The sequence below is a fragment of the Hypomesus transpacificus genome, chromosome 14, assembly GCF_021917145.1.
Source record: "Hypomesus transpacificus isolate Combined female chromosome 14, fHypTra1, whole genome shotgun sequence".
Lineage (NCBI taxonomy): Eukaryota > Metazoa > Chordata > Actinopteri > Osmeriformes > Osmeridae > Hypomesus > Hypomesus transpacificus.
This window is the reverse complement of record NC_061073.1, coordinates 7,207,389-7,279,477: the sequence shown is the minus strand read 5'-3', so window position 1 is coordinate 7,279,477 and position 72,089 is coordinate 7,207,389. Positions and strand designations below refer to the sequence as shown.

At 40.6% G+C, this 72,089-nt stretch overlaps 1 protein-coding gene and 1 long non-coding RNA gene across 2 annotated transcripts; one reads left to right on the top strand and one right to left on the bottom strand.

Moving 5' to 3' along the window:
• The first annotated feature begins 49,481 nt into the window (after positions 1 to 49,481).
• On the top strand, positions 49,482 to 67,832 carry LOC124476283 (transient receptor potential cation channel subfamily M member 1-like). Its single transcript, XM_047033307.1, has 27 exons — positions 49,482 to 49,696; positions 51,618 to 51,694; positions 52,305 to 52,509; positions 52,594 to 52,807; positions 57,326 to 57,450; positions 57,574 to 57,745; positions 58,088 to 58,262; positions 58,378 to 58,501; positions 60,628 to 60,700; positions 60,858 to 60,958; positions 61,075 to 61,257; positions 61,346 to 61,480; positions 61,594 to 61,644; positions 61,768 to 61,908; positions 62,015 to 62,044; positions 62,160 to 62,446; positions 62,607 to 62,835; positions 62,936 to 63,067; positions 63,224 to 63,355; positions 63,443 to 63,571; positions 63,727 to 63,978; positions 64,115 to 64,289; positions 64,802 to 64,822; positions 64,917 to 65,061; positions 65,155 to 65,360; positions 65,580 to 65,712; positions 65,795 to 67,832. The coding sequence occupies exons 1-27, from the start codon at positions 49,694 to 49,696 to the stop codon at positions 67,044 to 67,046; spliced, it is 4,902 nt and encodes a 1,633-aa protein (XP_046889263.1). The 5' UTR covers positions 49,482 to 49,693; the 3' UTR covers positions 67,047 to 67,832.
• Positions 65,221 to 66,114, bottom strand: LOC124476284. The gene is made up of 4 exons (XR_006957031.1): positions 65,960 to 66,114; positions 65,758 to 65,816; positions 65,531 to 65,611; positions 65,221 to 65,307 (listed from the first exon to the last, which is right to left on the bottom strand). It is a non-coding gene; the product is annotated as an uncharacterized LOC124476284 (long non-coding RNA).
• Positions 67,833 to 72,089: the final 4,257 nt, after the last annotated feature.

Here is a 72,089-nt window from a genome sequence, read left to right as displayed (position 1 = left end):
ATGTTGATAAGAGCATTAAAATTTGAAAAAAGAATGGGACAAAAAGAAATCAAGGGACATTTAGAATAGATAGAAATAAAAATGTGCGATTAATTGTGATTAATCGCGAGTTAACTATGACATTAATGCGATTAATCGCGATTAAATATTTTAATCGTTTGACAGCACTAATATATAGATATATATAAATATATATCTATATATATATAGATATATATATATAACCTTGTCTAACGTTCTCTAACTGTCTAATTGTCTCAAAACTCACTTGTCTATATTTGATTGGCTCATTGTCTTGGCACTAACTGTATTTTTTTCTATAGCTGCCAAGATTGGAGAAGACTTACTGCCTTCCCTTTCTTGGGATGAAATCAAGGATCTGTTTCCTGGTCCTGAAAACTTTCACAGGCGGTGGGCTATATGGGTTGTTGTAAATAAAGATGAAACGGTCAGTTCAAAGTTATGCACATTAAGTTAAGATGAGGTGAAGTGCATCCATAGGCGTATGTGATACCATCAATTTACAAATCTTTTCTTTTAAAATGTATTTATTTTAGCTAATTATTTGGTAAAAAAACAAAAAAAGGTTTGACCAGTCAGTGTAACAATAGTAAGTCCATATTTAATCTAAATTTAGCATGATCTTTTTTTATGGGTATTGCACAGGGGTGTTGTCAGTTCTGTTGTATGGGCTTTACATTTTGGCTGGGCCATATGATTATTACAGAGCAAAAAACAAATAGTTTGGGAATACATAATGACAGAAAGTTATCCTATGAAATATGTGATTGTGAATGTATTTTAGGTGGAGACTGCTGCGGAACTACCACAGCCATCAGCGACTGGAGGCAGTGGTCTTTCACAAGAAGTGCCCAACACTTCTAAGTTTGTGGTTATGTCCAGCCCAGAATTCATAGTTTACACAGACAGTGAACTTGAACAGGTGCGACGCTCCTACTTCGAGCAGAAACGGATGGGGACTGAGAACATTGTGCATTTATCTAAGGCGCTCTTCTGCCGGCTCATAAGAAACACTATGTGTAATATGATCTCAATTGCAAGAGCCACAGAAGATGCCAGATACCCCACCAAACCAGAGGTCAATGCCATGGCAAAGCGATTGGTGGAGTATTATCCAATGGTAAAAGACTGGGAAGTATTGTTTTATCTCTCCTTTTGATTGTGGTTTTATTTTTATTGTGAAAACATTGTCATGTGTCATATTTGAATGTTTACTGTTTTTACCCAGCAGGAGCATGTGGCCAAAAAGCTAATGAAGAGGCTATCGAATGTAAAAAGCCCAAAGAAGGGCGTTCCTCCTGCAAAGAAACAACGGTGTGAATTCAACGAAATATCAACTAGTGACTATGACGGGGATTCAAGTGCTTCTACGGTCATTCTTCAACGGTCCCCAGTCAGAGCTAGCACCCCAGTGCAACACCTGGATAGCAGTGATATATGTATGTATTAAACTTAATACACTTTGTTTACATTAGTTTTTGTGAGAAGTAACAGCTAGTCTCAAGTTGTCCCAATGCATTTTTGATTACTGAGATGTGTGGGAGAGATTTCTATGCTAAATGTGCAACAACAACAAAAAATAGGCAAAAGTATTTGTCCAGGGATGTTAGTATTCTAACAATGCAATACTGTAACAAAAAGTTACAGAGAATTACTGAGTCCTGTTACCTGATATGTTCCTCCTACTTTATTTGGAAACCTAATGTTGTTTTACACCTCTAACCCCACCCTCATCCTTTTATTCCTTCAGGTGGTTCCGGTGACATCTTGGACAGCCAGAAAACCCAGGCAAGGCACTACAAGACACTGCAAGAGATGTGCCGGTCCAAGAAGCCAAACAAAGCTTCAGTAACCCATTTGCTGAACTTGGAGTTTGAGTCGAGAAGACGCTTTACAACCTCTGACACTCTAAAGGAGCAAGACCGACCCAGCAAGATTCTGGAGGCATATTCTTGTTTCAAAGACTTGGATCACGTAAGTGAATCCCCTCGAAACCTTTTTGTAGCTTTTAGTACATATTTGGGGCTACTAGGGTCCTGTAACATATCTACTACTTATGTTCACCTATATTGGGCAATATTCAAATGATGTGCAATAACTCACACTGCATATCACACTGTATATAAAACCATACTTATATTTTATAGTGTCTGAACTGTGCACCTTACCACCACCACTTACTTCACTATTTATTTAATTCCATGTTATATTTTCTCTACTTATATGTTGGCACTGGAAAAGGAGTTGCTTTTAATCTCATTGTACATTTGTATAGTGACAATAAAGGCATTATATTATCACCATTAGGTCTTATTTGAAGAGACATCAGTCATCAAAATGTTGGACCAGCAATGGAAATTATTTACACCTGTTTTTAATGTCTTTCAGGTCTTGGATGAGTTGCAAAGGATAATACAGCCAAACAATGCCCACTACGTCTCAGAGATGAAGACTAGATGGGAACGACTTTTATTCAAAGGTCCAATTTTATGGGGTGATGAAAAAAGTGATGAAACCCCCTAAAACATTGGATGTAGGTGAGATCACTGTATACCTTGATTTGTCCAAGTTTATATTTTGAGATATGATGAGTGGTTACTCATACTGCCTTGTGTTGTGCTTTCTGTCAAAATAGTGAAACATGCCACTGCTGTGTTCAAAGTCCTGCCACTGCTCTTTCCATCCAGCACTTTGCCACCTAAGAAGCTAGGTGCAAGCAGCGAGGCTGTTTTCCATGTCCTTACGGTGAGACAAAGCATTACATTTTTCAGTTGTTTCAGTTACTCATGCACATCAGGTTAGGGCTGCTCGATTATGGAAAAAGAAATGTGTCATGATTATTTTGGTCAATATTGAAATCACAATTATTCAACACGATTACTCATTAAACTTTGGAAATAATGGATAGTGTCCAGGGTATAATGTGTCCTTTATCTCACAGAAAGTCTTTGGAACTAAACTCACCACTCAACATTGTGCCAAAATATGAACAATAATGTCGCCGTCAGTGGATTTACTCGCTAGCTAACCTAATCCAACCTAATCCAGCACATAGAAGGTACCTTAGAATAATGTTACGTGCAGTAGCTGATTTAAAGGAGAATTCCTGTTGATTTCAACACGTAGCTCTGTTGTTTGTAAATTTGGAGTGCTGTTAGTAGGGAAAAAACTAAAATAATCGGTGTTGCCTACACCGTGTTATCCTCCTGCTAAAGTTTGCACCCAGGACGCTGAAACAGGGCAAGTTTTAAACGTGCATATAGCCTCTTAACATCTACGAAATGTCATTACAAGTGCCTACCCATGTGAAGTGGGAGTCAGATGGCTGAGCGGTTAGGGAATCGGACTATTAATCAGAAGGTTGCTGGTTCGATTCCCGCACGTGCCGAATGACGTTGTGTCCTTGGGCAAGGCACTTCTTCAACAGAGATGTGTTGAAATCGACCGAAATTCTCCTTTAACGTCCCTGCTCATTTTACACACAGTTTAACAACAAAACAAGGGAGGAAACCTGAGGGAACTTAACTTTGTTTTCATGTTGGTTTTGAATGGTATGCATTTTTTTGGAAGTATCTCAGTCCAGCACTAAGTTTGTGTTACTTGTGATTTCCTAAACTTCCACTTTTGTCATCTAGGCTTCAGAGGATCCTAATGCATACTTGAGCAAGCGACCCCTGTCTTGTCCAGTTATACTCGCCTGTGAGGAGAACTGCTTGATCGCCATTGGAAACACACCAGTGACCACCTTTGACAGGAAGAAGTTTGATGAAGGCCTGCTCTACCTCTTGGGGTATTACTATTGCCTGCACCTCACTTATCCAAAGTTCATTTCCACCATGCTCTCAGTATTGCAGACTGAGGTTCTCCAGGACTCCCTGCATTCAAGATTCAACTGCTTCCTACAAAAAAGCCATTGCAGAGTGGAGGTCCTTCCTTGAGTAATTGACTGATATCTCTAAGAAAAAATAAGTTTGAGAGGCAGACCCATATTAGCCACGTGTTTGTTGATGTCATTTGGTAAGTGCGTCACTGAGAAAATGTTTTTTTTTTTTTTTTTTTTGAGAAAGATACGTGTTAATGCTGTCATTTCAAATATTCTAACTAGCAGCTGAAATTGAAATGTTTTTTTGTTTTGAGAAGAAATTATTTTAACTGTTCTGCTGCTTGAATACCTGCATATTTTTCATTTATTTGGTCTATTTGACTATGAAAATCTTGGTCCTGTACTCATTGACTCAGGGAGTGGATTAATGGATGCAGTGCATGTTAAGAAAGAAAAACCTTTCAAATTGCGTTGATTAAAACATCTCTTAATAAAGAAATGCTAAAGACAAGATGCTTCTGGTGCCTTAATTTGAGATTAATTAACTTGTTTTTATTGTGCTGTTTTAAGATACTGTGTCATGTTTTAAACTTTTTTGGCTAGTTATTAACCTTAATTCAAGGTATAAATTCTTAGTCAGCTCAATTAAGAGAATGAAATGCTTATTCTAAGATTATGTATGCTAGTTATTAATCTTATTTCAAGATATAAATTCTAATTGTGAGCTCAATTAAGAGAATAAAATGCTTATTTTAAGTTACTCTGTCTCAAATAAATATGATTTCATAGCTTGTAATTAAGATCAGTTTGCTTGAATTATAGCCTTTTTGTCTAGTTTTAAGGCACATTCAGAGTGGCTAGACTTTTTTGCTAGTTTTAAGAATTTTAACCTAGCAAAATTTTCCTTACCTCATTGGCAGATTTTTTTGCTCCATACAAGATAATTTGACTAGATTTGGGAATATTAGGCTTATTTCTAGAGGGGCATTTTTTGCAGTGTTGATCTGTCAAGCTTGGTGCGCTTGTTGTGAATTCAAATCACAAAGTCGGACGTAGCTAAGACCGACGTAAGAGTTAAGACCAACTTTTTTACGCCCAGCTGGTGCACTCGGCTCCAGGTTTTCTGCTCAATTTTCACGTTTTCCTGCAGCTCATCTTTCTGAAATGTTCCCCTTTTTGTTTTGCATTTTTCTTCTTTTCTTCTGTTTTCTGCCTTCATCTTGCTCCAGATCCTTTCAAAAAGACCTTTCACAGCAGTACCTTCCAACTGCCAGTACTTTTGCATTTTTCTTCTCTTTTCTGTACTTTTCTGCCTTCATCTTGCTGCAGGTCCTTTATAACATACATTTCAGGCCTTTTGAAACTCCAGCAAATAATCTTTATAATAATTATTATATATTATATTATAAATAATTGTTATGCATTGTTCCTCTTCTTTCAGATTTTTTTCACTTTTTGTTTTGCATTTTTCTTCTCTTTTTGTAGTTTTAAGCCTTCGTCCAGCTCCAGCCCCTATTTAAAATACCTTTCGGGTGCTTTGAAGCTTCAGCTTATAACTTTCTACAAAATGTTCAGCTTCTTTAGCATGGTCAGCTATCCCCATTCAGGTTTTCAGCATTCTCACTGCTGTTTCGCAGGAACAGCCTTTTCTAGTTATTATTATTGTTTCTCTTCACACCCCTAAAACTCGGTCAATATTTGGACTACATAGACAACCTAGGTGTCAAAAGTTTCGTTTTGCTAACGATTGAGTTGCTTGTATTGGGATTTACGTTCCGTTGTACAGTTTAGGAGGTTGCAACGTTTTTGTGGCGTCAAAGTGCCTTTAGTCGACGAAGGGTAATCTGTGCTAGGTACGTCACCACGTAAACACTTTAGCAACGACGCATGGATACAACGTGATAGAGACGTTCTAGCACGAAAATTGGAGCTTGGATTACCAGTGAAAAATACCACCCCCAAAAAATCCCAACCATTTAGCTTTGTTGAGAAAGCGATTTCGAGTGAAACTGCAATCTCGGATGTTTGATTTAGGTCGTCAAAGTCTTTGTAAATTGAGCGAGTGCGGGTCGCCGTGAGACCGCCTAGTATTTTAGGCGGCAGCCATGCTAAAGTGTCATAGTAGTATTTTCATAGCTAATTTAATAGTTCAATTTTACACAAATAAACAGAAAGAGGGAAATGTTATGACAATATAACTATTGTGAAGACAGCCAGGTGGTGAGATTTTAATGTAGGTTGCTGTAAAAACGTTGATTTGTTTGCTACGTGAGAGCCTCCAGTCAGCCTCCATTGACGATTTCCGGTGTTGGACCGAATTCTCACTCCCCCGCAGAATCCCACTCCCCTACGCGTGAACGCGCACTGCCTTCCTAGCGTATTGCTAGATGTAGTTTGACGAACCGAGGCATTTAATTCATGTTTCATCAAAATCTAAGTTATGTTGACCTGCACTTGAGAGCCTATACGATTTGTATGTCGTGCTACTCGTAATGTCAGAATTATTGTCTCAAGAAAATAGACAAACTTTGGAGCTGCACTTGAAAAACGATGTTGATGTCGATGTATAGCTTACACTGTAGTATTATCGAAATGAGGGTAATATGTGAATTATGTTGTAGTTGCGAATGGAGTTATGTCACTGTCTGGTAAAAGCAAGACTCATTCTGTGTATTCATTTGTACAAATCACTTTTAGTAGAACTATTCACTTCTGATTCTTGATTACGTTGTACTTGCTGTACTTACTAAATGCACTATATGCCAATTAATTGGCATATAATCGTCAGGTAAATGAGAATAGTTACATCATTTTACAAATGTGGGCCATATAAAAAGGCCCCTGCTCACAGGTCCCTCCTAACGTAATTCAACTTCTGTTTCCCTCTCAGTAAACTACTAGCCAAACAACTACTTTGTGTTTACAATCATATCCATTTTATAGATCCTGCCTCCCACAGCCTAGTTTGTGTCTGCTAACTTGCCATGTACAGTGCTTGGTTTTAGTACCTGATAAGCCAAGTCTGGGCCTTCTCTTTGTGAATGGCTAGTGAAAAACATCTAATAAATGATGACATTTTGATTAGTTCCATCACATTTATTTTTAACAAAAAACTATAATGATATATTTAACAAAAGGTAGAAAAAAAGAAAGTGATCTTTAAATGAGAGTTTTAACAAGTTTGAGGCTTGATCATGAAAACAGGTCAGGGATGTTTACGGCAGGCAGCACAGACATATTCCTCCCAGTTGGATTTTAGCACAACACTGATAGAACCATCTGAGGCAGCTGTCACAGCCAACCTGAGATTTTGGATAAACATTCAGATTAATTTGTGGAATGATAATGAATGATCAAACATTAGGAATGGCAAAAACTGGCACTGTCACCTATAATAACATTACCGTCTATACAAAGAAATACCAATGCTTCATTATAAATGTGTCTATTAGTGAAAAAAGTATTGTATTCAATACCATTTGACAAGCTATTACCCAGTTAGTGTTGCCAGCCATATTGTCCACATCCTGGTGTGTGTCTAATTTTATAATCACAAGATATGAGGGGGGGGATGATTTCGGCAGGTATGAAAAACAAAATGTGTTGCCAAAATCCCACTCCCCTTCTAACTTTTACAATTATGCAACTAGTATAAAAAGTTTTTTATGGTACACTCTACAGGGCATGAGGAGCCACCAACATTTTTTTGGAGTGTGTCAAATTTTATAATCCCAAAATATGAGGGGGGGGAGGATTTCGGCAGGTATGAAAAACAGTGTTGCCAAAATCCCACTCCCCTTCTAACTTTTACATTTATGCAACTAATATCAAAAGCTTTTTATGGTACACTTTACAGGGTATGAGGAGCCACCAAAATAATTTTGGGGTGTGTCAAATTTTATAATCCCAAAATATGAGGGGGGGGAGGATTTCGGCAGGTATGAAAAACAGTGTTGCCAAAATCCCACTCCCCTTCTAACTTTTACATTTACGCAACTAGTATCAAAAGCTTTTTATTGTACACTCTACAGGGCATGAGGAGCCACCAAAATAATTTTGGGGTGTGTCAAATGTTATAATCCCAAGATATGAGGGGGGGGGGAGGATTTCGGCAGGTATGAAAAACAGTTGCCAAAATCCCACTCCCCTTCTAACTTTTATATTTATGCAACTAGTATCAAAAGCTTTTTATGGCACACTTTAGAGGGCATGAGGAGCCACCAAAATTATTTTGGGGTGTGTCAGATATTATACTCCCAAGATATGGGGGGAAGGATTTCGGCAGGTAGGATGTTATCCACCATCATCCCTGTGGACGAGGCAGTTAACATGGCCCTCTACTTCACCCTACAGCACCTGGACTCCCCAGCATCCTATGCCAGGATCCTGTTTGTGGACTTCAACTCTGCCTTCAACACCATCATCCTCGCCCTGCTTCAGGACAAGCTCTCCCAGCTGAACGTGCCTGATTCCACCTGCTGGTGGATCACAGACTTCCTGTCTGACAGGAAGCAGTGTGTTAAACTGGGAATGCACGTCTCTGACTCCCGGTCCATCAGCACCAGATCTCCTCAGGGCTGCGTCTTTTCCCCTCTGCTCTTCTCCCTGTACACCAACAGCCGCACTTCCAGTCATCCATCCGTCAAACTCGAAGTTGGCGGACGACACCACCCTCATTGGGCTCATCTCTGACAAGTCTGATTACAGCTAGGAAGCTGACAACCTGTGACCTGGTGCAACCAGAACAACTTAGAGCTCAATGCTCTTAAGACAGTGGAGATGGTTGTGGACTTCAGGAAGAATACAGCCCCATTCACCCCCATCACCCTGTGCGACTACCCAGTGAACACTGTGGAGTCCTTCCGCTTCCTGGGCACTATCCTCTCCCAGGACCTCAAGTGGAAACTGAACATCAGCTCCCTCACTAAGAAAGCACAACAGAGGATGTACTTCCTACAGCAGCAAAATAAATTCAACCTGCCAAAGACAATGATGGTGCACTTCTACACAGCCATCATTGAGTCCATCTTTGCCTCCTCCATCACCATCTGGTACGCTGCTGCCAAGGACAAGAGCAGACTGCAGCGTATCATCCGCACTACTGAGAAGCTGATTGGCTGCAATCTGCCTACCCTACAAGACCTGCACACCTAGAGGACCCTGGGGCGAGCAAGGAAGATTGTGAACACACTCTGTTTCAGCCACTCCCCTCCAGCAGAAGGCTGCGGTCCATCAGGACCAATACCACACACCACAAAAACAGTTTCTTCCCATCCGCTGTTGGCCTCTTCAACAAGGTTAAGGGCTCACACTGACTTAAATGACTTTAATCCCAATCTGCACAGTTACACCTTGCCACATTGCAATTTGCACTATATTACACTATTTGTATCTTTTGTACTATTTGTATTTTTATATTGTAAATTATGGCTACTTTATATTTTATTCTAAATCCCCTTAGTATTAGCTAGACTTTGTACCTTTTGTATAGTTAGACCACATATTTCAGTTTTAAGGTTCCTATATGTTTAATGTATGCATACACCTACAATGTATGTATGCCAAAGTAAATTCCTTGTCTGTGCAAACTTTCATGGCAATTAAAACCCTTTCTAATTCTGATGAAAAACAGTGTTGCCAAAACCCTAACCCCAGTAAGTTGAAAATAAATACTCAATATCTGCATCATTAAATAATTGATTAGAGTAGCAGTTGGTTTTTAGGATTGTTAAATAGGTGAGGTATCGTGTGAGATATAGAGAACTCATACACAGTAGCCTACTGCAATGCATACAAGGTGAAAATAATGGGGCATTAAGTTATATTAAACATAGATGAACAAAGCTCTATTTGAACATTTCAGGGATATAGGGGGTGGAAGAAAATACATTTCCTATGTGCTTATGCTGATCACAATATCCATTTCCTTATCACCTGTTCATACAGCCAACTAATTAAACTAAATGCCAACTAAATGGTAAATGCACCAGAATGCGGGAAATTGCATCTACATCTCAAAACATTCTAGGGGAGAAACCCACTCTCAAAATGCTGCTGACGCCCATGGCTACAGTACTGTCTTCAATGCCACAGCTATGGCTAAACTTTATTATGTCTTATTACACGGCTGTTATTTAATGCTGTAGAATGCTCCATTCACTTGAATGGGGCTTCCCAACGTTCTGCGGTGAACTGTTTTCTCATATTTGACCGTTGCTATGCACATTTGACCGCTGTCAAGGGAAGTTGCCTTTTTGCCTCGGATTCACTTCTTTCGTAGCACTCCGCAAGTAGTCCGGTAACTTTTCAACCCCAGCGTACTCTGTTGCTTAGCGACGTCAGCTGATTTGAAGCCTAAAGAATGTTCAAAGTCTATGAAGTTCAACGTCTTTGGCGAACTATTTCTCTGCTGATCAACAATACGAATGGTAACAAATACATTGTAAAAAGACATACTGTGTTAAGTTATTTTTGTTGGCAAGTAGCCGTGTAATAAGCGGGATAATGCATAAAACGCCGGTCATTATTGGGAAAATAAGCCCCTTCAGGGCTTCAGGGCTTCTGCTGTTCGTCCTGTCGGGGCTTATTTTCCCGATAATGACTGGCGTTCTATACATTATCCCTTACAAAAGAAACATTCTCATTTCCGGCGCTTTCAAACAATCAGTGAAGTGTGGATAGCAACGGCAGCTAGCTTGTCTCTAGCAATCTGCTTTTGAATTAGCCATGTCCCCCTAAATTAATATCGAACTTATTTACGTTTTGGAGGGCTTACTTTCAGTTAGCAGACGGTACTATTTGAATCGCAATTCCATCTGAAATACTGCCAGTGACAACGTTGTTACAGTAGCTTGTTTCAAAGGGGGTTCCTTGTTTCAAAGGGTGTTCTTAATGAATTATGCAATATGAGTAGGCTAAATGCTTGAAAATATCACTAGAAGGGAAAACGGACCCACCTGCAACCGACGCAAGAAAGCACACCCTACAATTTCTCCAGAAATTGTACCCTCTCTAGTTATTATTATTTTTCTTCTCCGCTAAATGGTCCAATAGCTCAAAAAGTCCTGGACCCGATTTTTTCCTATTTGGCTCAATGATTCAACAGGTCACTCATTACTCCCAGACGGCTAGTGGCCCATGTGCGCCCATAGGTGGCGCTATAAAACACACCAAAGTCTACGTGATTTCCCCAGCGCCCTATTACTCCAAAATGCCTGAAAATTGGTATACATGCCTTATTTCTCATGGGGAACAAAAAAGCCTCAAGGACCCATATTGGCAGACTTATGAATCTTCTTGTACTATCAAAATTTGGTACATCCTTTAAAACCCTTCTACTCATAAACCATAGACCCAATCCACTTGCATCCAGATGTGTAGAATATATGTCTTTACATAGGGTGACATGGAATAAGAAATGCAATACAAAATGGCAACAAGAAGTGTATTTATGTAAATGTCCACATTGCCTCAATATCTTTGTCTTAATAAATCAAATATAATTTTGACTGATGTTTTTCAAACCTAATAGGGTTCAAGACGACATCAATCTCTAGTACCATAAAAATGTCACCTTGGTATGTCAATATATGATTGAATTCAATTGAATTGCTCCACAGTGCGCGCGCTCCAAATTCTCACAGACTCATCCTGCCCCTTGACACTAGAGTGACCACATTTACATTTATTCATTTAGCAGACGCTTTTATCCAAAGCGACTTCCAAGAGAGAGCTTTACAAAGTGCATAGGTCACTGATAATAACAACAAGATAGCCCCACAGCATTGCGGGTAGTCAAAAACAAGAAGTGCATATTGTGAACAACCAAAAAAAAATAGTGCTAAAGTGAAGAAACCATAAGAGCATGTAGTTAAACAAGTTAAAATTACACAACATTAATCTCTAAGTGCAGGTGTACCTGTTGGAAAGCAATAAAAATAGGATTAACTAAAATAGAATACAACAGTTTAAATCAGCTACCAACAGTTTAAATCAGACCACCTGTCCCGCTTTGCGTTGCGTCGCACAGTATTTTCACCCCTTGTTCCACACGTCGCATATTGAAAATGCTGTGCTATACAGCGCAAAGAGGAACAGGTGGTCAACCTATTGACACACGCGCGAGCTTGGCGAGACGCACACACATCCTTTCTGGAAATGGTGTGCCAACCAAGCCCCACCCTCACCCTCATTTCGCTTCCAATCGCAGCTCGCCGTTACGAATATAAATTATTTATTGGCGGCCATTGTTGTTTTCAACTGGAATTACCTGAAAGCCGTGTTGGAGGCAGCCACGTTCGGTAAGTCCTATTTTTACACATTTAAGCTAGAATCAATGATTAGGTTCGTGAAAGTACACTACTCTTGAATTATGGTGAAGGTTAGAGCACTTTGAGACCTTTAGATTGTGAGTTTGAAGTGACGGAAAACCAAACTTGAAAAGTAGCTAGCTTTTCTCCCTGTGTAATTAGTGAATCATATAGCATCTCGGCGAATTCATCAAAAAGGTAGAGGGGGGCAGCTTTTAGGAGAACAAGCGATTCCCCACAGACCTGTCGGCTCAGAATTTTGATTTGGCTTGTGAAAGTCTTTGTAATAAGCCTATGCGCCAGGGAGACCGCATAGGCTTAGGCGGCAGCCATGTTTTGGTCGCGTTAAGTTCATAAGTTCACCATTTTACAGTTCGGTCGACACCAAAAATGTGTTTGTTATCAAACCTCGAGGAGGGAAGCATTTAGGAGATGTAGGAATTGTGCTTGCAGCCAGATGCTCCGATATTTTTTGTGATTTGTGGAAAACTTGCAAGTGGAGTGAGACTGCGTCCCGAGGGTACATTGTTTTGACTTAGCCTCAATGACAGACTCGGCTCGCTCACTCACTGGCAGTGTGTAAACGATATCATAATTCACTAAATGCTAGTCCTAAAATGTCAGGGAGGGCTGTTTTTTGTAGAAAAGAAGATAGCCAGTGTGTAGGATCTTTCAAAACAAGCCTATTTCATTTGTCATTTTCCTGAGAAAGCGACCTACGTTAGCCAGGCTAGTTTCACTCGGTCAGCCTATTTAAAGGTCTCTGACAGTCAGAATCACTGTTTACAGGCAAAGTTCGAGCTGGTCTTTGTTCAGATGTGTATATTGACCAGTTTAGAGCTAAATACTCTTGCCAGAGCCTGGAATTGAGCCAAATGTTCTGAGTGACTTTGCATGGCCGGTTCTCCATCAGTTCAACACATTTGGATTCAAGCTCAAGTAATGCCACTGCATTTCACAATCAAAACTGTAGTTTATGTCAAGTGTAGATGTAAAAAGCTTCATTTTTCACAACTGACATGGATCCTTTCTTCACTTTTACAGGTCTTGAGGGTCATGCAGAGGCCTGCTCAACTGAGATCAACAGAGGATGCTGAGAGAAAAACTGATCCCTTGCTGGACTACCCCCCTCTAGCTGGACAGAATCAGAATCAGGACAGCGTCTCTTCAGCCCTGACCCCAGGACAGCTTCATCCAGCTGGCCTGTCCTGACTGCTTGCCCCTGCCTGCAGGCCCTGCTTGCCCCTGCCTGCAGGCCCTGCTTGCCCCTGCCTGCAGGCCCTGCTTGCCCCTGCCTGCAGGCCCTGCTTGCCCCTGCCTGCAGGCCCTGCTTGCCCCTGCCTGCAGGCCCTGCTTGCCCCTCCAGAGACAGACAGTCACCCCACAGACACAGTAGCTCTGCAGACTGCTTTTTCAAGGATATTTATGAAAAAGGACAAACCAGCATTTTTTACTTTGATGAAAGTCTAATTTTTTTATCCTTCCCATGTCCCAGCATGCCAAGCTGCTGACTTTTAGTGTCTTAAGTAATGAAACCAGTTCAAGTTATAGACTTTTGACCTGAATCCAATGATTAAACATCTGAATAAAAACCACTCAAGAGAAGTACTGCTTCTTGGATGATTTGTGCTCCACATCAGTACATCTCACACATTTGCCTTTGTTTCCATGGGATTCATGGAATTGCTAGTTTCTGCTCCACCGTTGTGTAATAAAAGATATAATTTAGGACGGCAAATCCATTTTTGTGTTATCCTTTCGCATTACACACATTTAGTCAATGTACTTAAACTCAACCGATTGTTGTCATTTACCATACTGTTCATATTGAACAGACATCAGTGTTTGGGAAGATTACTGTATATTTCCACTTTTGATCTGTATTTCCATCGTAAATTTGGTCTTTAATTTCAATTGGAAGGGGTATTAAAAGGTCTTAAAAAGTCTTAAATGTAACTTGTTTAAACTTGTAGAAACCCTGTGAAGCCCCCAGCCCCCACTCCAGAGACAGTTGGTGACAGAGAGGCGCAGACATTAAGTTAAACATAATTATGCCTTAAGAGTAGAGTAAAAAATAGAGACAAAATGTGTAAATGGATGTTGAAACTCAGTTCTCTGAGTTGGTGCATGTCAGTTTAGGCAAAGGTTGTCTTTTAAACCTCTAGGTTTAAAAAATAATTCAGATTTGATTGGAACTCTCTCTTTTATAAATGTATAGTTGGATATGACATTTAACAGCCATTGAAATTGTTAGCTTCGATGTTATCTTGACATATACATGGGGTCTTGATGATGATGCGCACGCAGCTTCGAGGCAGAAAGACGCGTTCCATTTCAGGAAACTCCGAGACCTTAGCGTGTCACTAGCATCTCGTCATATCACACAGTCGGAGCACAGCTAGATCATGAGCGTCAGCGCTCTTGGGTACCCAGCATGCAGTGCGGCATGTCAAAAACCGCCAAGACTTGTGGTAAATAGTTTGATTACAACAGCTATGCAAGGGATTTCAGTTTTTGCGTTTGTTCAGTTAGATGTTTGTAATATTGTTGTTTGTTAGTTAAAATAATCTTGTTGGTCACCCTGAGAGTGCATGTTGTGTGGTTTAATCGGAAGTGAGAGTCGGCCTCCATATATTTATGTCGGCAAGAAGATCATAATGTGCTGTGCCATAAACCTTTTGCAAATAAGGCTATTCTTCATTGTAAGTTGACTGTGGTTCTGGAAAGTGGTGTAAGCCATCTTTGAGAAATTCTGGAAACAGTATTGAGAGCAATATGTTTTGATTGTGGGAGGCAAATTTTGGTCAACGTCTAAATTCATGCGTCCGCTACAGCATTTCTGCTTTGGATTGACTTGTGCTGGGAGGGAGATAAACGGCATGGATTGGAGGATAGTGTGCGGCCAGGTGTGTTTTTATATAGGGTGAAATGGAATGAAAAATGTAATACAAAATGTCTGAAAGGGGTGTATTTATGTAAATGTCAACATTGCCTCAATATCTTTGTGTCAATAAACCAAATATCATTTTGACTGATGGTTTTCAAACCTTATTGGGTTCAAGATGACTTCACTCTGAAGTACCATCAACAATTTCACGTTGGCATGTGACATATGGCATATGATTGAATTTGAGCAGTTTAAACTTTGGCTGAATCTAACAACTCTTACCACAGAAGAAACAGCGTACTTTTTTATACAGTAACTGAACTTGACATTATTCAACACTGAGAATAGCTCAATGGACTGGGACAGTGACCTGCAAAGTATAAGGTTGCAGGTTTGAATCCAGCAGCAGTCTTTTAGCCTGTCTCATTGAGGGTTTAGGTTGGTTGAGGGGCAGTTCTATGGGCGTATGTGAAGCCCTCTGTGACATGCTTGCGTGTAAAAAGGGCTATACAAATCAATTTGATTTGATCTTAAATTTGAATATCTGTTTAGTTAAACAGGATGCATTGAAAATGAACAGCGTCATCTAGCAGCCGTTTAAACTAGCCGAATGAGGCGTAGTGGTTGTCTCCGACGGTAGACAACCCTACGTTATTTAATATTTCAATTAAGGCGACATTTGTTCATTTTGATCTGATATTAGTGCTCACACATTAAAATGTTGTGATATATTTGTAGGCCGTTAGACTTATGTCATTTTCTCACAGTAAAAGTTAAAGAATACCGTACGGGGTCCCTGCACTGGGGCGCGAACTCTGGATCCCAGATTCTCATTAACAGTATGTTGTCGTATGAGGCTTTAACCAACTACACCACCGAAAAAGCTGTTACTTTATCAATTAAACTAGGTAACACTGATTTTTTCTTAACATTTCTGATATGTAGGTCTATTGTGAACTGGGGGGACTTTATTTTTACAAATTATTATTACTGTTGACAATGTTGACGAATCATCCACATTTGTTTTCCGGGCACTGTATAGACCTACCTAGTCCTATCATGTCACGTTTCATTTCAATAAAATAACACAACACAAGGGCACGGATTTATAATTATTACTATACGGATTTGGCTAAATAACAATGACTGATGAAATAAACTCGAGCAATGCCTGGTGCTGCTTCTCTGACAATGTGAGATTTGTCTTTAACAAGAAGCGGTGGCTTTGTTCCTTCTATGGCTCTGGTTCAGAAGAGCGGCAAAACTTTGAACCAGTTTGTGACGTTTGAAGCATTGAACGTCATCTATCATGTGGTTTCATAATTTGATACAAGCTCCAACACACTTTTTAAAATTGTGCGTATTGGTTTTGCGTCACAAGCATCGATGCGTCAATGCCATACGTCCCATCCCTATTGATGGCCAAACATGAAGTCGTTTTGCTCTCTTGTTTTCCAAGTCTCGATCTTCTACAGTGTACATGTTTATAATATTCTGACCTATAAGAGCATGCAGTTATACAAGATACAAATTAAAACAACATGAACCACAAAAAGTGCAGGACTGTACCTGTAGAAGAACAATCAACAGTAAAATATTTCACAGTGAGTACAAGACTTAACTTCGTTATAACTAACCTACAAGAGCAACAAGTCACTCAATAAGAGTCATTGTGATCCTGGAGGAAACTAAATTCAGGTCCAGCCAAGCATTCCTAAGTGCCGTTGTACTCCTGGAACAAGTGTGTCTTGAGCCTTTTCTTGACGGTGGGGAGACAGTCAGTGTCCCTGATGGAGGTGGGGAGCTGGTTCCACCATTGGGGGGCCACGCAGGAGAAAAGCTTGTGTTGGGACCGGGCAGTCTTGAGCGGTGGGACCACCAGGCGGTTGTCTGAAGAAGACCGTAGGTGACGGGTGGGGGTGTAAGGTTGCAGGAGAGACTTGATGTAGTCGGGTATAGTCCCGTTCACTGCTCGGAAGGTCAGAACCAGGGTCTTGAATCTGATACGGGAGTTGATGGTCTTCTGTTATTATCATTAAATTTACAAAAGATTATTAATGACAATGTTATCAAAGCCTGTATACTTTCTACAAGCAGTGCAATGTGTGCAACACATAACGTCATTATATTAGGTTAATAATGAACTGGAATTAAAGGAATAATAGGTCAAGTTTTTTATATACTAATACTATAATTCTATATATACTCATTTCAGCAAAAGGTTGGATGATAGTCTGAGAGTTTACCAACACAAACAGCTCAGTGTCAGATAGGGATGAGTATTGATAAGATTTTAACAATCCCGAATCCTTATCAATTCCTGCAAATCGATTCAATTCCTTATCGATTCTCTTATCGATTCTTCCCTCAACAGCCAACTAGGTCTGTGCGTCCTGCCCCCCCCCCCCCCCCACACTGGTTCTAAACAAATTTCTCAAACTGGCTTTGAAATGAGCTAATACCTACCACCTCTCGGCCTCTTCAGAACTCTGTTTTCAAAACAAAATCTAATCGGAGATAGAAACTTTCAGTTTCCTTGTGTTCAAGCTTCTATTACTCAACACCAGTAGGATTTACATGGGTCCTAACTAGGGATGGGCATTCGATTACATTGTCTTAATTGATTGTCGGGAGAATTAACGGTCGATTTTCGATTAATCATAAAAAAAATTATATTAAAATTCACAATTTTTAGGCTATATTAAAATGCTGTGAAAAAGAAAAAATACACCGTGTTTCCGCATTGAGATCTGTATTACAAGAAGAACAACTCTTTCTGTACCCCTAGCAGCGGAGCCGGACTGCTACAAGTCGGTGCTCAAACACAACTGATCTTTTTATTCCGGCTAATTAACAAAGCTTCATAAAAACCTTCGCCCTCAACAATTCTTAAGGGTAGAATATCCATCTCGATGGACTTGCAGATCCGTTGGGTAATTTTCTCTGCTCGTTGTGCATCGTAGCTCCTCCGTGCTGACACCAAGAGCAGAATGCACCGCCACTAACCACGGTCGGATGTACGTTCTTCGTGGTACATCATTTGAGTCGTGGAGTTGTATTTATACTCAGCTTTGCAGTGTGGCAGTGAAGTAAGTCATTTTTAAGTCAAAATTGTCACACGCTACACTTCGCTGTGACCTTTTCCATGTTTACTTTTGAAATACATGGCATCTTGCCAGTAAGTGAGTAGGCCTGTGGTGTTTTTTCCTTTGTGTGGTAAAATGTGTAATTGCTGTCATATAGCGAAATCCATTGCATTCCTTCAAGACTCACACTACGCAACAGAACACGCATTGGTTTTATAGATGAAAAATAAAGTCATCGACAAAATTCTTCAAGGGGCGATTGATTGCAAAACCGATTTCACCTTGTCATAGTTGAATAACGACAGTTCGGTGGGTAAAATGAACATACAGTGAATATCAAAGCTCGTTGACACCTCTTTCCTTTCAAATCTCAAAAAGAAAAAATGTGGCTGTAAAACGCTAGCTTTTCAACAAAGCCACCGGTGTGACGTAGGACGGGGGACCGCCCTTTTTGGCTCTGGAGTGGGTTGCACCAACTAGTCTTTGCTGAGACTGTCTTAAGTCCTAAGTCAGTCTTAGTTAAGAACGGTCTTAGGCCTATATCTAACGCCTGTTGCACCAACTGAATTTACGACCAGTCTTAACTAAGACTGGTAGTAACATGCGCGTTCATGAAAGTGCTCGTGGAATTCTAGAATGGAACGTGCGTTGCCATGATACCCATACATTTTTACCATGATGATACCAGGGTTGCCAGACGCCTGGCGGAAACGCTGCTTGACAGCGATTGCCTCGGCCTCGTTAGGCAAGTTGACATAATGCGGTAGGCGGCGACTCAGTGCCAGCGAGACCCTACGAATAACTCTACGAACTGTAGATTTATGCACGCCGATCATGTCCCCCACGGTGTTTTGAAATGCACCGTTTGCATAAAACCTCAGTGCAATTAAAAGCTGTAACGTTGGCGTCAGGGCAGCATTTCGGTCTGCCTGAAAGCGCAAATCGTCGGACAGTTCGTCCACTAGAGAAAAAATCTCAACCCTACTGAAACGAAACCTCTGAAATAACTCCTCATCATTGTACATATCCAGCGGGTTAGTTCTGTCTCGCACTACTCTCTCACGTCTTCAAGCGCGTTCATTATACAATCTATAAATTAGACGCGCCATTGTTATAGGCTACTTGTTGTTTTAGCTGCACTCAACGGTTTTGTGAAAATTAGCCTACTATAGAAACCAACACAGAAATGTTCTGTTTTAACATAAGACTCCTCTCCACAGGGCGTAACATTTAGGACTAGACTTAGGAAAAAAGCAGCTTAAGTCAGCGTGGTGCAACAGGCGCAACATCATTTTAGACATAGAACGTTGAGTTTCGCCAGTCTTAGCTTAAGAGTGGTCCTAAATCCTGTTGGTGCAACCCACTCTTGGTCTGTATCTTTGTCACGCCCCAAAATGTACATCTAGACCAGCCCGAGGTAGCGTCTATCTCCGATACTAGTTTAGTTGCGCGCTACTCTGTGTAGGCTACTTATAAGGAATTACAAAGAAGAACGTTTTGAATTATAACAAGGATATTAATAATGGACCACAGTCGTAAATGCTGTGTTCCAGGCTGTACAGGGAAGGCCAACACTCACAGTCTTCCCAAGGAGCTAAACATTCGACAGGCATGGCTGCTGTTGTCTATGAGAAGATCCCGGCAAAGTTCGACACTCAATCATTCATTAACTCTGAACATTTCACCCAAGACAGTTTTGACAACCTTTGACAATTTTTAAGCAGGATTTGCTAGGAAGCTGAACCTTGAAAGAGGTGCTGTTCCGACCGTATACTCATTGCAACCGCAAGCTATAAGGACAGTATGATGTTGTGCTAACAGTTATTAGCAATGTTAACGTGTTCTGTATATAGCATACCAGGTAGAATGCTAAATATGTTTCTAAACACATCAATATTTTATTGTATATTTTATTTTAATTGTATTCCACTTAGTATTGCTAGTACTCCACTTAGTATCGCTAGTTTTATGTATCATTCCACTTAGTATTGCTAGTTTATGTATCCTTAGTATAGTTAGACCACATTTAAATTTAAGATTCCTATATGTTTATTGTATGCACCTCCCTGCCAAAGCAAATTCCTTGTCTGTGTAAACATTCATGGCGAATAAATCCATTTCTAATTCTGAAATGACTCTAGCTAGCTGTAGTCGGCATTAGAAAGGAAACTTCCGAAAAAATAGCCAGAAAACGAACAGCAGTCTGGTTTATTGCTAACGCCTGTCTAGATAATCTATTTGAAAGAACTGGAGAAAGGCAGGTGCTAGATACAGGATACATTAGCATTGCTAGTAACTGTTACTAGTAACACCCAGACTGTAGGCATGTAAACTAGTTTAGCTTGCTAACGCAAGAGCATAGGTAAAATGTGTGATCATTTAGCCTAGTTTATTGGCAATGGGGTTAACGTTGTTTCATGTTCCTGACTGTGTTTCATTCAAATAAATAACCTGTGTTTTGTACATCTACAATTCACAATGCATGTTTGTCCAGATCTTTGTCATGTTATTTTTCAGCAAGATATCTAGCGCTAGCTAACTGAAGCCGAGTAGAATCACGATATGGTTTGGTTGCTAAGCTGTAGCCTAACGTTTTCTACCCACCTAAGTCAATTCAGTTTGCTTCAACAACAGATGTGGAAACAAGTAATGTTATTATTTCAAATGATATGTAGTCTATCTGTTGAAAACAGTATTGTGTAGACACAATAGATTTATTTGCGCGTTTTTATTTTAAGTCTCCACCTTCTGTGTTTTAGTGAGTGCTGCTGTTGGCCGTTTTGCGTTTTCGCTCCCCAGCTTCACTCGTTGAAAACGAGTATAAATAAATAACCTGTGTTTTGTACATCTACAATTCACAATGCATGTTTGTCCAGATCTTTGTCATGTTATTTTTCAGCAAGATATCTAGCGCTAGCTAACTGAAGCCGAGTAGAATCACGATATGGTTTGGTTGCTAAGCTGTAGCCTAACGTTTTACCCATCTAAGTCAATCCAGTTTGCTTCAACAACAGATGTGGAAACAAGTAATGTTATAATTTCAAATGATATTTAGTCAATCTGTTGAAAACAGTGTTGTGTAGACACAATAGATTTATTTGTGCGTTTTTATTTCAAGTCTCCACCTTCGGTGTTTTAGTGAGTGCTGCTGTTGGCCGTGTTGCGTTTTTGCTCCCCAGCTTCACTCGTTGAAAACTAACCAATCAGCGTGCAGCTTTTCTAAATATTAATGAGCATACCATAAAAGGAGAAAAGCTAGTGTTTTTTCCCAGGAACATTTCAGAGGATTTATCAGGGGGCATAGAACAGCACCCAGGCCATTTTCAACCCAACCAATGTTACATACCCTATTAGGAGACCTTAAGGAACAGTGTGAAATACCCAAAAAACCCAGTCAATCGCCCCTTTAAAGATCAATTAATCCATGGTCGATTAATTATGCCCATCCTTATTCCTAACAACAGGAGAAATAACTTCAGTGTCACCTTTCAAAAGAGACCAGCATGTACTCCAAATGGTTCAACAACAGCTTTCAATGTACTTTGGGTAGGCCCTATGTTGGTTAGGCTTTTTCAGGCACATTTAACAGGACTATTAAAAGGTTAAACAATTAAAATGCTAAGTTTAATAATGGAGCTTAACTTCATGCGGCGCTGCAGCCGGCTACGGTGGCCCTGAAGTGCAAATGACACCCCCTAATATGAGTACATCCCCCAAATGAAAATACTCCCCCACCAATACGAGTCAACTCCCCCCAAATCGGATGACTTGTTCACCTCCCCCCAAAAATGAAAATACTTCCCCCCAATACGAGTCAACTCCCCCCAAATCGGATGATTTGTTCACCTCCCCCCAATACAAAAACGCGCTCCCCCAAATGGAAAACGACATTACATTAACTCAAAAACACATTACATTAACTCTGAACGGAAAGGGTAGGTACTACACTTTAGCGCTGATTGGATGCAGTAGGCTAACTGACAAGAAATAAGAAATTGATTGACAGAAGTACAAAATGCAATAGCTAGACAGAGTTACGTGCACCAGGACATTTATTTGGGTATCGAAGCATGTAGCATAGGCTATGTATTCAAAAGCATAAATTGGTGTTAAACGTAAACATCGATAGCCAAACAACTAGTCCACGTAACTCTGTCATTATCATGAAATTAATCGTTTTGATTTGAAGGAAAGAGGAAACATTAATGTTTACAATTCAGAGTCATTACACTACTCTTTATTTTAATCAGGGTCATTCCTATGAAATAATCTTAGATCTGCTGTTAACGTTTCACAATATAAGTAGCCTAGCCTATGCGCACGCTAAAAACGCAGTTGAAGGAATCAGGACTTTTCAGAAGAAAAAACTAATAGTCCACTACAAAAGAATGAAATGCCACAATGACAGAGTAACGTGGACCAGGATAGTTGTTTGGCTATCGATTTTTACATTTAACTCGAAATACTTTTGCCTAAGAAGCCTACTATTTGCTACATTCTTCGATAGCCAAACAAATGTTCTGGTGCACGTAACTCTGCCAGGCTATTGCATTTTGTACTTCTGTCGATCAATTTCTTATTTCTTGTTAGTTAGCCTACTGCATCCAATCAGCGCTAAAGTGTAGTACCTACCCTTTCCATTCAGAGTTAATGTAATGTGTTTTTGAGTTAATGTAATGTCGTTTTCCATTTGGGGGAGCGCGTTTTTGTATTGGGGGGAGGTGAACAAGTCATCCGATTTGGGGGGAGTTGACTCGTATTGGGGGGGGAGCGCGTTTTTGTATTGGGGGGAGGTGAACAAGTCATCCGATTTGGGGGGAGTTGACTAGTATTGGGGGGGAGTATTTTCATTTTTGGGGGGAGGTGAACAAGTCATCCGATTTGGGGGGAGTTGACTCGTATTGGGGGGGAGTACTTTCATTTGGGGATGTACTCATATTAGGGGGTGTCATTTGCACTTCAGGGCCACCGTAGCCGGCTGCAGGCGGCTGACTTGAAACAGTGAATTCTGGTTAGACTTTTTGTCCGACTTGAGACGGCGCCGAGGATACGTCACTGTGACGTCGTCATCAAAGTACCGTGAGATCGATTCGAGAACTGCCGACTGTGTAGCCGAGCGCATTTTCTCAAGAGCAACTGCAGGGGTTCAAGTGACGACACAGCTATTTCATGATTGGCCAGACTCACACAGACAACTTTGACGCGTGTTTTGTAATATTCGGACACCTTCAGTTTCACCAATGCTCATATCCGTTGAATTGAATTAAAACTTTATGGAAGAAAGGGTTTTACTCCGCTTCTTCACTAACGGAAAGACTACATTTAATTATAAATAGAGTAAAGTCATCAAACAGCGCTAAATCGGCCGTGACTGACGTCACGCAGCAAACCACGAGAAGCTGAAATGTCCGACTTCACAGAGCCGTTTCCAACTCCTCCCGGACTGCAAGCGGCCACTCTCGCCGGTCGTTTCATCCAGCCAGGGGCGGTCCTAGCACATTTGGCGCTCTAGGCAAGCTTCACTCGGGGCGCCCCCCCCCTAAAAAAAGTTGAACTTTAACAAATTAAAAGTTTAAAACGATTTTGCACGAAAACGGAATTGCAACTTTCAAATGCTATTTTGCCCTGCAAGACTGCATTTCTTTCAAATAAACACAACAACGATCACAATGATGAACACACATTAAATAAAGAACAAAATCCCTGAGAAAAAATGTCAAGTCTGTGCTTAACTATTCTCCGGCTACGCCCCCCTGTTCAACAGTGCACACACGGTGCACGGTCACATTCACTCCCTCATCGCCTGAAAATAATGTTTTTTAGTCTTCTGTTTCTGTTGATGGCTGACAAACAATCTTAGAAGGTCTGGGTCACTTGTGACACATATTCACTCATTTTAAGTAATCAATCTACCTGAACAAAATTAGACTAAACGGAATTCACCAAAATGTCATGACACATCGAAAATGACGCAAATTGCGGTACAGCTGAACTTGAACTGATTTTTCGACTGAATTACAATAACAAGGAACTTCAGAAGTCACTGGCTAGCTAGCGTTACCTAACTATCTAGCAAGATTACATACAATCCATTAGCTAAAGTTGATAATACAACACTTGGATTTTTACCAGTATTCCTCACTTGTTGACAAATTGCCGTGTTTGTCTTCCTTAATGCCTAATGCAACAACATTACAAATATCTTACTCGTTGCATAGCACACCCATTAGGCATTAAGGAAGACAAACACGGAAATTATTGGTACAATTATTAGTAAGATATTTGTAGTGTTGTTGCACTGGCTATTAGCTTTATATATGCGCCCCTATTTTAATCATGTTTTTTTGTATAACGTAGAATAAATAGACATATCATTTTTTATATAGGCTACCCGCCTCTGTAAAATCCTTAAAGAACTAGGCTATGTGACAGGGAGTAGGAAAACGTTCAATGATAAGGTAGCCTACATATTTTCTTCTTAACTCTGCTAAATGACTAAAAATGACTAAATGTAACTCCACTAAAGTGCCCGGGGCAATTCACTCATTCATTAACGTTTTCTTATCTGGAATTCATTATAGGCTAAGACCAGAATTTAAGGATTTACCTTTCGCCTTTGCACATTTCTCTTATTTTTCCTTTCGTTTCTTCTTAAATTTCGCCCCGGATAGCTTTTGCCTCTTCATTATTTCGTTCTTCTAAGTTCTTGAACACGCACACTCTAACCAAACGCCTCACTGTGCTAGCATGTTCTGATAACACCAAGGAGGTACGTACCCCTGGCTCATTTTGCCCTAATATCAAATTTATTTTTTGAATGTCGAAATATTGGTCGGAGATATAGAAGGGGGCGCCCAAAAAAACTGCCCGGCAAAAAAATAAATAATTGTCCATGGTTTGGGGATATGAAGAAACTTAAAGAAAAGTAGTTTGGACCCCCCACATTTGCAATCAAAATATTAGTGCATTACTTGTCTACTTGTCCAGCAATCTTTCCATTGCTTCACAATCAAATTCGTTCCACTTTATCAGTAGGGAGAATACCCATATAGCAATAGAATTCCACTCCACGTTTTCTAGACAAACAGCATCACGCACAGAGATTCAACTCCCATACTCATTGATCGACGCATCGCGCTTGCAGCTAGCACTTCAGACATGAATGTTCCACAGACAAGATTGACATGAGGAGGTTTTTTTCGAGGAAGAGGAAAGTAAATCAGAGTTGCCCAAGTTTTCCCTTTAGTGGCCAAAGCACCCTTATGAGACATTCTCTGATATGATTAAGTCACAAAAATCCTTCTGCAAACATTATGATTATAGCTAGCTAGATAAGCAAGCATTTTACCTACATCTAGCAATAGGGAATACCATAGGCTACTTTATTTACCCATTACAAGTGGAACTGCATTTGTTGATTTCTTAATCTGGATCGGAAATATGTTGTGCTTTTGGCCGTGGACAGACCTAGGCGTCTGTTTCAGGCAGAAAGAGATGACAAGAATATTTTTTCCAAGTAGCTACACAATAAATTGCTGGTGTTTTTTTTATTGCCATAACAACCGTGAGCCATAGAGTTAATATAACTAGAGTAAGCTACTTTTGTCTTCCAAGATGTCTTCTTTTTTCCCCCCCATTCATTTCTATGAAAAGTGCTCAGTGAGGCAAGCGAGAGCGCGAGAATGGACGCGGCCATCTTTCCACTTCCGTGTCTTCCTGTCTAGCTTTATAAACAGTGGCTCTTTTTTCCCTAGCTCCGAGAGCTCATGTAAATCGGCTATCGGCCAATGTGAACTTTTGTGCTCGTGCCCTCTTAGTATCCGCGAGCACATTTGCAGGCAACTTTCATTTACTAAGCAAATAAATGGGTTGCTAGTTTACCCATTTCGGATTGGTTTCAAACTTAGCAAAAATCGGGAAAAATTATTCTATGAAAAAGCTAGTAGTATGAGCCAGGTTCGAGAATCAAACAAAAATTATTGGGGGAGATAGTTTTGTAAATGTTTAATGGAGTTAATAGAACAAAAACGACCGGAAGAGTCGGAAACCTAACCGTACATGCAATACCACCTACATCCACCAGGGCCGTTGCTTCAAGCCGAGGGGCGAGGGCTTGCCGTGAGCTAATCTGGAGTTAACCTTAGCTAACATGCTAGTTTTTCTAACGACTGAAAAAAAAGAACAAATAAAACCCCTTTATTTCAGAATTGTCACAAGGTTGCTCAACATTCTGCGAATTTTGGCAATTCGCAGATTTTGCTTGCTATATGTTAGTCTGTAACATGAAGGCAAAACTGATTCAACCATTAAAAACATATATCCTCTGAAAGCTTTAACCTCAGGATGTTATCTAATGAGACGAGAGACACGTCCTTCTCTCGATATTAGTATGCTGCCCATGCATAATAAATTCGGTATTGGTAAATGGAGTATATGGCTGATAATTCTTTGGGCTGTGCCCTTTAGGGAAACTGATTCAACCACCTAAACCATGTATTTTCTGAAAACTTACATCCTAAGAATGTGATCTGTGTAAAAGACTACAAGTTTGAACACACATTTGACCATTTCTGAACTGTCCAATCATGCTTTAGGGAGATCCACATTTTTTATGTAGCCTATATAATTATTAGGCTATTAAACCTATACCGATTGTGAATTTGAAATACTGATAACATGATTTACATCTCAGAAATCTTCATATTAACAATATACATTAAGCTTATTTCAATTATCAATATGAAAGTATGCTCAATGCATCTCCATGTTTCCTGATATAGCCTAGGTGGCTGAGATTGAGAGTGAGTCAGAGGCAGGGGCAGCATCCAGGGGTAGTGGAGACAGCTCTGTTGCTGAGGTGAGTCCTGAAAGGTGACTGGAAGTTGAAGATGTCCCATTGCTTATTGGGAAGTTTACTTTTCAAAATATTGTAATGTCCAGCTCCTCAGTGTATGTATAACAACTATGGTAAATAGTTGCACCAGAATGCGGGAAATTGCATCAAAAATATATTCTGTTCCGGGAATTATGTCGGAATTATTTCGCAACAGTAACTAAGGGGGCTTAGCCCTGGGGAACGGTCAGTTAAGGAGGAAAGCACGGCAGTTCATACAAATATCGGACACACTGTTTCTCATATTTTAATTTAAATAATCAAGCTATAGCCATGGCACCTTTAAGCTTTCATTGACACACCCTCAGTATGGTTGTGGCCATAGAGTTCAAACATGTTCCAGCCCTTCTTTAGTGTTGTAATGCTCTTAAATGTTGGACAAATATCTATATAAAGCATACACTGTTTCATTTAAATGATATATATTTTTTTTTAAATGAATTATTTCTGTACATTTTGAATTAAATGTGTTTGAGCACCCTCTTGTGGTTTTGTGGTCTGAAAACTCTAAAACCTATTTTATATGCTAGCTACAGTATTATACAAACTCTCATTGTGTGTAAACAATAATTTGGACAGTAAAAGTCGTTATTTCCGACCCAAAACGATATTAATAGCTACTGTGGAAAACAAGATAAGATTACTTTTTGACTATTCTCCATGAAAGACTCTTCATCTTCAGCAACATGTGTTTCATATATTATAATTCCACTCCAAATTCTTAGGCCAAAATATAAATTGCAGATTCCTAGTGCCGAAATTAACTTTCCATGCCAGATATGAGAATATTTATAGGAACTACTTAATTATCAATTATCAAACATAATTATAAACATATGCTGTTTTTTTTTGTATTGTCAGAGCAGCTGACCTGAGACTGAACTGCATGACCTTCTCCTTCAGGGCTCAACTGAGGACATTACCCAGTGTACATGTGGGCCTTTGGTAATCTCTTAGACAGGAAACTGTGAAGCCAGCCACAGGTGATAAAGCTTATTTGTGTCTGCTTACAAGGGGAAACAATTCATTATCCATTCCTCTGAGGAACCAGACTGCTGCAGGGAAGCTGAGAATGGGAGTCCTCATCTTCAGTCACCTCTTTGCTGATGAGCTCACACCTTGCTACTTGAGAGGCCGTTGCAGGGCTGAAGGATTCCATCAGATTTGAGTTTCTCCTTAGCTCAAACCAGGTAATGCTGTCAGTCATTTCTTTGAATCCTTTCTAATGCAGCAGTTGTGAACTAATAAAGGCATCGTGATGAGTTATCGTTTAACATCAGGGTGTGCTATTAGTATATAGAGGGGTTTTATTTACTTTAATTCTACAATACATCACCTGTTTACGTGAGCATCACGTGTTTTAGGATTAGGCTCTGTTTGATCATCTTATTTGATAGTGAATAGAAAATGTTCCTTTCCTCTTTGTTGCACAGAGTGACACTGCTTATAGTATTTCCTAGATCCATATTTTTTTATGTAATAAGTGTACAAAGGTCAAGAAAAGGAAACATTTCAGTAATTATCTAGACTAAATGTCTGTCTTTGACTGTCACAGGTTTTGGTCTGTAGAGGGGGTTATTTGATATGTTATGTGTGAGACTGAACAAAATCAAGTTCATTACATAATTGATATGTGTTGATTCTATATTCCAACACAAAGGTTTTAAGTACGATTATTAGTCAATGGTCCTCTCATTAGTTGTAATGCAGTTAGCTGAGCCTCCTACTTTAAGGGTTCGGTTTGAGCAAATTTTACCAAAGAAAAAATTTACAGGTGCACATTTTCCACCAGGCACATATTCTCTGGGTAGGTGAGGCTAATCCATCCAGTATTTCTCTATTTATCTCCTCTCTTCCATGGCTTTCTATGCATTTGTAGTGCCTGTCTTTCAGACATTGCTTTGCTTCTCTACCTCTCACAGCCACATTTAGAGGCCCCATGCTTTCTGTTCCAGACACTCAGTCCTGTCTCACGGGGTGAGTGCTGCCCTCTCTGCTCTCTCAGCAGGCACGGCTGTTCTGAGCCTTGTTTGGGGCCATGGTGTGGCAAAGTAGATTTACCTTCAATAACCATTTATTAAATCTCCATCCATTAGACTCTGAAGCTTCCAAGAGCTGACCGCATTAAGCCCGATTATGGGAAGCCAGACAGAGCAAAAGGGTATATGTGTCAAGTGTGTCATTGAGTGATTTATATCCCCTGCTGGTGACCATATCTTGTCAGTTGTCAGTGATTCGCGGAGAGGCCAAAGGAAAGCTACGATCCTCACCCACAGCGGAACTTCTCCAAACTTTTCTACAAGAGGCTGTGCAGTACAGAGGCTCGAACTGGACGTTGTGTCATTTGTAGTAGCTGTTTCTGCCGACCACTGGTCTGCATACGGACAATCTCCCTTGCGCTGACACGCTGATGTGAGGAAACCCTAAAGACTTGGACTTGAACATGGAGAGCATGGGAACAGGGGGGAAACCAGCAAGCGGCTCCTTTAACCGGGGCTCCATCAAGCGCTCTGTGTCCGGCTCCCAGAAGGTAAGAGGAAGCCTAGCTTGTTGACATACATGTGCACCAGAGCATGACATGCAACAGGTGACCCTGTGAGATTAACAGAGTCAGTTTGAGATATTGAAGAATAGTTATTACAATTCACTTTTTTGTTTAATACTTTTCTGCCATTCTTATCCCTTCTAGCATATTTCTTGTGGAGATGGATGTTGTATCAAGCAATACTGTGCACACTACAAAACTGGAACTGAATGGAAAATGAAATATTTGTGCAAAGAAGTTCCAGTGTACAGAGTCTACCAATAGTGTTGGTGTTAGATAGCCCCATGAGACTTATTACCCACCTTACAAACAGAGTCAACCCATTACTGGGTGTCAAAGCTAGTGAGGGTATGGGAGCAAAGCAAGGCAGAGTGGGCAGGGAAGTGTTTAAGAACGGCAAATGTCGAACTGGAGCTCAGAAACATGTTTGCTTGCAGTCTCAGCCCAGAATGACCAAGAGCTGTCTTAATGGAATCAATGTAAGAGCCACTCTGTCCAGTACTGTAGAGTAATCCCTTATAATGGCCCAGTATGGGTACCATGCAGCAGCTGTGCCAGATTGCGGATCTTCATTCTTTGTAATGTCTGCTTTCATGTGATTAAAATACTCCTACTAAATATGTCCTTTGAAAGCAAGCAAGAACGAGTAACTATTGAAGGCATCACAGATGTTTCAGTTCTCTAATTTGTATCAGGAGAAAAGTGTTCAGACCTCAAGTCCCTAAAAGACACGGGGCAAATTGGAAATTGAGGATTTTGAAGATAGACGATTCAGAGGCCATTTCAGCAGCCCAACATGAATACAGAGTTGGGAAACTGCAGGACTTTTATAATGGGTCTGGGCTTTTACACATGACATAATGGTGAAATAAACTGATAAGGGCTTGTTGCTTCTAAATGGGAAGTATTAAGCATTTTATTATGGGATTAAGTAGAGTCCATTTGTGTTCATATTCTTAGTCATGATTCTATTGTAACATGTAGCCTGTTTCTTTGAAAGAAAAAGTAATTGACTTCAGGAGTTTACTTGAAATATTGAGTTATTCCATTTCCATGATCTATTCCTCGATGAAGAAAAGGCTGAGGCAAATTATTTATTTATTTTAACAAAATATAGGACAAAAGAAGACATTACTAAACTGCAAATCATTTTTGCACATTGACATGTAACCTCTCATCCAGGATTTAATTTGATAAAAAATTGTCTGAGCTGCAGGATTTACACTGGGTTGTTATGACATTCAGATTAATAAGGATCTCATAAACTGAAGGTTCATCAGAAACAACATTTTACAGAAAGATCAACCAATGCATATGAGTAGCACAAATACGAATCTGGCTTTGACAATGAATTAGGATGCGAGTATGATTGAAGCAACAAAAACTATTATTATGAATTGTATATTATGCATATTGTAGGGAATATGACATATCACACTGCACAGGTTCATGCTGACTTATTTGGTCAAATGATGGATGTTTGTGTTCAAGGAAACAAACAAGGAACAACTAGAGGAAAAATCAATCTATTGATTTCCAGCTCACATACAGTTGCAGTTGAGAATACAGCCTGCAATAGATGAATTCAGTCAAAATAGTCTCTTCAGTCAATTGTTTATTCGTGAAAACATGTTTATTGTTGAGTCTGGAGTGTTAGGTTTAGTGCATTGTCAGGAATGTATGTCAAGAATTAAATAACAATATGGCTACAGTATATGAGATGGATCTTTTCAAATGTTCTTTCTAGTTACCATTAAGGTTTTCCCTCCAATACAGACACTAATACTGTAAACATTTCAGTCTTACTCTTGCACCTTTACTCAAGAAAAAATACAAATACCATATTTCTTTGATTAAACGCTGCCGCGTTTATTACACAATGTTCATTTTTGGTGCTGCGTTTATTCGAGGGCGGCTTTTAATTAGTAAGAGAGATTTGGTGAATAGTAGCTGCAGTGCAGCGATAGAGAAACAAAGAATAGACAAGGAGGTCAAACATAGCCTAGTGTGAAATTGAAGCCGCGCGTTTAGTCGGGAGTACAAGTCGCCTCCTTGTCGATTCTTAGTTTGTCTATGAGTGCGGCAACTCCCTTTCTCACTGGCTATCAATTAGGTGTGCGTGGGTAGTCTCAAATTCAAGTGTTCTACATTGTGTACAAATCTGAAGCAGCATGCAGAAACGTTACACTTTAGCATTCAAACAGAAAGCTCTGCAGAAAGCAGACATCTCCGCCTGCAGAGACTTCAGGGAGGTGGCTTAACCCCCGGGATGCAATCCGGACAAATGATGTACCCCCTCAACCAGCACGTACACCCCCCACCCCACTCGCCCCGCTGTATGTGCCACTCATTATGTCTATTTTACCAATTTTATTTGACCGAATTCTGCATTAGCAAAACACAAAAAATTTGGTTTCGTCCCAAGATCTCTACAGACCGTGCAGCTAATTTAATGCTCACTTCAACGGGGGCTTATTACTTGAAAGAGGAATTATTTACTGTGTCGTATCAGTTACACTCTCAGGGGATACTGTGACTTGCTAAAGTAGGCAAATGGCTAGTACATAACATTTCATAATAATTTCAGTAGGCCTAAATCGACCCAGTGAAATGTAACTAATGTTAGCTAGCATCGACATTGGCTAACTCAACTTCCGTAGGATATCCTCAGTATTTGCAAGCTAGCTAAACTTATACCATATCTAAAATAATTTGTAGACATACCGCGGGGCAGGCAGGCGTCCTTAAGACCAACTCAAGTGATCTTAGCTGAATACACAGCTATGACGATAATAAACATAGGCCAACAAAGTTTGACAGTGAGACCACAAAAAATAGGCTTTTGGAGGAACTTCTGAGATGTGAACCATATTTTATTAACTTATTAAATTAACAGATCCATAACTTATTAACTTCCTGCTCCCTTACCCCCTTATTTTTTTTACTCCCTTATTTTCCCCTCTCTTACTGGGAGGGGAAAATAAATGTATCGTTAGCAACGGCAGCCACTGTTTTCCGAGGCGGAGACAGAGCGGAGACCATGGGAGATTGCCTACAGTGTTAGATTTACAGCTTCGAATTGAAATCGGAGAGGTTATTATGAGTAAAGACAAGTTTCTTAATATGTGTTGTCAATATTGTCAATTAAAAGTCCAAACTTTTTACTTATGAAGAATTTGTTTGTGGGAGTGACGCAAGTTTTTTCAGGAAAGATTAGGTGCGTTTGACATGACCCGACTTCATGCGGCGCTGTAGCCGGCTGCAGGCGGCTGACTTGAAACAGTGAATTCTGGTTAGACTTTTTGTCCGACTTGAGACGGCGCCGAGGATACGTCACTATGACGTCGCCATCAAAGTACCGTGAGATCGATTTGAGAATTGCCTGCTGTGTAGCCAAGCGCATTTTCTCAAGAGCAACTGCCAAGCCCCCACCCCTTGCCCCTCGGCTTGAAGCAACGGCCCCTGTGGATGTAGGTGGCATTGCATTTACGGTTAGGTTTCAGACTCTTCCGGTCGTTTTTATTCTTATAATTCCAGTCAACATTTACAAAACTATCTCCCCCCAAAAATGTGTTCGATTCTCGAACCTGGCTCATTACTAGCTTTTTCATAGAATAATTTTTTCAGATTTTTGCTATGTTTGAAACCAATCCGAAATGTGTAAACTAGCACCCCATTTATTTGCTTACGTCAATAAAAGTTGCCTGCAAATGTGCTCGCGGATACTAACAGGGCACGAGCACAAAAGTTCACATTGGCCGATAGCCGATTTACATTGAGCTGAATGAGCCATAGACTTAATGAATGAGCACAGGGAGAAATTGCTTGAGTTGCCTGCCCTGTTGTAGCTAGTTTAGCAAATGGTTGTCACACATACATGAAATGTTGTTAATATAGTTTATTCCCGTTATTTTAAAACAGATTAGATATTTCGTAAAAACTTTCATAACATGATGGCAAATATATTATGTTACGAGCGAGCATAGATTGTTGACATGTCTATCTGGAGCAAAGACGAAGAATAATACTTTAACTCTTAACCACAATTTATATATTTAAATAATATTACTCTTGCCTTCAGAAGCTTTTGTTAAACACACCCATTATAGAGCTCCGGACCCCACGTGACTTTAATGTTTACGATGCCATTTTGGCAAGATAGCAGTGGCAAAAATGAACTGCTCTGACAGCTCCAGTACGGATTCCAACCGGTGAGAGTTCACTGCCCACTTTAATTCAAAAGACATAGTCAGCTATAAAGCAAAACTTGATCAATCAAACATCAGTGATCCATATAATTCTCCCAGAGTAATTTTTACGACCTTTACAAGTGAAACGGAAAGCTTCCCTGACTTTCTGTATCCAGACCAGATATTTCGGTTACAACTTTCTAATCAACTTTCCTTCGTCCTACTCTGGAGAGTCTTTGAAAGCCTACAAAACCCTGGAGGGATATAAATGGAAGCAACAGCTGGATTAGTGATGAATATTCAGCTTTGAAGTCTACCGGCTACAAATTGCTATGTGTAACGTTAATGCAGTCATTTTTATAACTTGTATAGCTAGCTAGCGTTAGTCTGTACTGTAACGTTCATTAACGGTTAGCTACTAACGTTGGCTAACGTACAATATATCAGTGTAATTTTCATCACAAAAATGCCATTACATATTTATTACAATTAAGTCATTCCAAGAGACTGAATGATCCTCAGTTGAAGCCATAGATGGTTGTCAGGAATTATGAGGTTCTTCTCTCTGGATCTTAGGAATCCTAAAATGCTCTCCCTTTATCTTTTCCCGATGGTTCAGAGGCATCCCGGCGCCCAGCAGCTATCTACCATGTTGAATCAACGTTCATTGAAATAGGCAGCAAATTAAACTATGTATAATATGTATGTACACTGGCGCTCCACTTGGCTCTCCACTTTACTGCCAAAATGGCGATGACCGGTGCATACTGGGATTGCGTGACGTCAACTCCCGGAGCTCTATTCTTTTTTAAATCGTGTCATCAAGCGAGACTACTTTTGTGGGACAATGAAGGTCCTCAGTAATTATGTTTCACCCCCACTTACATCTGATGGAAACGTCTTGTAGCCTATATGGTTCTGTGAATAAGCCCCTTTCAAAGGCAAATATTCAATAAAGTATATTTTAGAAACAGTTCTCAAGCTTTTATTTATTACATTATTAACGAGTCTTGTCAGATCACGTTATATCCATTAATAGGCGTTTGGTTTTCTAGGATGAACATATAAAACACTGGCCACATTTCTACACTGATGATAAATTGAAGGCAGTGTGAATTTCGTGGCATTTCGTTTGAATATAAAGTTGACAGTAAGCTATGGTAAGTCTGCATTATGGAAGATTTCGGTTACCAAAATAACTAAGCTTTCTTTGCCTGGCGAGAACAACGACGGAGCTGTTCATGTTAACAGTTTATTTCATCCGATACAATGTGTTGGAAATCATACTCATATCACAAAGAAAAAAAGCAACATATGTGATGAGTTCCATCTAGAATAGCCCTATATTTAGCCCTAAAGCCTATTTCTAAAAAACAAGTGGAAGGAATACTATACAGTGACAGAATACATTTCTGTTAAGTTTGCATCATGTCTCTGATTCTTATCAGACTTTCTGCCCATAGATTCTGCCACTGCAATGCCTTAGCTCACATGCTCGTGACCATATAAATCTATGCTTGCGACTGGTTGTCGCAAAGTATGACGTGTACAGCTAGTTGCAAGCGTGCACGAGGTATCGGAGCTAGGAAAAAAGAGCCACTGTTTAAAGCTAGACCGAAAGACACGGAAGTGGAAATATGGCCGCGTCCAGTCTCGCGCTCTCGCTTGCCTCACTGCGCCACTGAGCACTTTTCATAGAAATGAATGGGGACGCAATCTTGAAAGACAAAAGTTGCTTACTCTAGTTATATTAGGTGCGTTCAATGGACTGCGGCTGCATGAAACAACCGGTGAGAGTGGCCGCTTGCAGTCGGGGAGGAGTTGAAAACGGCTCTGTGAAGTTGGACATTTCAGCTTCTCGTGGTTTGCTAGGTTGACGTCAGTCACGGCCGATTAAGCGGTTTGCTTACTTTACTCTATTTATGATTAAACGTAGTATTTCCGTTAGTGAAGAGGCGGAGTAAAACCCTTTCTTTCATAATTTTTTTATTCAATTCAACAGTTTGGTCCGGATTTAAGCATTGGCGAAACTGAAGGTGTCCGAATATTACAAAACACGAGTCAAAGTTGTCGTGTTTGGGTCTGGCCAATCATGAAATAGCTTTGTCGTCACTTGAACCCGTGCAGTTGCCATAGAGTTAATAGATGCGTTCGACATGACCCGACTTCATGCGGCGCTGCAACCGGCTGCAGGCGGCTGACTTGAGAGAGTGAATTCTGGTTAGACTTTTTGTCCGACTTGAGACGGCGCCGAGGATACATCACTGTGACGTCGCCATCAAAGGACCGTGAGATCGATTCGAGAACTGCCGGCTGTGTAGTTGAGCATTCTCACAATTGTTTTTCAACTTCTGAGTTCTTCCGCCGTTTTTTGGCCTTTAACTAGTCCTGCATACTTTCACCGATTCCTCAAATGTTGGTATCAAAACGTTCAGCTCCTTCGGGAGATGTTGGCTATGACTTTTGGTATTTCTCACTTTTATACTTTTAAAGAATTGAGGTTTTTGTGCGAATTATTCTCCCATTAAAAGTAATGGTAAATCCTTTCAAATCGTTAAAAAGATTCCTCCTCTTTCAAACTTAACTGCTTCAGCATACTTTCAGCTAGAGACACCATTCAACCTTTAAAATGTTCACAAGACATTCAGCTATTCCCAAATGATTTAGCTTTTTCAAATATTCAGCCAATTTTGGATCGTGACAGTTTGAAATACATGAAAAATTGAGCTCCTTCTTGATTTTTATGATTCAGCAGCCAGCATGTTGCTCTTTTTCTGATAATCAACTAAATTGTCAAACAAATTCCTCTGACGTTCATATAGTTTAACTTACAGAAACAATTTGTACCTTAAAATTTAGGAAAACTTGTCCTCTTTCAGCCAATGTAACTACTAAAGAGCTCACATTTACAGATTTTTAGCTTTGAGCCTTGAAGCGAGAGCAGCCTTTCAAATTCTGTCACTAACTTCAATGGAGAGGTGGGTTAAATTCGTCAGAGAAGACCGAAAGGAAGACGATTTTAAAACTGTGGGTAGAGTCGTATTTCTGACCGTACAGATATATAAAGGACATGTCTGGTTTCGGGAGAGTCTTGGGTCTCGGAAAATATCCAAATTTTTTGGATTGGACATATAGTTTTGCGTCTAGGTTAACTTGTTTGAAGTGTGGATTCCAGCTAAATTTGTGATTCTCTCTGCCCAGCTCGTTAGCGATCACAGCTGCGCCATCACCATGGCAACCAAACAGACATGCACCATGAAAGCAGAATTGGGTAACGTTTTGGAAACTGGCAAAACAGTTGTATTTCTGAAAATCTGTAAATGTGAGCTCTTTAGTAGTTACATTGGCTGAAAGAGGACAAGTTTTCCTGCATTTTAAGGTACAACTTGTTTCTGTAAGTTAAATGAAATAGCTGTGTCGTCACTTGAACCCGTGCAGTTGCTCTTGTGAAAATGCGCTCGGCTACACAGCCGGCAGTTCTCGAATCGATCTCACGGTACTTTGATGGCGACATCACAGTGACGTATCCTCGGTGCCGTCTCAAGTCGGACAAAAAGTCTAACCAGAATTCACTGTTTCAAGTCAGCCGCCTGCAGCGCCGTATGAAGTCGGGTCATGTCAAACGCATCTATTAACTCTATGGCAACTGCACGGGTTCAAGTGACGACACAGCTATTTCATGATTGGCCAGACCCACATACGACAACTTTGACGCGTGTTTTGTAATATTCGGACACCTTCACCTTCAGTTTCGCCAATGCTTAAATCCGGACCAAACTGTTGAATTGAATAAAAAATTTATGAAAGAAAGGGTTTTACTCCGCCTCTTCACTAACGGAAAGACTACGTTTAATTATAAATAGAGTAAAGTAAGCAAACAGCGCTTAATTGGCCGTGACAGACGTCAACACAGCAAACCACGAGAAGCTGAAATGTCCGACTTCACAGAGCCGTTTTCAACTCCTCCCCGACTGCAAGCGGCCACTCTCACCGGTCGTTTCATGCAGCCGCAGTCCATGTCGAACGCACCAAATGACGTGTCCAACTTGGCCGTTTGTGACAGGCAGCTATGACAGTAGTAGCACTGTTTAGCTTCGATTTGAGCAGATTTCAAAAAAATTGGAAAAACAATAATAACTAGAGAGGGTACAGTTTCTGGGGAAATTGTAGGGTGTGCTTGCTTGCGTCGGTTGCAGGAGGGTCAGTTTTCCCTTCTAGTGTTATTTTCAAGCATTTAGCCCACTCATATTGCATAATTCATTAAGAACACCCTTTCAAACAAGGAACCCCCTTTGAAACAAGCTACTGTAACAACGTTGTCACTGGCAGTATTTCAGATGGAATTGCGATTCAAATAGTACCGTCTGCTAACTGAAAATAAGCCCCCCAAAACGTAAATAAGTTCGATATAAATTTAGGCAGACATGGCTAATTCAAAAGCAGTTTGCTAGAGGCAAAACTGATTGTTTGAAAACGCGTAAATTAGAACGTTTCTTTTGTAAGGGATAATGTATCAACCTTTTTTGAAATGTAAACAATAACAGACCAGTTTAGAACGCAAGGCCCTGAACCACATCCGGTTAGCGCATCTCATACATTAGTCGCTAGCCACTTTACCATCGAGTTAACATGACCAGCGCATATTACCATGAATTAACTGGCTGTGAATGGCAGCGATACATCGAATAGTGTCCCCTAACCGACCCACTGGATCAGAACATTATTTATTTTAGACAATAATTTATTTTAGGCTGATCTGAAATTGATAGCCTACCTAAGGTAGCGCTAGAGCTAATCTATCCCGATGTCTACCACTATTTCAAATAGTAGCTACATTAGCCTAATACTATTTGGTAGAGTGCATTTACTGTCAGTAAATAGGTTATTGGAGCTTATAAAAGTCTTATGCCTACAACTATTTTTTTTTTTATGGGAGTCAACAAACAATGTACATATTAAGATAGAGACGGTTAGACCAGCTATGATGCCTGCATACTAAATGCAACGGTCGGGAAGGTGTGCAGCGGGTAGGCTGCATCTGTGGTTACTAGTTGAATAACTGCTGTGAAATTGTAGTAATTAATAAATGCACCGATAAATGTTCAATATGATCTGCTGTTTTTGCATCACCCACCTGTCATTTCTGAACCCAGTGTATGGTCGAGGTTTAAAAAACAGGTGGATATGAGAGTTAGCCATAGCCTAGGACTACGCATGCAGTGTCAGATCCACAACCGTTTTATCTCTACTGAAGTATATTTAATGTTCAGGTGGATCCTTGCCTGTTGCGCAAATTCATTTCAGTAACCTAAGCCAGGACACATCGCCACTGATGCTAGACATGGTTGGAAATTCCCTTCCATGACAAGTTATGGCACCTGTTAGATGATTTTCTGTCGGAGGATGAGCCAAGGAACGCACCACAATGAAAAAGAGTCGACTTCATTTATTAATCGAGCTGCTCGGATCAGGTCACCACGACAGGCAAAGTGGTTGGCATGACTGACAAACATGTCTCTCAGATGAACATTATATGCATGAGCTGGACCATACAAATATAGTAACCACCAAAACATATCCTAAACGGTAGACATTCCACAACTTAAGGCATAGGAAGAACAACACACAGGTGGTGCAGTCATCACTCATTGTTTATACTATTTTGTGCAGGTTGCTCTTTCCAAAGGTGAAAGTTCACATTCTCCTATCTATATGTGTATTGTCCGAGACCTGCTGCGTGACCTCTTGACCACAGCAAGAGACAACCTCACACATGTATAGAAAACCCGCGTATCAGCACCCCAAACCACCTTTTTAAAGTAGCCTACTAACCCAGATAGCAAACTTAATTAAAACGATGCTTTCAACACTAATTGGTTTCAATTTCACTGGTTTCATTGAACCAACGCCAGACTATGTTGACCCATCATCATTTTGCACCCTTTTTTTACATTGAAACAACGTTGAAAAAACAACCCAAATCAACACTATTCTAACGGTATTTCCACCAATATTAGCTAGCCTACTATTGAAACATTGAAAGATCAACTGTTATTTACAGCAGCAACCCAGTCATCTCGTTGTCCCGTTTTTATAGGACATTTTAACTTGTTGACAACTTGTTCTTCCCCAATCTCGACGAACAGCCAAACACACCAACAATTGACATTGTTTAAAAAAAAAAAAATTGGCACTGTAACGTGCTCACTTATGCTTCTAAACTAGCTGACTTACATCAAAACAATCATTCGCGCGTCTGAAACCGAAAGCTTTCAAGGGCCAAACTTGACGAATGAAAATTCTAGAATGTTCATCAAAAAAGGTCTATAGAACGCCGGTCATTATCGGGAAATTTAACCCAGACGGGGCGAACAGCACCCTGACGCTAAGCGGAGGGGTTTTGTTTCGCCCTGAAGGGGCTTAAGTGCGTCCAATCCCAAAAATAAGGATATTTTACCAGACCCAAGACTCTGCCAAAACCATTGATATCCTTTACGTGTCTGTGCGGTCAGAAATACAACTCTTTTGGCAGTTTCCAAAACGTTACCCAATTCTGCTTTCATGGTGCGTGTCTGTTTGGTTGCCATGGTGATGGCGCAGCTGTGATCGCTAATGAGCTGGGCAGAGAGAATCACAAATTTAGCTGGAATCCACACCTCAAACAAGTTAACCTAGACGCAAAACTATACGTCCAATCCAAAAAATGAGGATATTTTCCGAGACCCAAGACTCTCCCGAAACCAGACATGTCCTTTATATGTCTGTACGGTCAGAAATACGACTCTACCGGCAGTTTTAAAATCGTCTTCCTTTCGGCCTTCTCTGACGAATTTTACCCACCTCCCCATTGAAGTTAGTGAGAGAATTTGAAAGGCTGCTCTCGCTTCAAGGCTCAAAGCTGAAAATCTGTAAATGTGAGCTCTTTAGTAGTTACATTGGCTGAAAGAGGACAAGTTCTCCTACATTTTAAGGTAAAACTTGTTTCTGTAAGTTAAACTATATGAACGTCAGAGGAATTTGTTTGACAATTTAGTTGAATATCAGAAAAAGAGCAGCCAGCAGTGTGCCACTTTTTTAATCATAAAAATCAAGAAGGAGCTCAATTTTTCATGTATTTCAAACTGTCACTATCCAAAATTGGCTTAATATTTGAAAAAGCTAAATCATTTGGGAATAGCTGAATGTCTTGTGAACATTTTAAAGGTTGAATGGTGTCTCTAGCTGAAAGTATGCTGAAGCAGTTAAGTTTGAAAGAGGAGGAATCTTTTTAATGATTTAAAAGGATTTACCATTACTTTTAATGGTAGAATAATTTAGCATTTAGTCCAGTGTTTTTGTGGCCCTCAGTTGTTGTTTTATGTCTTTAATGTATCTTATCCATATATTAAAGCAATAATGATAAAAAATTCAAAATAATAAATTGTTTATGGTCACATATTAACATAAGGAAATTAAGACACTTTTCTGCCCTCCTCATATATTCAACAAAGGCGGCAAGGTTCTCACATCGTTGCCAGATTGGAAATGGTATCATACCAAAAGCTCAAAATTATCGTATTTGGAGGATAATTATCGTGCATCTGGCAACACTGAAAAGGCGGTTGACCAATGACAGTTCTCTCTACGGTCAGAGCTCGCGCAAGAAGGTGGAACGTAAGGGAGATACCCTTCCAAAACTTGTAAGGCCGGGCGTAATAATTAGTTTGTGAAAGACCCAGAGAAACACAAATATCCAACGAGGCAAAATCCCGGACGATTTTGGAATCACTGCCGGACGCATTTTTTAGGTCTCAAAAAGAGAACATGTAACATGTAAAAGAGGACGTCTGGTCACCCTACATTTATGCATTAAGTAGACGCTTTTATCCAAAGCGACGTCCAAGAGAGAGCTTTACAAAAGAGCATAGGTCACTGATCATAACAATAGGGGTTATGCGGAGCGCTCAGCGTTCAATTCGGAAAATAGATGTAATCGTTTCCGCTTCTCACTTCTGTACACATCTGCAGCGCTAGGTGATCCAAATAACTTATATTGACAGGGAAGTTCAAGGATTTAATAAGTTGTATTACTCTCTACATTAGGCTAAGTGTGACATGGAATAAAGTGATGAGTTCATATAACGTTATAATAGCCTAACGTTAGACCGTTTCCCAGGAGGTAGCACTAACGCTAGCTCCACACATTAACTACAATGTTACAGTAGGCTACATAGCTACACAAATAGTGCTAAGTTATCAATGAAATATGAATTTTGCAACTATTCAGATACCGCTGAATTAAGAATTGGTCTAGTAAACCCATGCCTAAACATTAGCCTACTCTCAAGATTTTTTTATTATTCTGCATGGACCTGTGACAAGCTGATCTGACACTGACAACCTGTCTTTGTTTGAAACTGGTGGACAAGGAGATACAACATTCATCCATTCAGTAGGCCTACTTTTATTATTTTTTCTAACAATGTTTTGAAATCTGAAACTACTGTCAGAACAGCAGTCTACATTAGACCTACAGTCGACACGTTAGACCTACAGTCAGGTGGATTACCTACTGATAGCATACAAGTCTAAACTAACTAGCTTACTGTCATGTTAGCTAACACAATCGCTATATCCGGTGCCATTAGCAAAAGCTACATAATACCTTCATAATTATGAATAAATGAGGAGGCGTAAAACGTAAATACTTTGTCTAACAGGGTACTCGGGGCTCTGGAAGTCCGTTTGGCAATCCTGTGTACATGGGAAATTGTAATTAAGGGCAGCTCCTTTAAACACCGGCTATAGTAGGTGGCCTTTACTACGCCTTGTTTACCTCAGTAGCGGCCGGCCGGAAGTAGTTACATCTGTTTTGTAGAACCCGGAAGAATGTTGCGCATAACCCCAGGTGGTCCCAAACATTGCAAGCAGCCAAAACATGAAGCATACATTGTGAAAAACTAAACAAGTGCCACAAGGGAAGACTTATAAGAGCATGCAGTTATACAAGTTACAAATTAAAACAACATGAACCACAAAAAGTGCAGGACTGTACCTGTAGAAGAACAATCAACAGTAAAATATAGAGTAAAAGTCTTGTACCAGTCACTAGAATGGTCATAACTTTTATTCAAAATATGATATTTCTAGTCTGTCTTCTGTTCTACATTGCCCACATATATGTGGATATTCTACCTACCAAAACATTTTCTCCATCTTGTAATAAAAGGGGTTACAAATTAAGTTGTCTGATGAGGTATGATGGATGGAGAAGTTTTTGTAAAAAATGGCTGCCTGAAACCACCTTGATAAAATAGGATTTGTAATATAGTAGTAATCATATATTTATTCACATCATAAAAATCCCCTAATTCTCCTCTTCAATATGGTATAAACAGTTAAGGTGTATGATTTAATATGAAAATTCATAAAATACTAATATGAATATCATATTTTAACAGCATATGGAATGTTCAGAATTTTGGCTCAGGCAGTAAAGGGTTAACTAAACAAATGCTTTGATATTCAAAAAGGTACATTGGGAAAAAATTAGTGGTGGGCCGTTATCGGCGTCAACGCGCTGCTTTAACGTGAGACTCTTATCGGCGATTAAAAAAAATATCGCCGTTAATCTATACTCAAAGTTGGGTTGGGAGCTGGGTCCACGATGACTTTCACCTTGATATTTTAGCGCGGATGCATACCTCGTGTGTATGCCTTGTGTATGAAATTATCACATCAAACTTGACGAGCTAACATCTCGTCTAACATAGCTAACATAAACAACCTCAACAAGACTAAGGTTGTTTGCACCTTGTGCTATGCGGAATTAGTTTACTGTAGGAGTTCTTCCAATCTCAAAAAACACCTAAACACAAAGCATCCCTTAGCTAATGTGGAAGATGCCGGGCCAAGCACTGATGTAGCGCAGGGGAAGAGTCGTCGTCAAACTACTATGTTTGAGTGCAACCGAGGCAAGCCCGTCAGCACAGCTCCATCAGCCAAGCTAACTCATCTAATAGAAACAGTTAATAAACACAAGTACATCTTATTGAACATAATTTATTCTCATCACCAATTATCATAGTAGAACTGCTTTTTCAAGCAGTTTGTGATGCATTTTGGAAACAGGAGATGAGCCCCTGGTCTAATGCACCAGGCTTGAGAAACCCGTTCTCAAAGACTTACTTTTAGTCATGATTTGGGTAGCACACATACTGAATGCCTTCGGCGGAATTCAAATGAGACATTTTAATCAAGATTAATCTAGATTAACGCCAAGATTACAAAGAGATTAATCTAGATTAAAAAAATGAATCTATGCCCACCACTAGAAAAAATATATATAGTGCAGGAGACTGCAAAGGATCATCCATAAACATAATGAACATGATTACATCAGTGGATCAGAACTTAGTAGTGTGCAGTATTGAAGCATGTCAAGGCTACTTATTTTTATAAGTGTCGGCCTACTTCTTATTTCGCGCGCGCACGCGGGGGGGGGGGGAGATCTGGCTCCAGATACTCTCCGCCAAGAAACCCGCCCTCCTCTGACTCTGATTGGCCGTGACCAACGATGGCAGCGAGATGGCAGCGAGTATTACCCAATCAGGGGTAGAATAGGACGAGTCTTCACAAAATGCGGGTGGGATGATTTGCATGGGCTGCTGCGTTGAAGACAACTCTGAAAATACGGGACAAAACCCATTCCGTACTCATTCAAAACGGGAAGCGCTATTTTACTTAAGCAATAAGGTACGAGAGGCAGTACTTTATCGCCAATAAAGTACGTGTTCAAGGGTGTTGTTAGGCCCAACGCGCAGCGGAGGGCCGGCAAACCCTGGAACACGTACTTTATTGGCGATAAAGTACTGCCTCTCGTACCTTATTGCTTTTATAATACGGTTGCCAGCGAAATTATAAATAGTAAATAAATAGTAAGCTGCCTTTCAGCACAAAATAGTTATAGACAACAAACATTGTGTATCGCATTTCAGTAGCCGAGAGAAAATAGTCCCTGTAAACAGTGGCTGTTGCTATGCAACTGATAAACAGCATTGTGAACTACACGTTTGTTAGCCTAGCTAGATCTCGCACCATCTCATTCATTCAATGCTCATTTTATAAAAGCTGCCTTTAAAATAACAATGACAATGGGACACTTTCAATAAAATAATATTTAATGTAAACAGTAGGCCTAAACATTCTAAATCAATCATTAATGTTTCGTAGGCACTGGGTATATGGTAGCTAGCTAGCCTACATATGCTGTAAACAAGTTACGAGTGACTTGGGACTCGATAGACGAACATTAGGCTGTTGTTAAGGTTAGCTTATGTTGATTTGGATATCTCCATTAATTGTGCATCCGTGGAAGACGTTGTTTTAAGAAGCCAAGACCAGGTCATGTAATTGCGTGGCTACGAAGCTCAAATTAAAAGTGGATGTCTAGTAAACAACTAATGGCTAGACCTGAGCTTCCGTCCAACGTTTCAGTAGTTAGACCAGCTAGTTAGCACTGATAGCAAGGGACAGTGCAATATTATAGACCAATTATCACCCTACGTCACACAACTGTCAAGCAGGCTCAACTGCGCATGTGGGTTGCAAAAGACGAACTTCTCCCCGTTTTATTACTCTTGGAGTGTCGTTCAGGTCATCATATATCTCTGGCCACTGGATTGCAGGGCTTGATATTAACTTTTTGAGGCTCTTGGCCTTTGGACAAATACATTTACGTTCACTTGTCTATGCACAAAAGTCACTTGACCCCGAAACCCTTAAATAGCCTGTCCAAGTAATCGGGCAAAACTAGCCTGGCTAACGGAGGTCGCTTTCTCAGGCACATGACGAATGAAACAGACAGGTTAAAGAAATCCGAAATTCTGGCTATCTTCACCAGACTCGTATCTATATAAGGCAGTCCTCCCTGACGTTTCTGGTGTAGAATGGAGTGAAATACAACATTGTGCACACTGCCAGTGAGCGAGTCTGACTGAGGCTAACGTCAAAACAGTGTAACTGGGATGTAGTCTCACTCAGATTGCCAGTTTAAACAAATCAGAAAAATAATCGGACCAGCTGACTAAAAGCAGAATTCCCATATCTCTTGAAAGCTGCCCTGCTCGACTTTTTAAATGTAGAATTAACTGTAAAAGTGTAAAATTATGAACTTTGTGACATGACGTGAAGACATGGTTGCCGCTCGACTATGCGGTCTGTACCGGGCGACATTCTCACTCAAATTTCAAGACTTTCGTGACCAAAATCAAAATTCTGATGCGACAGATCATTGGGTAATCGCTTTCTCTCCTAAAGGCATGTCCTCCTCGACGCTTTTGGTCTTTTTAAATCTAACTATTTGTATTATCCGTGTGGTCCTTTTGCCATTTAAAATGCTATCCTTTCCCGGTTTTCTGCAGCCACAGTGCACGCGCATCCCGATTGTTTACAAACAAATAATTGGTCTATTGCTCAAAAATTTACCGAATGTTGCTAGTCTAGCTTGCTAACCAATAAATTGCTGTACACCAGTACTTGTAGACAGTCTTTTTCTTCGGCAACATTTTAGTTATTTTGAGTGCGCACTAATATGGAACGCTCCCGTTTTAAGGTAAATGTAATAAGGCTGCAGACAGTACTTTATGCTCAATAAAGCACACCCCGTGACTCACTCTCAACCAATCAGAATGCTTGATTTCAACCACCCGTATTACGGGACGATTCCGTATTTTAAGAGACGGGTGGCAACCCTATGTACAGTTGAACATAAGCTGATATTTAACTACATACATTTAACCGATACAAATACTGCTAATGCTTGCTAGGTACACAGCTGCCGATGCTAGCTAACTAATGTCCACACAAAAAATATATTTCAAATGATCTGTTACCTATAACTAGCTAGTATGTAGCTAACTATCTGTGCTGTTGTCCAGTAACTGTAAGTTGGAATTTTCACTCCACAATGGCGGCGCGCCACCGAAGCGTCCCCTAGTGACTGTTACCAAAAAAGCATCTTTGCCATCAGCAACAGATCTGTAGCACGCAACATGGGGTTGATGAAACGCAAATTCGTTAGTGGCGAAGTCAGCTACCTATTTTTTCGGTGCAGCGTTTAATCGAGGGCAGCGTTTATTCGTTTTTGGTGCAGCGTTTTATTCGAGGGCGGCGTTTAATCAAAGAAATACGGTAAATAAAGACACATTAGTGTTAAAACACATCTCATGACTGCCTCAAATCATATGACTAATAAGAGGCATGTTGTACTCATGTGATGGCTAACTGGATTTTCAGATTCAATGGAGAACAATGAGTGCCTTTACAAACAGATAGAGAAAAACACTTATTTTCAAAAGGTTAAATACAATTTATTAACTTAGCAGACTAATGTTTTTTTACATCATGTTTCTTGTGTATTTTGTGCAAAATATTAAAAAGCAATAAACTCTTCCTTGCTTACTACCCTGAGAATGATTGAGGGAGGGGAATCAGATGCAACATTCTTCAGCATTAAAGAAATCTCTAGGTTTCCCCTCTGTCACATAGCATTAAGCTCTGACTCTGGGCATTCCATTCATCCCAACAGCTCAGCAATTAGTAGCTTTTATCTTCACCCTTGGTGACATCACATTCCACACAGGTCCCCCCAATCAATTCTGATCCATTTCACTTCCATTGTTGTCTGGCTGTTCTTTTGCTAAATGCCAGAATGTGGAACCCAGTTTTAATATGTTTAATACTTGATTGCACATGTCTGCCACGCACATTCCTTGTTACATAGATCAGACCGTGAAGACTAGAATACATGATGCTTGATTATCTGAAAGATCTGTATCAAAAATATTTTACATTTATATAATATTTTTGCAAAAAACTCAGATTGGAAGAGAAGCTTGTCATTCACATCACTCAAGTCTGTGTTGCCATGGGCGGACAGGCCCAGCAGTTCCTTGAGCTCTGAAACAAAGAGGACACCAAGCTGTGGGTCAGCAGGCAAGGCCATGTGATTCCATGTAAAGTAGTTTGGGGTACAACATACAACTATGAACAGCTCTATTAATGCTGTCTTCAAACACTGAAATATTAGAAACATTTCTCATTATTACAATTGTAGGAAGAGTGAGAAAACAGTTTCAGAAGTAATCTATGTCTCAAGATTTAGATATATATATTTCACCATATATGAAGAGTCAGGTGGCTGAGCGGTTAGAGAATCGGGCTAGTGATCTGAAGGTCGCCAGTTCGATTCCCGGCCGAGCCAAATGATGTTGTGTCCTTGGGTAAGGCACTACACCCTACTTGTCTCGGGGGAATGTCCCTGTACTTACTGTAAGTCGCTCTGGATAAGAGCGTCTGCTAAATGACTAAATGTAATGTAATATGACTGTCAACCCAAGCAGACAAAGAGTTTATCTGAAGCAAATGTATTTGAGAGCTTCATACATTTTCCTTTTATTTATCTGTTTTCTACGTATTTGTAAGTATACTGGTAAGTGTGGCTAAAAATTATTAAAATAATCCATAATTGTCCATTATATTTTGACAATCCTAATCCTGAACATGCAGTTTTAATTCGCGACTTGTACAATTGTCTTTTGTATCTAACGTAACAAATGAATGCTGTTTATTGTTGTTAAGCTTGCCATAAATCCTATTAATTTGCAGAGTTTGGTCGAATCCCAGGTTTTACTAAGTGTTCAATGGGCACTTTAACAAGACTGACAAGATTTTGGTTTTAATTGGTGTGGATAATTTTTTTAAGTAAGCTAAAATAGATGCGTCATAATGGACAAACTTCTCTGGAAGTGCTCTTTGTTTTCTACAGCTGTAATTAACAGCAGTCCATGTGCGTTTTTAACAGAGTGGGCGAGAAAGAGGGGGAAGGGAGATCCTGGCTTTCTTCCTCCCAGGCAGGCCGGAAGACAGACAGACAAGTAGGCAGGCAGGCAAGCAAGCAACCCTGTCTTTCTTACCTCGACTTACAGTCAGGCTTAAACTGTTCCAACCATAAAAGGAGTGTTCTGAAAGGAAATTTAAACAGTGCAGATTCCTTAATTGTGTGTGTGTGTGTGTGCATAATTCTAAAATCCTTTCTCTACATGCGTCCACTTTCATGTAGGAAAAGAATGCCCAAGAGAGTTCACTAGCAGCAGGAAAAGATGGAGAATTGCAGATCAACATTAACATACGGTGTTACGGTGTCCTACTTCTTAGTGTTCATATTTTTTTCTTCAACCTAAGTCTGTGATGAAATAGATTCAAGATATTAATAGCAATTAGCATGAAATGACCTTGAATCCAGAATGCCTGGATCCAATTCTCCCAATTATGTAAATTAAGATTAAATCAAACTGGTTTCAGGGGGGGTGGACATTTTCAGATTAAAACTTGGGGATCACCTCCTGTCTGCCTCTCCTTCGGAACCAGACAACATGTCCAGGAATGGGACACTCTTACCATATCTCCATCCCAAATTTCCTACACAAGAAATATCATCCTCACTGGGAATTGAAAAGGGGTTTCAACAAGTTGGAGATTAGGGGATGGCGATTTATAGTCAATTTATTGTGCCTTGTTCTAGCAAGGGATGAAAAAACCCTGTGGGCAAGGAGAGAGGGGTCATGGGACTTCCAAAAGGATTACCTTGAAATGGAGTCATGAGATTTAGCCAAACAAAGAGCCTGCTCACATGCTCATCATATGAACGGCCCCTCATAAAGTGATGGAGGTTCATGTCCTGTGGAAATCAGTGAGATCAGCAGACTGGGAAAGAGCACCAGTAGGGCAGCACCAAAAAAAGGACCAGATATAGAGTCTGACTGAGCATGCAGACTTTAAACTTTTCTTTGACCCACCCTGGTTCACAATCCTTTAGTCTTCAGAAGAAAGACTTTCTGGGGCTCATGGAAGACCACGTACACTGTAAGCGGATCTACATTTCTCTACAGATGGCAGTGAATGGTATGATAGATCTACGTCCTTTGTCATTGATGATTTTGGAGTATGTTGAAGTTAGGGTTTGAACGATGTATCACGAAAGGCAATGAACTTTTCGCAATTTGACTTTTTATTACTATTATTGTTTTGTACTATTTCTACTGATCACATCTTTCTCAAGAAGGGTAAGACTGTAAGAATCCCATGAATACTGTTTTGTAAATTATATATTGCATGACATTATTGTTGATATCAAATTATTCAGTATGGTAGTTTGATTTATGTTGTCTAGCAACATAACCAGTTGGTTATACATTATAACCATAATGTAACAACCAGTTACATTATGAGACAAACTGAATTTAACTAGAATTCATGATTTCTATTGTATTTTCATTTTCAAACTAAAATAGATCAATTCCTACAATTGTGAACTTGTAGTGGATCCAAATATTTTGAAAGCATGAGACCTGCTGTCTCTTTTGACTATACATTGTGATTAATAAGTCTCAAAACATTTAATTAGGAATACACCATCAACTTGACCAGAATGGTACATTTTGTACCATGTTGATGCATATGCTCATGTCCCCAGCTTTTGGTCAGGATTAAAATACATGTAATGTTTAAGATTTTGGTAAAGAACATTTCTGACAAAAGATGCACTTTTGTCAGTTTTTTACAATCGCTATGACAGTTTTTTCAATACTTTTAACAAGTTTCCGAAACTAACACATTTAGCACAACATCCGTCTGTGTTGGCTATACAATTAACACATTTCTTGTTGCTTTGACACTAAATGCATAGAGCAATACAAATTTTAAATGCTTGAACTTCTTTTACACACTCAAGCTCAACCAAGACCAAAACAATCAATTTTTTACCGACCATTTTACCAATGCTTTAACACTGTATGTCAGAACAGATAACACTATGTTCAAAACCTAATTTATTGGCTAAAGTCAAAGTGAACAGCTCTTCATATTGTGAATTGAAACACAAATATATACCCTGTATTTTACAGTATTCCATTGCTACTGAGAAAAAAGCTGGTTGAAGTAATGCAAATACTATAAATCACAGTTGATTCCCAACTAGGAAACACTATGGTGTTGAGGTTCTTTCAATCACATGACTATATGGTATATATACAACAAAGTGGAGCTCTTTGTGCTGATCTTGTGTGGAAAAAAAACAATATAGAGCAACACGAAGAAAGTAAGAATAAAGTAATATCTGCACGAAGGAGAGGAAGACAAGTACCAAGACAAGGGAGAGGAGTGGGACAAGGGCAAGGGAGAGGAGTTAGAGTGTGTGGTGGCGCTCAGAAAAGAGCCAGAGCTAGGGTAATACTGTAAATGGTAGCTGTATTGCATATTTCTTTCAGTAATGTCCTGTTGCAAATGAAGCCTTTACTGCAGCAATTATGTTTCTGTCTTCTTTTTTTCAATACAGTAACCGTACATTCTATAAAGCTACTCTGACATCGGTCGTGTATTTTTTGTTCTGAATTTCTGCAGCAAAAGAAACAAAATGCATGCATTTACTAAACCCAACCAAACAAAAATGTAGAGGCTTCAAAAGAAACTGCATTGCAAACACAATCTATAATCTATTTAATGTAAGACCTGACACATAAAAGAATGCAGTTTCTGTAATTCCATCTGATGTTAGTGTTTTTTATGACATTGTGCTATGATTGACTAAATGTTCTTGTGAAGAGAGAACCTGTGTGGTAGACATGGTGTCATGTTTAGTGTATTTTTGTGTTATGACAATTAGTATTTGAGTTTAGTTTACAATGTGTGATTTTGAGCATGAAATTAACTGTTTTGCCAATTGTGTGTGGTAGGTGTGTTGGTGCGTTAAGAGTTCAGAAAACTAGTGATAAGACATTATTATATTGAGTGTCGGGGCTAATTTCAATTTTTTTAACCTTTGTAGGCACATAAAGGTTGGATAGAGAGGACTTTCGAGAAAAGAGAATGTATTCAAAAATTTCCGAGCAAAGACCCAGCCCGGTAAGATAATCTACATACACATCACATACGGTAATTGTACCAGTCCCATTGTGATGCATGGTCTTTTGAGTAAACAACAATGGGTTGAGAGAAACAAAGACAGCTTTGAAGATATACATCACTCATGAAGACGAGTCTGCCTGCTCTTTATAAAGGCCTCTCAGTCACATAACACAGACGAGCAAAGAACTGCCAGAAAGAACAGGTCTGTGTGAATACAGGCACGTATTTACCAGAGATAGCTACTAACATTAAAGAGCCCTGCCACAATCTGGGTAACAAGGACAGGAGACAGCCTCTGCAAATTAGCCAAAAAAGATTATCTGATCTTCATTCACAGCTAGTTCGCCAGGAATTAGCAAACCATAGTACACTTTACAGCAGGCACACAGATTTACTAACAAAAGAACATTACAAAAACCCACTTTATCTAGCTTTTGCATTGATGACGTCATTAGCACATAACCTAACAGGAAATAAGTCAAACATTGTAGGCAAGCCTAACTTCAAATTATTTTGGGGGGTATAACTGAGGAAATGCCTTGTAATCTTTCATACTGATTCCGTAGAACATCATGTATGTTTGCTGTGTGCTGTATCTTCCACCTAGATGTGCCTGTGGTCAGCTAACGACCCAGCACATGGCCATCCCTCCTGGTGCTATCACCAACAAGCCCTTGGGGGAGAACCACCAGTTGGTACAGATCGATGCTCCCCAGGAAAGGTGGTCTGTGCTCAAACACACCCAGACCTCTGCTACCGATGCCTTCGGCACCATTGAGTTCCAGGGTGGTGGCTTCATCAACAAGGCCATGGTACACTTAACATCTAACTACTGTCATACATGCCCCTAGGGTTCACAGTTGCAGAGTTGACTGGTTCTCCTTTTCCTTCTCCAGTATATCCGAGTGTCTAATGACACCAAGCCTGACAACCTGTTACACCTGATGGTGAAGGACTGGCAGCTGGAACTGCCCACCTTGCTCATCTCAGTCCATGGAGGCCTCCAAAACTTTGACTTGCCTCCCAAACTTAAGCAGGTGTTTGGGAAGGGACTGATCAAAGCTGCAGTCACCACAGGAGCCTGGATCTTCACCGGTGGAATAAGCACTGGTGAGTGCCAGTCTAGCAGGACTGCCAGACAAGTACTGCGGACTCACTTCTGAAGCCAGTGGCAAACCAATTTTATATTGTTATGGCAATTACTCTAAGCTGTCATCAATTCTACCACTTTCATAGAGAAACATGGCTTACACAGTGCCAGAAGACACATTAATCTGTTGCCGTAGTCAATACTCATGAGAGCTTTTACTGGGATAACTGACTGCAAAAAATGACTGTATGAGAAAGTTTACAAGTCTGAAGGAGTACAACCAATTATGAGCATATGAAAAAATAAATCATCCAGTGCCACCTTTGCATATGTGAACAGGGCCATCTCTAAATGGAATACTGTATTATCCCTTATCTACTTGAGACATATTCAAAAGCCAAGTTGCATCTTGTGTCTCTGTTTCCAATTAAGTTAACAGTTTTTTACAGTCGCTAGGACACATTTCTCAATACTTAAGTGACGTTTTCAAAACTCTTCACACAGCGAGCATAACAGAAGTACATGTGGGCTAAACTGTGAACCATGTATCATTGCTTTGGCACAAAATGCATTCAATGACTACATCTTTCAAATTTCATTCATTCTTTTCTCACTTCGACACAACAACTGCCAAAACTCTATGTACCTACAGGCCAATTTGCACATGCTTACATACTGTTTTCAAAACTGTTAAACTTCAGTTCAAAACAATAACATAATACAAAACTGAATAAGACAGAAATTAGCTATATTTCTACAGTAATATTGTAATGAAATATATTTAGAATAAAAAAATGTAATGCTATAAAATGATCTCTCCAGAAAGGGTTTTGCGAGGTGAGGAAAAGGATGCAGAGAGAAGAAAGCCAACATTTGAATGGGACAATGTGGCATTTCACCACTCCAGTGCAGTCTCCGAGTGGTTTGCAGCCCATTCCAGAATGGTCTCACTTTTCTTCCCACCTTACTCTCCATTCCTCAACCCCATAGAATAATTATTTTCCTCATGGAGGTGGAAGGTTTACTGTATGACCACCATCCACATGACCAAATGTCCCTCCTGGACGCAATGAATGCTGGATGCCTGGACATTGCCAGGGATGGATCAGGCATGCCAGAAGATTCTTCCTAGGTGTATTGCCTTAGATGACATAAGATGTGGTGTGGATGAGAACCTATGGCCAAATGCAGAATATTACAGTGCATTCCTATTGTATCTGTATCAGTGGATGGTGTGTATACAAATTCTTGTATTCTGGAATTACTAGTGGGAAAAAAAAGAAAGATGTACAACACATTGAAGCATACTGCATCATGTCTGATTCATTCCAGTAACATCTTGCAGTACATTCTAAACAGTAGAGAGTTGTCCTGGTTTTACATTGTATAAAACATTGTATAATGCTACTTGTTGTTAGTGTTTTTTAGGTCATTGTTTTGTGGGTGACAAAGTATGTTTGCTGGCTGTCATCCTTTGCTAGTGTTATAGAGGAATTAGTTGGTTTGAGACATGTATGAAGTGATTTGGTAGTTTTAGTCCATTTTGAATTTGAAATTAACTGCTGTGCCGAGCTGAAAGTTGGTTAGGACAACTGCGTTAAGAGTTTTGAAAGTATTGAGAAATGGGTCCTAGCGACTGTAAAAAACTGTAAGCGAATTTGTTACAGTTTTTTACAGTCGCTATGATGCAGACATGATGCAGTATGCTTCAATGTGTTGTATATCTTTCTTTTTTTTCCCACTAGTAATTCCAGAATACAAAAATGTGTATACACTCCATCCACTGATACAGATACAATAGGAATGCTACTGTAATATTCTGCATTTGGGCATAGGTTCTCATCCACACCACATCTTATGTCATCTAAGGCAATACACCTAGGAAAGAATCTTCTGGCATGCCTGATCCATCCCTGGCAATGTCCAGGCATCCATCATTCATTGCGTCCAGGAGGGACATTTGATCATGTGGATGGTGGTCATACAGTAAACCTTCCACCTCCATGAGGAAAATAATTATTCTATGGGGTTGAGGAATGGAGAGTAAGGTGGGAAGAAAAGTGAGACCATTCTGGAATGGGCTGCAAACCACTCGGTGACTGCACTGGAGTGGTGAAATGCCACATTGTCTCATACAAATGTTGTCTTTCTTCTCTCTGCATCCATTTCCTTAGCCTGGCTGCCAGCCCAACTTCTCCCCGCCCAAAAAAAAATTTGTTCGGGAAGTTGGGTCTGGAGGGTCTCGTATTGGGGACCAACTACAGAAAACCAGAATCTGGGCGAACCAATTAAATTGCCGGGCGGGCTTTATAGGATGATGGACAGATGATCAACCAGTAACGTAATCATCCACGTCACAAAAGAGCGTTTAAGTTGAATTCGTTTTGAACAAACATGGCTACCGCTGGGGATCTGGGATGTTATGATTCTGCCATCGAGTCTGTTTTAGAAGACATCGGGAGCGCATTAATTTTGAAAGAGGAACAGAGAGACGCAATCAAGGCATTTGTCAATGGAAAATATGTTTTTGCCGTCCTTCCTACGGGATTCGGTAAAAGTTTAATTTATCAGCTGGCCCCGATGGAGTTGTAATCCTGAACGGAGAACTTGTTCGTATATGCATTGCCCTTTATTGTTTCGCTCAAAAAGGTTGACCGTGTGAACAAGTACTCTCCCTACCCTTAAATTAATTTTACAACACCGGCAAAAATCGTTTGTATTCATTCTTCAAGCATACTTCAAGTCTGCTTGTAGTTTAGTTCTGTTGACAACAACTATGCGGTGCTTAACATACGTCACATACTTTGTTGCTCTGATTGGTTGTAGATCTATCCAATTGAGCGAAGAGGCATTTGTTTTCCAGGCTCGTTTGAAACACGCCCTGTAGTCAAAGCCCAACGGAGAGTTCTCAGACTCATATTCTGAATAGAATTATGAGTATGACAACGTCAGGCTACCTTTTCCTCACCTAGCACAACCCTCTCTGGAGAGATCGTTTTATAGCATTTAATTTTTTTATTCTAAATACATTTCATTACAATATTACCATAGAAATTTAGCTAATTTCTGTCTTATTCAGTTTTGTATTATGTTATTGTTTTGAACTGAAGTTTAACAGTTTTGAAAACAGTATGTAAGCATGTGCAAATTGGCCTGTAGGTACATAGAGTTTTGGCAGTTGTTGTGTCGAAGTGACAAAAGAATGAATGAAATTTGAAAGATGTAGTCATTGAATGCATTTTGTGCCAAAGCAATGATAAATGGTTCACAGTTTAGCCCACATGTACTTCTGTTATGCTCGCTGTGTGAAGAGTTTTGAAAACGTGACTTAAGTATTGAGAAATGTGTCCTAGCGACTGTCAAAAACTGTAAGTACATTTTTACCCAAACATTGATAGGTATGGGAATCTCTCACCAAACGTTTGATAAAACTTGAGAGCCCTGCCCGCACATTACATTAAGAATCAAATCAAATCAAATCAAATTTATTTGTATAGCCCTTTTTACACGCAAGCATGTCACAGAGGGCTTCACATGCGCCCATAGAACTGCCCCTCAACCAACCTAAACCCTCAAGGAAGACAAGGAAAAACTCCCAGAAAAACTCCCACCGGGAGAAAAAATGGAAGAAACCTTGGGAGGAGCAATTCAGAGAGGGATCCCCTCCTCCAGAGACGGTTGGTAAGAGAGAGGAGCAGAACACAAGCTAAACATAGTCATACAGTGTCAATGGGTTTTGAAACACCAAAATCCATTGTTCGGCTTTATAGACGTTGGATGGGACCGGGAAACTCGCTGTTGGCCGTCATGGAGACTGGATTCCGGGTGACGACCTGGTTCAGCGTTGGCAGACCGACGACCAAGCAGGTCCTGACAGCTCAAACCCCCCACACCACAGGGAATGTGTGGGGGGGGGACAGAGAGGAGAGCAGGGATTAGAGAATGCCAGGAGCAGCTAACAGTTACAGTCAAAATAGAATGAGATCCCCACCGGTCAAGTGTGGACTAGTGCAGCAATTTAACAGAGCAAAAAGGGTATTTGATGCAGCCCCACACACCAAAACAACGACAGCCCCCCTCAGTTGGAACATGAAATCTGTTCCAGGGGAAAGAACTCTAAAGTAGGTTATACTTATACGAATAAGGATGAAAACAGCCAGTCCCCCGTTGTCTCCAACTAGTAATAAAAACTATAACAGTAACAATATACAGCAACGGAACTATAATAATAATAATACTAACAATATACAGTAACAGGTTTACTTTATTTGTAACATCTAGCTGGGCAATGTGAACATAAGCTATAATTAAAATTTAAAAGTTACATGTGATACACACATAGGCAAGCACACATCCCAGGTTTACATAGAAAGTACACACATACTTCCCTTTAACAATCATAGAATTGACTAAACAAGAACGTTTTTAATCTAGTTTTAAATGTCGAGACAGTATCAGCAAGAACGCAGACCCGCATAAGTATTAACCAGGATTTAGTGTTTATGTCCAATTTGATAGCAAAACTCCTGTCTACTCAGGGGTAATCCGCCATGTGGGGGATGCACTGAAGGATCACTCCTCCAAGTCCAGAGGGAAAGTGTGTGCCATAGGGATTGCTCCATGGGGGATTGTTGAGAACAAAGAGGACCTTATAGGGAGAGATGTGAGTTCAACGTGATTCTGTTTTATTTGTACAGCATTTCCCAGAAAGACTCATTCAATTGGTCTGTCCCATGTGCTACTTATACTTTCCCAGAATGACACTTTGTGGTTCTGTTCATTTCAGGTGACCAGACCCTACCAAACCATGTCCAACCCTCTAAGCAAGCTGTCTGTGCTCAACAACAGCCACTCCCATTTCATCCTGTCAGACAATGGCACATGTGGAAAGTACGGAGCTGAAGTTAAACTCCGCCGGCAGCTGGAGAAGCACATCTCCCTGCAGAAGATCAATACCCGTAAGTCAGGAAAACATTTAATGTCAACATTTCATAACATTGACTTCCTCAGCAGTTGGAACCATGGTCCTGCTGAGCTCCCTGTTGTCGTCCAGTACTAATGGACTGAGAGTGTTTCTGTGACCTGTGGGTTTCCCTTTGTCATCCTATGCCTGAAGCTTGTTATAAGGCAGGGACAGCAAAGGGATGCTCAGCTGTCACCACTGACCTCCCCCACACAAACACTGCATATGCTGGGAACTGTCATTTAGATGGAACTGGGACACATTTCATGTTGCCCATCCATATGCTCTACCTTGAGTCAAAATAATTACTGAGTAAATGTTTCATGGTGTGTTTTAGGCCTGGGTCAGGGAGTCCCTGTGGTGTGTCTGATAGTAGAAGGGGGTCCCAATGTAATCTCCATAGCCCTGGAGAGCCTGAGGGACGACCCCCCCGTCCCTGTGGTGGTGTGTGATGGCAGCGGGCGCGCCGCAGATATCATATCCTTCGCACACAAATTCACAGAGGAAGGGGGGTGAGACAATATCAACTGTGTCATCCACTACTTAACACTGTTATTAGTTTCTGGCACACACCGAGAATAATGGCCTACTGGTTTTTCATTGAACCCTGTATTGTTTTTTTTCTAGACTGATCAATGAGGATGTGAGGGACCAGCTCTTGGTGACAATTCAAAAAACATTTAACTACAGCAAGAGTCAGTCCCAGCAAATCCAACTGCTGATCATGGAGTGTATGAAGAAGAAGGAACTGGTGAGTAGAAGAATAACTAAAGGATGTACAGTATACAAACAGTTACCATCAACAAGAAATATTCAACTTGAATAAAATAAAAATATGATATGCAAGTAATGTATTTAAGTTGGTATAAGTGTCAATAAACATCATTCTTGGTAAAGCATACATGTCATTCATTCTTCCACTCATCTGTCTTCCTCCATCATGTACTATGGGAATCAATACTACCCCCCCCCCCCCCCCCATCAACCTCCCTCAAATGTAACAGGCTGGTAATGTGTGTCTTTCCCAGTCGTAGCTGTCCAGAGCCTTGCAGTGGCTTCATCCCAGAATGCATCCCATCATCACTAGGCCTAATGTGAGGATCAAAGACAGCAATGGATGGATACTTAAAACAGACAGCTGTTTAATCAGTGTATTAGAGATGCTCTATAGAGAAGCAGCAACCTTGTATGTGTCTTCACAGTTAGCGGATTACACCTTCAAAGGTTCTTTCAGAGCACTCGCTGGACAGCCTAATAGGTCAACTGCAGCACTATTTATGTGACCACAGCAGATTTCTGGGTGGGTAAGTGATGTGATTAGTAGTTTGTAATACTCGGAGGAGATGATCTGCAGACTCCATACATCTGGGCTGTGGAAATCAGTGCACACAGCCACCTGTTAAAGCGCCTCTCTCACTCCATTCCTCCACCGCACAGATGGAGAAGAGGATCCATCTCTTTAATCCTCCGCCAGGTCTCTCTCCTCATGCTAATTCTCCCCGAGCTTTTCAGTGCACAAAGTGATATCATTCCACCAGAATGTCTGAATTTCTCATGAATTAGACAGCCTAGTGCCCGGAGAGAATTCAGCTCTGATAAGTAAATATTTGATTCATAACCCAAGGCCGATTTCAATGACCTAGATGACTGCTGTTATGCTGTTCAAACCAAATGGTAAAGGCAGATCTTTGTTAAGTTTTAGGGCTGTGTGTGGTTATCTAAGAGGCCTTAAACTGTTCTATTACTAATCTGCAGGTGTTTCAGTGTCACAATCATAATCCCACGGGCTGAGCTAAATGCATTCCATGTGAACAGTAGAGACAGACAAATGCAGGCTCAATTCAGGGCCTCATTTACCAACATTGCAACCGCAGCTTAATCTGCGCCTTTGCCCAACCGCAAATAGCGGACGGTGTATTTCCGCATTTGCGTGGTAATTATCAAACCAGATCGTGGTCGGGCAATCAGCGCCCATTAGCGTTAATTAGCGAACCGTTAAAAGACGGGAAAAATCAACTGCATGTTATACCGTCCAAGCAGCGGTAATCTGCATTTGGGGCGTTATGTCTTTACCCAGTATTTCATGCCTGAAATGGGCGCAATCCTGTTGTCCTGTAAATGAGGCCCCAGAGACTAAATTGCGCTCCCCTGAGTCCGTGCACAACATGGCATCTAATCTAAACTCAATAACAGGCTTCATGAAGAGACAACTCTCACTATTTGGTAAAAATATAGTCCGAAGTTCAACAAGTTCTTTCCTCAAAGAGGCCCACAAGGTTTCAATCTTACACTTATTATCAACGCATCCCGAGACCAACTCTGGGAGATCTTTGGCCTGTGGCCATATATTCAGCCAACCTAATCCCATTTACCATGGCTGCACATGTGACAAGCCCCACAGGCTAATTCTATTTGATGTAGTCTTGTAGCAACAAAGCTAACATTATCAATCATACTAGCCAGAGCCTGATTATCAGGACCGGCCCAAGCCTTTATGGGGCCTTAAGAAGATTTTGGGGCCCCTCAGCGTCGCTTATCATTGCCGATAAAAAAAAGTGGATTTTTTTTTTTATTACATTAAACTGTAATTTCAGGTGCTTTTAGGGGCCCTCTGGTAGCCACAGGGGCCCTAAGCAGCCGTTTAGTTTGCTTATGCCTTGGGCCTGCCCTGCTGATTACACCAGGTAGAAGCAAAGTATGAAGTCTTCCAAGCATCTTACCCAGATGGCTCTCGTCGTACTGTATGATAAACCTTTACCTCATACCAGTTTTATTTCCCTGAGATGCATACATCCCTCTTTTTTCTCTTCCTCTATCAGTTCTGCCTTGAAGTATGTTCACTCATACACACTCCCTCTCTTCTTTTCTCAAACATAGATAACAGTTTTTCGAATGGGTTCAGAGGGACAGCAAGATATTGAAATGTCTATTTTGACTGCTTTATTGAAAGGTAATATTTAATACAAGATCCTTTGTCTCTGAAACAAAAGTCAAAAATACTTTTCTCTTAAGGTTAAAGGCAACCTTTGGTAATGTTTTCACCAGTGATACATGAAGGGATCCCCCCATTTGTGTGTGTGTGCGCGTGTGCGTTTGTGTGCTTTCAGGCACCAATGCATCTGCACCAGACCAGCTGAGCCTGGCTCTGGCATGGAACAGAGTGGACATTGCTCGCAATCAGATATTTGTCTATGGACACTATATACCTGTGAGTATTCTCCACCTCACATACATATGGTCAAGCAGTTGCCATATCATGTTTTTCAATGTCATTGTAAATGTCAATCAAATAATCATGAAGAGTACCACTGCCTACCCCCACAGACTGCCAGGGCTCTGCCCAATACAACAGGCATTACCACCACTGCTGCCCCCACCCAGGAGAGGCAGAAGAGCCCTGCCAGCGGCACACGAAACAAGGCCAAGGGCAAGAAAGGCAAGGGGGGGAAGGTGAAGCCTGAACCTCCAGAGGAGACGGATCCCAGGAAGCTGGAGCTCATTAGATGGGTAAGAACCAAGAGTTTCTGACTACTGATGACATTTGAACACAGGAAAAGAGATAAGTTGAGTCATGGCCATGGGTACCCCTCTCCAGGTGAATTCTCTGGAGCAGGCCATGATGGACGCCTTAGTGCTGGACAGGGTGGACTTTGTCAAACTGCTAATAGAGAATGGTGTGAACATTCACCACTTCCTCACCATCCCCCATCTGGAGGAGCTGTATAACACGGTTAGCTGGAAGACAAAACATGTTAATCTGGGGAGTTAGTGGCGACCTGTATGCCCCCTGCATGGGTGTTTCTTACTTGTGTCTTTTTGTTTAACTTTTTCTCCATCCCACAGAAACTAGGTCCTGCGAACACCTTGCACGTTGTGGTGAGGGAAGTCAAGAAGGTAATATGATGTCCTTCATTGTTGGTGGTAGATCATGCTTCAAACTCACATGGGGAATTTTTGTGTCAGGATACTGTTTCCTGTGCCATGGCAAATAACTGCTGTGCTCTTGTGCTTTTGTAGGGAAACCTCCCCCCAGATTATAACATCACCATGATAGACATTGGGCTGGTAATGGAACACCTCATGGGTGGGGCTTACCGCTGCAATTACACCAGGAAGAACTTCCGTAACCTCTACAATAACCTGTATGGACTAAAGAGGGTGAGAAGAAAGGCACACATCTCCAAAGAAACACAAGACATGTCTGATAATGATAGATGATAAGAATGTTTGACAATGTTTTATTTTATTGGGCTTTTCTTTGCAGCCAAAAGCCCTGAAACTCTTGGGAATGGAGGTAAGATGACTTGGAGAAATGAAATGTACCATTTCTTAACTATCTCACTCAATTTATGAGATTGTAAAAAAAAAAAATCATGCTCATACCTATATTACCCATTATATCATACTAGGATGATGACCCAAGACCTAAAGGAAAGAAAAAGAAAAAGAAAGAGGAGGAGGTAGAAATTGACATTGACAACCCTGAGGTTTGTCGCTTCAAGTATCCGTTCCATGAGCTGATGGTATGGGCAGTATTGATGAAGCGCCAAAAGATGGCACTGTTTCTATGGCAGAGAGGGGAGGAGGCCATGGCTAAAGCACTGGTAGCATGTAAGCTCTATAAGGCCATGGCCCACGAGTCCTCAGAGAGCGAGTTGGTGGACGACATCTCCCAGGACCTGGAGAACAACTCCAAGTGGGTTAAACTGAGTGTAAAATCACAACATTGTGCCATAACAATGAAGACTGAGCAATTTGATCTGACTTCCGAATGGATTTGTACTTTTGTAATACATGTTTTAAAGATGAAACACATGTCTAATAAGTCAAAAAGGATAATTGTCTACTTTTCACAGGGAATTTGGCCAGCTAGCCTATGAACTCCTGGATCAGTCCTATAAGCATGATGAGCAGGTTGCCATGAAGCTCCTTACCTATGAGCTGACCAACTGGAGTAACTCGACCTGTCTCAAGTTGGCTGTGGCTGCTAAGCAACGTGACTTCATTGCTCACACATGCAGCCAGATGTTGCTCACAGACATGTGGATGGGTTGCCTGAGAATGGGCAAAAGTCCTGGTATTAAGGTAGCAAGATCGTTGACCCATCACGTACACAACAACTTTTCAAACAAAAGCAATCCATTTTGTACGGAACACATGTAAATGTATCTCTTGGTCCTCCTAGGTCATCCTAGGCATCATCTTCCCACCCCTCATTCTGCTGCTAGACTTCCGTCTAGGAGATGAGATGTCCTCTCAAGGCTCTGGAGAGGTTGACCAAAGCAAAGACAAGGATGACGACAACAAATCCACCAAGGTTTAATTCAACCCAAACAACTCACCTATGCAACATGCACAGTAGATTTCTTTAGTAAAGCATGACTGTGCTCCTTTTTATATAATGCTGATGGGTGGCTCAACGAGAGACAAGATTATTGTTACAATGAGTGCTATGAGCATCATGCTTCTCCAGGATGCCAGTGGGGATGCTACATCCAGGAAAGGAGATGAGGAAGAAGGAAACACCAAATTTCACAAGGTTCCCATCGGGAGAAAGATCTATGAGTTCTATAATGCTCCTTTCACAAAGTTCTGGTTTAACACAGTAAGTGATCTACCACATACAGTACAATCCCATTCTGCAAAATGAGGTGATTTCAAAGGTATGTTGACAATGCAATCTTTCTGACAGATCTCCTACTTGAGCTACTTGATGTTATACAACTACATTATCTTGGTGAAGATGGAGCCCTGGCCATCTATACACGAGTGGACCGTCATCTCCTACATCCTCACACTTGGCTTTGAGAAAATCAGACAGGTAAAAAGACAAGACTGCTGGTGTGATTAAATCAGTTACTGTGTAAGTAACTACTCAGTATGTACAATCAACACACTGTACTCAAAAAGAATTTGCTCAAGATACTCACAATAATAAATAATATGGAGAGGTTCATTGTTTGCTTTGCTATTCAGATTTTGATGTCGGAGCCAGGAAAGCTGAAACAGAAGATAAACGTGTGGCTCGAGGAGTACTGGAACATCACAGACCTAGCGGCCATCACCACCTTCCTGCTTGGGCTTATGCTACGACTGCAAAGCGAGCCCTACATGGGCTGGGGTCGGGTAATCTACTGCATCGACATCATCTTCTGGTATATTCGCGTGCTTGACATCTTCGGAGTGAACAAATACCTGGGACCCTATGTCATGATGATCGGTAAAATGGTAATGACTTTGACTGAACCATCAATGTATTTGTTCAGAGATTAACTGTAGACAATCCTGTAACCTTTTTTCATTGTCAAATAAATGCTCTGGAGTTTAACAGATGCATCCCCTGCTGTTCTTGGTTGGCTTCCAGATGATTGACATGATGTACTTTGTGGTAATCATGCTGGTGGTGTTGATGAGCTTCGGCGTGGCCCGGCAGGCCATTCTGCACCCTGACGAGGAGCCCACCTGGCGCCTGGCCAGGAACATCTTCTACATGCCCTACTGGATGATCTATGGAGAAGTGTTTGCGGACTCGATAGACCGTAAGGCTAGAATTCATAGTAAGATTCCTGTTTCCTGATTCCACGGCGGATTCAGTCTCATGCTTATTCACAGTAGTCTGTTTCAAACGTTCATTTTGTTGTTTTCTGTCTGTATTGGGAGGCTTGTTTGTTCCAATTCAACAATGATCATGGCTCTCTCTGTTGACCTGTTGGCAAACATGCAGGCACTTGTCTTGAGGACCTTAGGTCTGTCAACATTATAGATCTGTCACCTGCATTGTGCACCTAGAAGGAGCTGATCAGGTGCCAATGCCTTGGCACAATATATAGGATAAGTGTCTTTTCCGTGGTGGTGAAGACGAGCTATTAATAAGACAAAAGTTACACATATCACCTAAGTATAAACATAATATTATTAGGCACAAAGTTTCAGCACAAATTTAACTTGCATTTTGTCTTGATTTAGACAGAGTTTGATGTGTAGCCTGTGGTTATTTCTCATCACATCCTTACATTTTTGTTTCTATCCATTGCTGTGGAAATACTTGAAGTCTATGCAATGGAAATCAACCGTGAGTATTTGTCTGATACAGATAATAGTACATAAAGGAATTATGTGGTATGTGGAATGTTGCCGCGTCAAAACAGTTTGTGTTCTTCTCTTAGCTCCATGTGGGGAAAATGTTTATGATGAGGATGGGAAGAAGCTGCCGCCATGCATTCCTGGAGCTTGGCTAACCCCTGCACTCATGGCTTGCTACCTGCTGGTGGCCAATATCCTGCTGGTCAATCTGCTCATTGCTGTCTTCAAGTAAGTTTGCGATCATCCATTTAATTTGAAATAACAACTGGTTTGGCCTATCCTAGATTTCCATTTAGCTGGACACACCTTTCTTTCCCACAGTAACACATTCTTCGAAGTGAAGTCCATCTCCAACCAGGTGTGGAAGTTCCAGAGATATCAGCTGATCATGACCTTCCATGACCGGCCCATTCTGCCTCCCCCTCTCATTATCTTCAGCCACCTCTACATCATCTTCAACAGGCTGTTCCGTCACTGCGCCAAAAAGAAACAGGAAGGGGAGCTGGATGAGAAGGACAGAGGACTCAGTGAGTTAGTTTTCACAGTTCTAACATCTAAGCTATAGGTTAGGTCAATCATCTAACAAAACAAAAATAAGTGTTTGAATTGTATTTATTTACGATACATGAGCCATTTGCTAGGACAATTAGAAGTCTTTGTAAAACAGAAATTGAAGTGTAAATTGTATTCTACTGACTGAAGCATTTTCCTGAGGATTCCCAAAGCAATACTGATGTTTTTCACAGAGCTGAGGCTCACTCCAGATGAGTTGAGAAACCTGTATGAGTTTGAGGAACAGTGTGTTGAGGAGTATTTCCGTGAGAAGGAAGATGAGCAGCAGTCCTCCACGGATGAGCGTGTCAAAGTTACCACAGAGAGGTAACTTGCCTGAATCCGGGAGGGGGGGGGGCTTTTTACAAGTACCTTTTCTTAAAATTCCTCTTCTTTTTGTTGGACTCAGGGTTGAAAACATGTCCATGCGCCTGGAGGAAGTAAACGAGAGAGAGAATACCATGAAGGCCTCCCTGCAGACAGTGGACCTTCGCTTGGCACAGCTGGAGGACATCCATCGGCGCATGACAACAGCCCTGGAAAAGCTGGCCGGGGTAGACAGGTCAGACCTGACCTGCACGCTCTCCCGGGTCTCGTCCCTGCGCGACCCATCTGGCTTGTTCCGCAACAGCAGCATCAACAGTTCTGATGGCTACAGCCTCTACCGCTTCCACCTGGATATGGAAGAACAGAGGGAGGCAGACAAGATGGCTCATTCAGGTCTTGAGCAACAGAGGAGTCTTCGACAATCCACCAACGCCTCTGCCCTCAATGTCAAGGAGTACGGTAACACCTTAGATGTGGATGCAGGGGACAGGTTGCGGCACAGCTCATGTGTGGACATCCTGATATCCCCATGTGACCAGAAGCCTACCTCTGAGGGAGTTAATGGAGAGACTATAACTAACACATCTACAGAGGCAGTTGTAGACCCAGTTGTAGGCAATCCCCTAAAAAAAGGTCTACATTTGGGAAGAGCCAACCTTGAAACTTCTACCTCCTACCCTTTAGAGAGGTCCCGATCTTTGAAAAGCTATCCTCATGATGGCACTGTCACCTCTCCTTACTCTGAGAGGAAAACAATGAGTGATATTCTCTACAATCCAGCTAATGAATCAAATGAAGCCCTCTCAACTTTTGACTACAGCTCTCTAATGGACCACGTAACCAAGAATCCAAGTCAGTGGCCACCCTTCTTTAGATATAAGATCCATCCCAGTCCTCTTGGTCAGACACCCAATGTGTCTATATTAAGGTCTCCTGATTTGCAACCTGACCTGCCCACTGTCTCTGCAGTGGCTGAACAGCAGGAACCCCAAACTCGGCAGAGTCCTGCTCAGGCTGTGCTGATTCTTCCCACCATAGACACTGAGGAAGACCACACAAAGATGGAGGAGACAGCCTTAACGCATAAAGGTCTGGATGACACTGCCGAGAAAGGCCTCCTGTGTGTAGATGAGGAAAGGTTTTTCCACAGGTCAAAGAGCTGGGACAGTAGTCAGAGAAAGGCAAAAAGCTTGAGAGAGAGCATGGAGATGACCAGAGCTGCCAGTAGTGAGAGAAACATTGTTAGGGTTTGTGAAGACTCAGTCAATGTGCCAAAGGAGGATGAAAAAGAGGCAGATGAGGAGAGAAAGAGGAAGATGGGGAGAGAGATGTAGAGAAGAGGGGGGACACCAAAGAGAAAAGAGAAGAAGAACAGAAAAGAGAAGCAGAGGACAAGAGAAAGCTGGACAAGAAGAGCACAAGAGCACAAGAGAGAGGCAGAAGAAAAGAAAGAGGCAGAAGAAAGGACAGAAGCAAAGAAAAGCGGGACAGTGGACAAAAGAGAGGAAGAAAAGTGAAAAGTGTGTAAAGGAAGTTTTCCGATGGCACTGTATTTCTAGATTGATATGATTCCCGAATTGATACAAATTCTTTATTCGAATAAAGCACGTAATAGAGCGCTCTGTGACCAGTCCTACTGGAGGACCCGTATGAGAGAGTCGTTTGACAGAGGGGTAGCCTTCAAAATTCACACAGTCTTATATAAACTTATAACATTTTATCATTCTATACACCAATCAAAGTAGCTGTCCCATGTCTCTTCTGTGATTGGCTCACTCCTTAAAACAATACAATCATTCAATCAACATTGTATCCAGACCAACTGTCTCCAAGTTAAGTGGTCATAAAACTACTCCTTTGTTGGGTCATTTTCAAACAATAATTCATTAATACAAACAATGAAACAGGAAAGAAAAAGGTCAAACAGCTGCTTCAATAGCACCAGAGAATGTCTAATGTGGGGAGAACTGCCACTCTGGAAACTTCCGGGTTCTAAACTGGTTGCAGTTCCACTTTAGTTCCATATGAGAGCGCTAACAGGCGATTACAGAAAGAATGGAGGTCTATGGTAGCCTGGTCCTAACCAGAGTCTCGTACATTTCATTTGTACAGAGAGTCTGGCCTCGTTCCATTGACAAGTGTTGACTTCCTTGTAGGCGGGTACTCTGTTGAAGTTTAAAACTATTGGATCTACCCAGAGACACTCTGATCTGCCATAACTAATCGCTAGCGTTCGCCTTAGCCAATTCCTTCACCACTACTGTAACAGAGCTAGCTGCCATAACTGGAAAATCAAACTGTTCCCGAACCCCGTGGGGAGGAGGGCCACAACTTCATGGCCACCAACAAAACTCAGCAAAACTTGTTCTTGCTCCGGTTTTAGCTTATGGATATTCGGCAGCTTTGCCACAACGGACCGAATATCCATGGCTTAGCTCGCATCTTTCTCCGCCGCCATTACGGAACTACAACACAAACTAGCGCACAACATCAATGTCATCGTTCGCAGCCACTCCCTCTGTTTGCTGATTGGCCGGTTGAAAATCAACCTGAAAAATCTGACTTACGTACCTAATGGCCAGACCTAGTACAGAAGCAAAATCAAAATTGAGCGGAAGTACGTAGGAGGGCCAGAGCCAGGCTAGGTCTATGGAGCTATACCCCTCAAAATACACTTTTCTCAGGATATAATTTTTTGTCTAGTAATTTGAATGTTGAATTCAAAAGTGGAGGCAAAAAAAATACACACTGCTGGGTGTTAACTACAATCAAAACTACAATCAAATCTAAGATTTCTCAACGACAATCAGGCGAAAGAGACAAATGTAGCCGTTTAGCTCCATAGACTCCCATTCATTTTGCACTCGCTCGCAGTCACCCCCAGTGGAACTCTGGTGGAACTGCAACCACATTTGGTACAATGGGGCTTAATAGGGAGTGGACAGGCTCTTCGTAGGGCTCTGATAGCCCCTCACTATGACTTCAATTGACCCTTTCAAGAACCTCCCCTCTCAGGTCATGAATATAGATTGAAAGGATATAGGAAGTCTCTCCAAGTCATGCTGTCCCTTTTGGCAGCAACACCTTTACAGTCCATTGAACTCAACTTATTGATATCCCCTTCCTGGGTACAGCAATAACTGTCAGAGCATATGTCTCTTACCAATGAACATACAATTTAATCACTATTAAAACATATTCATCCGAAATGTTCCATAACAAGTGAGGCAGAGGAACAACAAACAGTTGAAAGCAGAGATTTTTAGATACCATTTCCCTGTATTCAGATCAAAAAATTATCTTTAAATTATACTGAAAACAAGTTAATAAAAATATTATTCATTTCTGATAACGCATGTTTCAGTCAGTCGAAGGGGACATGTTAAACGAGGTAAAAGCATGCAGTCACCAAAACTTTGGAAGGTACCATGTTTGATCTGGCCTGTCAATCAAGGCATACACCAGAGATCTTGACTTGGAAAAGTGAAATGGGAAGTGGAAATGTGCTCGGCTGTAAGTAAAAAAATGAAATGACGAGCTTAAAAACCAGAATGTTCATTTATGTTCGAAATAATCAGTTATATGAAACCCTTTATTTTGGATTAGAACCAAAAAATGCAATTCCAGGCAATTTTATTATTTATTTTAATTGAAGAAACCAAGCTAATTTTAAAAACTGAATAAGACATTTTGCATTTGTGAGGATACAAACAGGAAATGTAACTACCTCATTGCAATCTCTCTAATAATGCCAGGAATCTGTGTGTTCGGTTTAGTTTCCCACGATCAACTCAAGAACCGTAAACTGTGCAAAATTCATATTCTGCAAGTGTCCTCTTTATAATCCAACAGAGTGCAGATTGACGTTGTTTGGATAAGCATTTAGACATAATAATGACAAATTATAACTTGCCTCCAGTTTGACTTGCTCTCTTCGCATCCCAGCCTCATCATTCTGATTGGTCCTCTGGTCTTAGTTTCCAACAAATATCTCGAGAACCGGGCACTCTGCAAAGTCGATATTTTGCATGTGTCATTTTTATAATCCAAAGGAGTGCAGTACCGTGATTGAACTAATGCAATTAACAAAGGCATTCGCTATGAAATGAAACTAAGCGTAGTATGGACAATAGAGACATTCTGTTTCGTTATTTAGAAGCAATTCAAAGGGGCTGGCTTGCAAACAGAATGACAATAAGTGGATACACTTTCAGTATAGATCAGTGAAATTTGTTAATGTGTTTACTGATGTCAGAACTGCCTGCACATTGCAAATGTACAAGCAATGTATGGTGAATTAGGCCTACAATTATGACAACTGGCTAAACCATTGTGTATGTAATGACACAACGTGTTTGTGGCGGTAAGACAATTTAACAGAGAACCAATATAGAACATTTTGATCAACATAACATAAGCAATATGAAACAGCAGACAAATTAAGTAATAAAAATATGTTTGTGGTGGTAAGACAATTTGTTAAACATAATAATTTGCATGAATGTAGGCTACAAGGTCCTTTTCCTCACATACAAAGCTCTACACGGACAAGGACCTAGCTACATTGCTAACTCCTTTATAAACTACACATCAGTCAGAACACTGTGATCATCAAATGCAGGCCTATTAGAGGTCACCAGAAGCAGTCATAAGAAGATTGGTGATTTGGCCTATGTCAATTACGCCCAAAACTATGGAACAAATTACTCATACATATTAGGGAAGCAAACACGCTAGACATTTCTAAAAGACAACTTAAAACCTACTTTTTTACCGAAGCATTTAAGTAATTATATCTCAAAAGGGTTTTACTACTTTCATTAGTTACATTATTGTTCTTATAGATTAGCTATTTTAATTATTACTTTTGTCACTTGTATTATTGTTTTTGTTGATTTTATGTAAAGCACCTGGGGGGTATTCCAGGTAGCGGGTTTAAACAAACTCTGAGATTAACCCTGAACTCTGAGTTGAGTTACTACCCAGAGACACTCTGATCTGCCATAACTAATCGCTAGCGTTCGCCGCGTAACATGGGAAACTCAGAAAATTCAGTTCCAGAAGAGGTGATATGAATTTGTTACCTCAACTCGGAGTACGGCAACTCTGAGTTTAGCGCGTGCGTAGCTGGATCGCTAGGTTAGCATCAGCTAGCCGGCCGGAGTGAGTTTTAGGGGTGAATGTAGCCGGTGTGTGGTGAAACTCACTCCTCAAGTATTTAACAGGCCACCCGCGTCAATGAATTGCTAGCTTTTCGTTGGCGTAGTAGGTAGTGGTGACGCTTGGGAAGTCAGAAGTGGTGAGTTCAACTCCCGGTCGGAGCGGACAGTGGCCCCTATACCTCTGACGGAACTTGCAAGACCACGTCTGTTACACGTGCATGAATACTACCAAAAGCCAACATCTATGAGCTCCGATACTAGGATTCACCATGGCAACCGACGACAAAAAACGTTGTTATACTTCAGCACACTTTAGATATGTTTTATTTTGTGTTCATGGTCAATCTGAGCACATATTCCGGAAAAAAGCAACACGGCTGTAGCAGCGTAGCCTATAGCTACAATTGGCATGGGAGACAATTGCTGCCGAGTCAATGCATTTACTATTTGAATGCAATAGCCAGTCCTTCCATTGAACATTTAACCCCACTGTCCGTTAATATTACAGGAGAAAAAGTGGTGGATTTAATAAAATAGCATGTTCAATGTTATATTACATATAAGAACATACTACGAACAGGTAATGCATATTTAGCTTAAAGGCTATGCTTGTGATCGTTGCCTCGACGTCACCATGGTTTTAATCATATTCGATATGATACAAAGTTTAAAAATTAATTGGTGCCTATTTCAACTTGTAGTAGCAGTTTCCCTCAACAGAATGCTTTTTATCAAAGGATGATGATGATAATTACGTAAGATGACGAGAGACATTAATGACTGCTGCTGCAGAAATGGATGCAGAGAATTATGTACGGTAGCTACTGGTAGCTAGTTCTCTCTCCATGTACTTTTATTTACAGGCTTTTTTTTTAATTGTCAGTTACACTGACATTATGAGAATAATGAATATAAAAACGATTTGCACATTCTGACAACAGGGCATGCTGTATACAGTGAGATGTTCAATTACTGGCAGGGGAATTTTGTATGTGGAACAGTGAAATGTAGCTAATGTAATCTCATGTATACCCAGTTACAAGTAAATTAGTTGTACAAACTGCACCTCGTGAAGAAAGTGCGAAAAACTGACCAACAGATGGTGTAGGCCTACTTAGGGTAGAAGAATAAAGGCTAATCTCGAAAAAGATTTACTGGAACACCAGTTACGAGAGGATGCACGGTCACAGGTGATGTTAATTGTAGGAACAATAA

What these genes read in the sequence shown, in the direction of transcription:
- LOC124476283 (XM_047033307.1), top strand. An exon ending in TTTGACTGCTTTATTGAAAG is followed by an intron (nt 60,701 to 60,857) that starts GTAATATTTAAT and finishes GTGTGCTTTCAG; the next exon opens with GCACCAATGCATCTGCACCA. An exon ending in GCTTTGAGAAAATCAGACAG is followed by an intron (nt 63,572 to 63,726) that starts GTAAAAAGACAA and finishes TTTGCTATTCAG; the next exon opens with ATTTTGATGTCGGAGCCAGG.